Raw genomic sequence first — 66,203 nt, 5'->3', positions numbered from 1 at the left:
GGTAGGTACATAAATGGTAGTTTTGGTAGATGCATACATGTTTGCACCTTATGGTCTTTTTCTAAAATATGTTTGGTCAAAAAAGTTAAGTTGCCCAGTTTGACAGAGCCAGGCCAAGACTGCAGGACGCTCAGCTGTTTTCCAGAAAAGCTTGTTACGTATGCACTGGCTTTATCTAGAATTAATTATGTGTGTTTTCAATCATTCCCTTCATATAACATAACGCCACAATTTGGGGGCCTGGGGGAGACTGTCATATCTTGTCGTATCACCTGTCATATCTTGAGTCAGTCTCAGGTCTTGTGCCCAGAATATCTGTGTCAGAGAGTATGGAACCGAGTATTGGTTTTATGACTGTTAGACTGGAATTTTTTTATTGTTGGTGGGTTTTATTGAGTTGTTTTACTGTATTAATTTGAACTTTTTAGCATTTTATTTTTCTGTTAGCTTCCCCAAGCAGGTCTCTGGAGAGGTGATATATACATTTTTAATTAATATAAACAATTTCTGAACTAGAATTTAACTATGGTTTTAATTGTATTAACTGTTACAGCTGTTGTGAATGGTCACTGTGATTATCTTGTTCTTTTGAATTTTCCAGAGAAATGTCTCCAGAATGTACTTTGTATTTGATGGCCTTTTAGCCCCACTGTTCATAATTTTTTCTCCTCTTTGTTCATGTGTGGATATGTATTTGCTGGCACCCTTCATTCATCTGATGAAATGGGCTCTAACCATGAAGTTAATGCTATAATCACTCTGTTATTTTTAGGGTATACAAGGGTGAAGAAAAAAAGAGAAACAAAATAACAAGTCTACTGCATGTAACTGTTCTCCACATACCATTTCACACTACAAAGAGAGAGACTGTGAAATTTTAGAAGTTTATTTTTATTTATTTTATTTGATTTTATTCAATTTATACCCCGCCCTCCCCGCTATGCGGGTTCAGGGCGGCTCACAGGAGGCATACACCAATATAAAACATATTTAAAACCATTTAAAATCACTACAGTACAATAACATTAATTAACAAAAGTGCTCTAGATGTTCTAACATGATGTTCCACAAGATGGCGTATTACACCTGCTCTATTGCAACTGCTCTACCTACTCAGCATCATCTGCTCTGGGAAACACTGATGTTCCCTCTTCCAGGGCCAGGTTAAGATGGAACAGTAGTGATGGTAGTGGCGGCTCCTACTCATACGCCTGGTGGAAGAGCTCCGTCTTACAGGCCCTGCGGAAGTATACAAGGTCCCGCAGGGCCTGGATCTCCTCCGGGAGCTCATTCCACCAGGTCGGAGCCGCCACCGAGAAAGCTTTGGGACCTGGCATTGCCAGGAGATGTTGCGTCCCAGACCGTAGTGCTCGCGGGGGAACATATGAGGAAAGGCGGTCCCTTAGGTAAGCTGGACCCAGACCATATAGGGCTTTAAAGGTAAGAACCAGCACTTTGAAGCGAATCTGGTACGCTATTGGCAGCCAGTGCAGCGCTTTCAGCGCAGGCTGGATGTGGTCCCTACTAGGAAGACCCATCAACAGCCTGGCCGCAACATTCTGCACTAGCTGCAGCTTCCGGATTACTTCATATTATATCAAAGAGTTCATTTTTTTAAAGGTGGTACAGAACCCCTTTTTGGTTTTGCTCAACACTGCTAATTCCAGAATGGTATTTGTGCTAAGATCTCACAAGGGTTCAGACCAGAAATTTTCTTTTCAACACTAGGGCTGAGTCCTGGAAGGGAAAAAAAAATACATCACTGAGCATGGACTCAGTGTCTTTCCTTCACCAGTCAATGAAGTATTCTTTCTCCCCAGCCACAGGAGTAGTTTGCCTCTGAGCACAGACTTGGGCAGGATTTTCATATAATTATTCATAGTAGTATTGGTAAGAAAAATGAAGACTGTAGACTAATGCACACTTGATCGCTGTCCAAATATGTGCACCATTTGCTGATAGTTCATACACTTCCATAGTAAAGCTAAAACTCTCAATGTAGCCAAGTGTTTTTTTAACTGGTGCTGTCTGATCAGCTACATGTAATTCTGCAAAATAGTGTTGAAATATTTTAAAAATACTTTTTTCAAACTTTATTTTAGAATGGGGAACAGTACATCTGCTACAACAAACTTATCTAATGTTGCCACTGCTAACCAAATACAGGTGAGTAAAAACAGGTCTTAGCTTAAACGTTAATCTGTTGTTCTCTCTAAATGTAAAGGTTTTCCTTGTTTGAAAGCTAGTTGAATCCGACTCTAGGGAGCAGTGCTCATCTCCGTTTCCAAGCCAAAGAGCCAGCACTCTTCATAGACATTTCCGTGGTCATGTGGCCGGCATGACTAAAAGCATCTTAACCTCTGAGCCACTGCAACCCCTGTTGTTCTCTCTAGTCCTTCACAAAATGTATTTGGGTTTTGTTTTAAACTTTTAAAAACAGTGCTTTTGCATTTCCCATTGATTAAAATGACAGGACATAATGAAAAATTATGAAAGAAGCATCAGAGGTTGTTCCCTAGGTTTCACTGTCATCTGAGATTAAGTAATTGGTGACCAGAGAGAGGACCTTTTCAGTGGCGGCTCAATAAATGGAATGCCCTCCTTCACTGATTCACGAAATTCCAAGTCAATAGCTTTTATTTCCCAGTGATTTTAGTGGTTGATCTGTACCTTTGCTCTGTTCTGAATGTTTACTAATTGTTTACTGATATTATTTACTGAATACTTCCTGATCTTCTAATTGTTTTTGATTTTTCTGTACACTTGTTTTATTACTTGTTGCTGTTCTATTTAGTGTGTGTATCTATTTCTTTATTTTGATTTTATCGTAAGCTCCAGTTTGGTGTAGTGGTTAAGTGTATGGACTCTAATCTGGGAGAACCGGGTTTGATTCCCCACTCCTCCACTTACACCTGCTGATGTGACCTTGGGTCAGTCGCAAGCTCTGGCACAGCTGTCCTTGAAAAAGAGCAGTTTCTGTCAGAGTTCTCTCAGCCCCACCCACCTCACAGGGTGTCTGTTGTGGGGAGGGGAAGGGAAAGGAGTTTGTAAGCCGCTCTGAGACTCCCAAGTGAAGGGCGGGGTATAAATCCAATCTCCTTCTCCTCACCTCCTCCTCCTCCTCCTATGGACAGAGCTTAGTGGGAAAGTGGTCAAATTTTTCTAAGTAAAATAACAGCACATTTCTTGTACTCCTCTAAGTCCATTGACTTCAGCAGACTGAGAATATAACTCTGTTTAGGATGGCATTGTGAATAGATTAACTGGGAGTAATCCTAAACTTTAGCAGAAGTATGCCTTATTTTTCTCAGGACTTATACTATGATTTGTGTGCGCAGAAGATCCAACACAAACATGTCAGTTATACGTTGATTTAGACATTCCTATTGCTCAATTAGAACTCCCGCTTTACATTATGATTACATACAATAGTGTCAAAGAATGCAGCCAAGCAGATGTTATGCTGTGCTTTGCATATGAAATACATAGAATACATATCTGTGGTGCCTTAAAACCAATTTTTCTCTGTATTAGGCATAGAATAGTGATTCTGAGGTGCTAAAGAAAGGGGTGAGGATATATTTTTGGAATTGATAACAGAGGCTGTTCTCCCACAGGTTTTTGAGGGGTTTTAACCCTGCTCTTCTAGTAAACAACATCTGTGAGGGTTAGAATAAAATACTTCAGTTAACATTTGGTTTTTTTAAAAATAATGTTGATAACATTTATCCAAACAACATCTTAAATTTACAGTTTGGGTTGAGGGGAAAAAACTTGAACATTTAGTTTCAGTTCTAATAGCAACTATATTAAGAAGGCAATCATAAGCAGGTCTTCTTAGAATCCTACTCAGGTCTATTCAGTTAGAATTACTCCCCGGAAAGTATTCTTAAGATTGTACTGTAAACCCATTTAAAACTTTCATTACATATAGAGCATCACCATTAAAGTTGTTATTTAAACACACACAGGAAGCTATCTTGGACAACTGTGTAGTGATCTTCTCAAAGACAACTTGTTCCTATTGCAACATGGCAAAAAAATTATTTCGGGATATGAATGTAAACTACAAAGCCATAGAGCTAGACACGTATGAAAACGGAAAACAATTTCAAGATGTTCTTCATCGAATGACTGGTGGCAGGACAGTGAGTACTTTCTTCCCAGTTTGGTCACTTATCATAGGAACTTAACTAACTTTCATAGTCCAGTTCTCTTTAAAGCAAGTGGGGTTAACAAAGGCCCCATGCTTTGCGTATCTGAGCCCAAAGGAAAAAAGGGATCTCTAATGAGACCACCATTCGCTAATAGTAAAATCTAGTCTTCTGTTATGACAGTAACATTTTCTGATGTGGGCACAAAACCTGGATTCTTGAGCATAGATGTTTTCCTGTCCTCTGTTACAAAGAGGTGTCTAGTCGTCATATTTGTAAAAAAGCAATGAAGAGAGTCAAGCAATCTTGCAAGAGCTAGAGTGTTCTGGAATTGTGGGGCATCCCTGTTGTGAGGAGTTTTCAGTCTTTGTTCAAAAGTTTATGCATAGTAAGCAAATTAGAACTATTTCAGTATGGTTTATTGAATACATGATTTGAGTAATCTTGGTGTAGAACTTTGTAATTTCAGTTCCAATTATGAAATAACCAACATCTGTTGGTTGCACTTAATCTGGTTGCACTTAATCTGGAAGATGAGTTAGAACAGCATGTTCGGCTAGTTGGACTCTTGTGCAGGATGTTGCTATTGGATAATAAGGAAAATCCTCGTCACTTTAACATTACCTTTTTGGCCTCCAAGCTGTAAATCTGTACCTGTGAGCCATTTTCCCCAATAGATATGAACAGCTATTTGGAACAGTTCAGGATGTGTTAACACTATAACATAGAGGGAATGTACATTGTAGTCTTGCAAGAAATAACATCATTTATTTTTAATCCTCAACAGGTTCCCCGAATATTTATCAATGGAACTTTTGTTGGAGGGGCTACAGATACTCAGAGACTCCACCAGGAGGGCAAGCTGCTTCCTTTAGTGTCCCAGTGTCAAGTGCAAAGATCAAGAAACTTAGAACAACCGTGTAGCTTTCCTTAACCTTGTTCTTGATCACTTAGCATTTAGTCACATTTTTTTTAAACACCAAGGATATGTGCCTAACAAGTAGATAAGAGTTTTGGCAACTTGAGAAAACCAGGTAATGAGTGGTTTAGAACATCTTTCTTCCAATCTTCAAGTTGTCCTATAATTACAGGTTCCATTTTGATATTTCACCTCAGCTCTTCACATGGTGCTAGCATTTTATGTAGCGTCAAACTGTCTTAAGAGAATACGTCTTTAAAAAGCAGTATTTGCTAAATGAACATGAAGCTGATGTGTATGTGAGGCTTTGGTAGATTATAATTGTGGCCAAATTAGTTCTTAAGAGTGTTTGCTGGGGGAGTAAACCTACTGCCAGTAACAAGATAAAACTACGCCAGAGTAAACACTGCTTACATGAGTTACCACAAAGTCTCATTCCAATAGGACACTGATGCAACAAGGACAACAGTAAATCTGATATTTCCCTTGCCCACTCAAGCCATGAAGTAGTAGGAAAAGAGATCAAGAGTGCATGAAAATAAGGTTATTTCTAATATATCCCATTTACAAGGCTTCTTTCTGCTTTGTGCTAGACTCACAGAACTGAGCAGAGTTTTCCTTGTGCAAACATCAGGGTGTTTCAGTGCCACCCCCATACACAGTTCAGAAAGTCACTCCTGAAGGTCAAGTGACCCTTCAGGGCAGCATTCTATAAGACACAAAGGGCTGTAGCTGAAAGGAAAAATGGATTGCCATTCTTGGCAGAGGGCAGCTGTGTCTTTTTGGAACTCAGCCTCAGATTCTAATTCAGGAGGCTGTTTTCATAATGAAGCAAAAGGGTGGGGGAGTCTCACAAAGGCCCTGTGAGAATGCTGTGAAGAAAATTAATGTAGGAAGAGTATCTGCTGCATGTCAGTTCCCAGCGTTTCAGCTAGAGCTTAGAAGTAATGGTAGGTCCAGAATATTGCATCCCCTCGTTAAGAATGAACAAGCCCCTGGTTGCTATAGCCAGCCAGCTGGAGGGCAGTGCTAGATCATATTTTGAGAAATGTGTTTTTCAAAATCCAAATGGGGTGCTTACCAGGAAGAACTGGTGGGTTATAGGGCAACAAGTGCCCCTACTTTGGAGCAATGCTGCGTTTGAAGAATGGTTGAGGACAAAAATAAAAATGACCTGGGAAATGTACTTTTGCCTGATAGAATTCTTAGGCAGAAGAAGCGTTAAGCACCCCTCTTGCCTGCAAAATATCCTCTCCCCCCTCCCTTAGCATCATGCAAATAAGAGGGTAGGGGAAGCCCTCCTTTCCTGTAGTCATAGAGAATGGCAAAGTACAATTCTGTTTTAAGTGTAATGAATCACAGTTTGTAAACTTTTATCTGTTGTCTTGCAAATACATTCGTGGAACTATAGGCAAGCCAGTTAATGCATTATTTTTTTCTGTTGTCAAAATAAAAATAAAATGAAGAAATCTAGTATGGGCCAGTTAGCTGATTTTCCTCCTAGCAGTCTCTAAAGATGTTCACATGATTTGCCTCGATTGTAAAAGATCTTTTAAGGCTCACTTGCTTGCAGAGTAATGGGGTACCTGATTGATCTTTGAAATACTGCCCCTTATGAATTATAGCAAATTGTTTTTCAAACATCTCAGGTTATCATGATATTCAAGAAGAACAAATTGGGTGGATGGGTGGAGAGAGAATGTGATTAGTTGGATCCTTGCGTACCTACAGTCTGCTCATATAAGTTGGAGAACTGTACACCAGATAACAAGTATGGAAATCGTTCCCCTTTGCTTCATTTCCATTTGTCCATCCTCCTCCTCTTCCTCTGGTATAGGTGCACTTCTTCCGTCTCCATTTTGTTCTGATGTATACTCAATAAGACACATGTATGCTAGCCACATGCCCATGTGAAAGGGGCCCACTTCCTCCTTGGGTTCAGATCCGCTTGGGGGGGGGTATGCACAAGAGTCTCTTTTGCCACTTCTCATTCCTGTCCTAAAGGAGCCGCAAGTGTAGGTTTTAATGCCTGGCATAAGACCACTACACACTTCTACAAGATCTTGAAATCAAACAGATGAAGGTCCAAGGTAGGCTTGAAAATATAAACAGAGGCTGGAATTTAGCAGAATAATCAGAATTTATTGAGGGAGGAACAACACAGGAAATGGTGCATTTACTGAAGTGCACAAGAGGGAGGGATCTGAAACCACTTTCAGAGTGCATCTCGTTTCTCCCTGTATCTCCTCCCTACCCCCACTATTTTCTCTTTTCCTGGCAGCACTCATAGCATCTCCCCCTAACATCCACCAGCCAAAACTACCTTTATTCCCTCCCTCCATTCTACTTTCCTTCCTTCCCTCCACTTGGCAGTTTCCCCGGAAAAGTCTGGCCCAGTTGCTTGCTGGAGAGCACTGTGCCCACCTCCCAGGTTCCCATCTGTCCACAACTCAATTTTGCTGGTCTTCACACACTATGACCCAATTCAGAATTAGATATACTGATGTTACAGAACAAAAGCTTACAACTCATGCAGATAATCCTGATGCCCACAGAAGGTTTATAACGTGCAACTTGGAACTTCAGGGAGAGGCCTAGTGAAGAAAATGACAGGACAGTGGTAGAAGATGCTTCCAATCCCTTTTCTACATGAGGATGTTCTCACATCTACATCCAGGCCTGAGGATTAGAAGTAGGATGAAAGACTTGGCCAGAAATCCAAGTAGACATTCAGACAATGATACAAAGGATACAGAGGAAAATGTGGAGCAGGAAACTGGGCAAAAGTAAGAACCCCATGTAAATAGTGGGAACAACTGAAGAGCCAAGACCTGTGCATGAGTTAAAATGCTGATGGCTGCTCATAAGAGCCAGGCAAATAAGAGAAACAAAACATTAGGATTTTTAAAATCTGGGAAGATTTAAGAAGAAGTTGAAGGCAAGCTTCTGGGTTGGCTGTGAAAGGAAATAGAGGCATTCCTGTGCCCTTGGGAATTTCTCCACATTAAGGAAGGTTGAATGCTCTACGATAGACAGGAGAAGAGTTTCCAAATAAGGAGAGAACAAAGGCATATGAGACAAGAGAGAGGTGTCAGCTTTGGAAGCAGCTTCACCACGTCAAAATGTTTGTAAAGGGAACCCACCAAGAGCAGGTAGTGCTTGCGTGGATCAGTTTCTCTCTCGAGTTCTCTGCTTTGCTGGGGCTTCACCTTTCTGGGAATGCCTGCTTTGGGTAAGCTAGTCATTGTATCTTTATGGCTATAGTTCAATCATACTAAGCAGCCAGACCCTGTCAGTTCTGCCTCTCTTGCCTCCATTGCCTCCTACTCCTGCTCAAACAAATCAGTTGTTAAAAGGTTCTGGCAAACCTCTGCCGAAAAGTTGTTTGACATTGGCAGAAAAGGTGGGTGGAAAGAGCTAAAGGGAAAGATACTGATGCCAATAAAATGGAGAAAAGAGCTTGTACTTTTCTTTCCTCATCGCTTGCCCGCCTGCTCAATTTCTCCTACACTCCCTCAGTCTTTACTCTCTTCAGCCACTTCTTCCACTCTCTTACTCTTGTCTTCTCCCGTCTCCCAAACTTACCTTCTGTTTGCAGCACAGATTTCAGGCACTATTTTGGGTTGCTTTGGCAATCCAAAATGCCACCCAAAGTTGGATTCCCGCCACCCCCCATCTTCATACACAAAGACATCACTGTTAGTCTTGTGGGGGGATCCCCCCCCCCTTTTAAAAACTGCCACAACTTCAACAAATATGTTTTGAATAGACCATGGTGTTGTGGTTAAGCGTGTCGGACTAGTATCCGGGAGACCCAGATTCCCACTCTCCTGTGGAATATCACTGAGTGATTTTGGGCCAACCACATACACTCAGCCTAACCTACCTTGCAGGGTTGTTGTGAGAATGAATTGGAGAAGAGGAGAATGATGTAAGCCACGTTGGGTCACCATCGGGGAGAAAGGTAGAATATAAATGGATTAAATAAATTAAAATATTTAAATTCAGAAAGCCTAAAAGCTACTCTCAATATTTCGGTTTATAGATTCCTACCTTCTTCCTCAGGTGGAACCATTCATGCCTTTTCTATTTTCCATCAGGAAGAAACTGCACAGGCTTTTCTTGGGGAATCTTGAGCATTTCTAGCCCGCACTGAATCCTCCTAACCTAAAGTGGCTATTCCCAGTTTTCTTATTTTAAACCAAGATCCATGACCCTTGTGGGCTACAGAAAATCCAGGAAAAGAATGAGAAGTAAAAACAAAATAAAATGAGATTTCTCTCTGGTGCTTCTTGCGGTCTACCCCATTATGTCAGCACATCTTTATAAGTCATCTGCAAACACTTTCCCCTGCTTACTTCCAAAATTAAGGATGTGCAAACCCTAGACAGCCCTGAGTGTAACCTGCTGTGAGTCTTTTCCAAATCACCAAGCCCCGAATACCTGTGCTGCAATAGCCCAGTGCTGAATATATGCTCAACATTATTTAAAACTACTATTCAGAATATAAGCAAAGTGCTTTAACACAGCTGTATCAGAACACCAAATTTTTAGGGCACGACAAATGACCTTATTTTATAATACATAGTTGTAGGACAAGAAGAATGGCCCTTCAGTGTATGAAGCATGTAATTATATAATTTAGTACATGCAGATGAAAAAAAGATGTGAAGCTGATAATATCCAAAGGAATAATTTTGCTCATGCCTTGAAAACTGAAAATACCAATTTCAGTTCAATGGACTGTCACTAGAATTCAAACTTCAAGCTCATAGTTTGTAATCAGCCACAGACAAGTGCAGTGTGACATACTTCAGTGGCCACTCTGTTCCTACAGCCTTTTTTTAAGGTGTGTTCTGGGGACTAAAGGTTGTTCAGCATTAACAGGTTTCAAGTGTTGAATACAACTACTCAACATTCCCAAGTCGTAATAATAATAATAACAGCAACTGTATAGCATTTTGTGTAGAAGAGCCAGGAGAGCCTAAGATTGTCTGGCAGTCAGATATTCTAGCTCTTTTAGTGTGATGCACCACTAGGTGGCAAGCTAGACTTCTTTTAAAGGCAAAAGACGTTTCAGAGGTGGTTAACCACTGTTAAACCATGGTTTCATATGACAGTTGAATAGTCTCATCACCATGGGGGAAAAACAAGGTAGTACTGCTATTTCTACAGAATTATCGCCCAATGTAGCCACCTAGAACGATACTAAGCTTAAACTGAATTTTCAATATCTGAGCATTTGTGAGGTCTCTGTCCAGTTCCTCCTTCTAAACTGATTTTCTGTGTAGATCCAACTTTACTTTTTCCCCTGCATCCACATCCCATCAATTCTACCAGTGTCTCATGGCCACATATGTCAAGAATGTGGTGGACATGCTGCTAGTAAACTCAGAATGATTTTGTAATTACTTTGGGAAAAAAGGTCAATTCCAAGGAATGATATGCATAGAATTTATTTTGTACTTATGTTCTACAAATCATAATGCAGATTAGGAACATTTCACTTGCATCTAAAAACAGTAATTTATTCAAATATGAGAGATATGAGTTAAGATCAGAAACCCTGCCCTCTGAAAAAAGTATGGTCACCTTGCTTATTAAGAAGGTTTTCATGTCTCAGTCAAAGGTGCACTATACATTTTTTTAATATTAAGGCTTATTTTACTTGTTTTAAAGTAGCAGTCAGAAATATCACTAGAAGTTACAGCAAGTTACACAAGTGCATTTTTTGAAACCCCTGGTAGCCTTTTTTAAAAGGAAAAACGGCTTCAGGAGGAAGTGATTTGGAGTAGAGGGCAGGCAGCTTGGGAGAATGGATATTTAACCTTTTCCCTGCTGGCCATTTTTCTGTTCCATATTACCACTGACCCCAGCTGCTTTTCCCCTCCAGGATTCCAGATGCATTTTACCCTTGAAAACCTAGGTATGAAGACATACAAGGGAAAAGCATACACATACCACTGCTTCCCCACTCAAAATTAGCCGTCCTGAAGTTGTAGTTCCAAAACAGACAGGACTTCATTATATGTGTTTGTACGTAACTTGTAGGTTCCCTGACAAGGTTTACTGAAGGCAATCTTTGCTCCTTATACAGAGATGAGCAGTAACTTCTAATTTAAAACTCAAGCCAAACACTGAAACATACACATTTACTTCCATCATAAGTCTAAATGGTCAGCTTTATTAGCTGTTTGGCAGTCCCCTTATGTTGAAATGTGTAGTGCACCTTTAACATATATAAAGCAAAACTCACAAACACAGAGACTGCATTTTTCCTGCCACTGCAAGAGTTACTAAGTTTTGCCAAGTTCTTCACAACCCTGTTAAGTAGTTTTTATTCTACTGAATTAGACATATAAATACACATATATCATACTAAACATACCAAATAAAAAAATATTCTGCACAAATGCTGGTAAATACTTCTATCTCAACATTTCTTGAAGAAATGACACTGAATAGTGATCCAAAAGCTGGTGTATCTTCCCACAATATTAAAAAAAAATAATCTGGTCAATGTGTTACCACTTAATTAGTGATAAACAGCTTTGTTCCTGTATACAGTGTTTCCCAATAGTACAAAACAATCAACAAATGCAAAAATAAAAACATGCAAAAACTGTTGGTATGTCTAGGCTACATTGAAGAATCTATGTTAACATTTCATTTTAGATCCTTGTTTGCGCTTAAATGTAAACCACTCTTCCCAATTTAGTTTTAAACTGCACACTCAGATCTCAAAATGGTGTGGCTTAAGACAAAACATCCATTAATGAATACTTGAGGGGAAAACGCTGCACATCTACAGATTCTAATGGGTGCCCATTTCTTATGATACCATGTGTCTTAAGGCATTCTAAAAGTTAATTATGATACCATTTATCAAATTAAGGCTCTCTTTTTCCAGAGAAAAAGGATCTTCTGTACAATTAGTAAATCCTGTAGAAAGCAAAGAAGCCAATACCATATTTACCAGTCCATTAACAACATCATATCCCATGTTAGCAGCCCAATTTGTCTCTAAAAATTAAGCAGCATGGCAGACTCCTACTAAAATTTAGAACCCAACTCAAACAATTAACACCTGTTCATAGTGGACCCTATATTGCTCTCAATGGGTGTGTGCTATTTTAGCAAACTATTACTCTTTTTTTAGAACAGGTGACCTCTCTTTTTTTCTTCTTTTTTTAAAGGGCTTGTAAGAGCAGCAGCACAAATTAAATTGTTCTCACTGAGATGGTAAGCCTGTGTCAGGGATGAACCAGTTCAGATAGAAGGTGAAGACTTGCATGACTTACTGCTTTTCCATGCCAAAATGAACAAATAAATGTCTGCACAGAAAACAGTCATGCCAGAGAGAGAGTCTGTCTTTGTTCTGAATTTTTTTAAATTATTTTTTGTAACCAGAGGAGTATTCAGTCAGGTCTCCCACCAGTAATCTAAGGACGTAGAGCCCAGACACAGGTTTACTACTCCAGTAAGAACTGCCTTCAAGAGAAGTGTGGTTTGTTGCTTACTGTGCTCCATTAGAGTTAAAATTATGGTAAGCAGTATTGTGCCTCATTATAGTGCATTAATATTGTTATTTCTTTATTCCGAGCAGCACTCTAGATTTACAAGTATCTGAAAAGTAAAAAAACCCAAAAAACAGCCTTAGTTTTAGAAGCAAAGTCACATGTAGACAGTCACATCCAGACAATGTCCACTGGTCTTTGAATCATTGTATGAGTAACAGGCAGCACATTTCCAATGTACCATTTTATTAACTTATTCTGTTCTTTTCACATTTTCCTTACCTATAAAACTAAATCAAGCAGCCATCAGTACTAAATTAGTCATGGTCAGTATTCAAATAAACACCTGTGTCCTTTGATAACCAACAGTGGAAATCCCCAGCTTGATTTTCTGAACACTTTGTTGCATAAGTTTACTTCACCAGCCCAGCTCAAGGTAATTCCACTAGTCAGGCTTTTCTGGGTTGAAAATGCAGTTCCCTACTGATAGACACAAGATTTGGTTTTTAGGCTGATGCTGCAGATTTTCTTGGAGATATGGCTAACACCTAACTGCACATGCCATTTATGCAGAAATAACTGCTTTCAGGCTAGGGTTGCCAGCCTCCAGCTTTTACAGTTGATCTCCAGGCAACAGGGATCAGTTCAGCTAGAGACAAGGGCCACTTTGGAAGGTCCCCTCTATGGCATTATATCCCATTGAAACCCCACCCCTTCCCAAACCCCACCCTCCTCGGGCTCCATTAGAGCTAAAATTATGGTAAGCAGTATTGTGCCTCATTATAGTGCATTAGTCTTAAATTTTATTTCTTTATTCCAAGCAGCACTCTAGATTTACAAGTATCTGAAAAGTAGAAAAAAAAACCCCACCCTCCTTAGTTTTAGAAGCACCAGAAAAATCAATCCAGACTTCCCCTTATGGTCTTTCTGGGGGGGGGAATTGTTTATTATGTGATCCCAGCAAGCACTAAATGTGAAAGTATTTTTCATAAAGTAGTATGTCATAAATGTATGCTCCCACACTATGTAACAGACAACCACTGAAACTTTTCATTCAATTGAATGGATTTTGTTTGAAACAGCACATGTATCCACTGTGCTTTAATAACGTTTTATTTCAACTCCACAAAAATATGTCTGCTCAAATTCTAGCAACAGACTTTGGAAATTCCCAAACAAAACAAAAATGAAGAAAACGTGTTTTCATTTCAAAAATGGAACGGTCATTGAAGGGTTAGGGTTGTGTGATGTTACGCTCCATACCCATGCCACAAATCCCTGTTGCCACTCCCAGCTGCGGTTAAGGATTATATCTGAACGAGTGTTAATAGTGGTCTGCATTAACTAGAATATAAAAATCAGGGATGGAAGCTGATGAAAAGTCATGATTATAAGTGAACCCGTTAGCATCAACTGGGGGTGCAGCAAACTCTGGGGGATGATGGAGGACAGGAGGGCCTGGCGTGATGTGGTCCATGGGGTCGCAAAGAATCGGACTTGACTGTGCAACTGAACAACAACAACAGGTGGAGGGAAGGGCAATGTGCATTCACATGCAAAGGGATAAAAAAGCAGGATACATAATCCTGTGGCCACTGCCTTAACTATGATTAAATCATAAAGAGTGCTGATGTATACACAAACCTAGTGACGTAACCTCAGATTTGACAGAAGGAAATGTACAAACAGGATGTAAAGCAAAAAAATGAATAAAACAAAAAAGGAAGAAGAAAAGTATCCCTGGAAATTGTCAAACCTGAGGGAAAAAAGAGAAGGGGAAATTAAGTTGGCCAAAGTAAACACTAACAGAAAGCTACCAGTTTATGGCATCATTCATTTAGATGCCCCATATACTTCCATAAGGCTTGCACCTAGGAAAGACAAACAAGAGCTGTGTTTTCTAAAGACTCATAAGTGCATTAGCAATGTGTCCAGTGTAAGACAGAGGCTGACATGAAAATTCTATGTACATCACTACTGAAAAAGGCATTGGCGCTTGTTTTTTTTGTTAAAAGTCAGTTTCATATACTGTAGACTGTAAAGGAAACAAGCTATTTACTGGTCATGAGTCAGAAGTTCTGATGCGTGGGTAATGCTCAGCACACCCAGGAGCTTCCCAATTCTCTTCTGTAAGCAGGAGAGTGAACTATACACAGAGCAGCAAATCCCTATAAGCACATTGATAATTTTCCTTTAAAGAAGAGAACACAAAGCCCCGGTGCAAGCAGCGCTTTGGATCACAATTGTTTAGTGCTATGAAATAGCTATCTGTTGCCCATAAGTCATCATGACTAATCTTAATTCATGCATTATTTTAAGATAATGGACAGGTTTCAAAAGGCATACAAAAACAGAGAAAATGATTTCAGGTCAAGTGATCTCTCTTCTCAGAATCTGGCAGTGCCATTATCAGTACAGAACCATATCAAACTCTCTTAACCTGTGCACGTTTAGCATTTCTACCGTAGGAACAAAAGTATTTACAAGTGTTCATGTTTGTACTACATTCTTTTTTAGACTTTTTTGTAGTCTTGCCTAGCATAAAATATGAACAAAGAAATGAGCTTGAAGCAGTCAACAGGTGCACCCCATGAGTCATCAGTACAGAGAGGTTGTGGGATCCCTCCACCCCCTTTCTTCAGCAGACCCATGTGCCACCTAAAACGCCAATGATTTTGGGAGACTCTTGTGGACAAAATGCCATATGGTTTGGGGGCTGCAATGAGGATACAGAATTCACCAAAATGTAATGCACAGCATAAGTGCAGGTAAGGTAGCTTCAATGAAGTGTCTTGTTTCATAGCAGTTCTCACCAACCCATGTGGCATTTTGCCCACAAGGAGACCCTGAGCCTCAGCACTGGCTTTGCAGGAGTCACTCAGGGCTATTGTGGGAAGGCACCGGACATCTGCCTCCACAAACTCCTTGTGTCGACTAGTGATAGGATCAGCCCTGTAATCAGAAAATTTCTGTGGGGCTGCAAAATTGCATGTGTTTTTAGAAAATGTATTTTTCCTTCCAATTATTTTTTTTTAATTACCCAGAATTAGCTTTTGAATTTTCATTCCCTCCCAGAAGTATAATCACACACATCATTCCTGCAATCGTTTCTCTGTTACTTAAATCAGAAACTTTTACAACCCGTTTCCAAAGGTCAGTCTTCAGTAGTAATTTCACACTGGTGACCTGCTATACTGAGCATATGAAAACCTTTTAGCTTGTTTACAAAAATGACAAGGATGCTGCTGTTCGTTCATAAATGCATCCATATTTAGCAGGTAAATTTTATCTTCCTTCTACAAGTATCCATTTAAATCCTTCAAGTACCCAAGCATGCTCATAACAGCCTCCTCCACAGCTACACTTTATACTACCTACCAAACAACCAAAGATTGATCAGTTCTTCCCACAGCAGTGTTCCCTCTAAGCTGAGTTAGTGTGAGCTAGCTCGCAGTTTTTTAGCCACCAGCTCACACATTTTTGTCTTAGCTCAGGAAAGATGGCTCCAGAGCAAACTCATTCATGCAGTAGCCAAATCACTCTCTCACAACTATAATGCGAGTAGCTCAAAGTATAATTTTTGCTCACAAGACTCCACAGTTTAAAGGGAACATAGATCAGAATAGAAAACAAAATAGTGATACAAATACACGGCATATAGAAAGAATAGCAACGAACCCTCTGGCATATGAAACCAATCATAATACCTTCAGTCCTAATCGGCTGCCCACTTCGTTTCCTTTAGCTGTCTGACTTCTACTTCTGCAACACAGGCAGACAAATGTATTCATTTTACAACATTCTGAAACAAAATCAGAACAGCCATCAACATCCCTGAGGAATTCTGTATTATAGATACAAGTCCTTGCAAAACTGGGTTTAACTCAACTCTCCCTTTCAGTTTTCCATAGAACATTGGCACAGGACTCTCCTTTTAATTAATATGATATTCTTTGGTGAAAAGGCAGCTCAGAGTATTTGCATGAAGAATTTAATTCTGACTATAATTAGGCAGTCAAGTTCAAAACTACCTGTGGTTTTAATTTTTTTTTCCAAATGTCAGGCAATCAGCATTTGTCAACGGGGAACTAGAAATTCTGAATAAAAGAAACTAAGGTTATTGTCACCAATAACAGTCGGACACAATATTCTATAGCATGGACTACAGTGGCTTGGTCAGAGATGATGCTAAATCATGAATGAGTCTGGAATGAACCTTAGATTTGTACATTCTCTTCTCCACTTGTGCCTTTGCAATTATGCCCCTGGTTTGTGTCAGCAGTCACAGCTAAATCAGCAAACTAGAACTGCACAATCTACATATGAAATTCTGGTTTGCAGGTCAAGCATAAATCATTGCTTGCCAAATATGGCTCTGCGGCTTGCTGCAAACCAGAGCAAGAGGGGAACTACAGTATACAGAGATAAGAGGAGGAGGTGGAAGACATGAGGCCCAAGGCTTTCTCCAGGTAATGTCTGAACCAAGTGCCTATGAGAAAATTATATTAGGTTGAAAAACCAATACACGTTTTGCTGAAAATAAAATGACTTTAGAGAACTCCATGAGTAGTTTCACATGCCCAAGGGAGCTTATGTTTTCTGAACTGCAGTGTCCCATCCTTTCATGCCATGTAGAAAACCTTTTCTGAATCTAAGGAGAATTATACAAAAAATCTGTGATATAGAAAGCATGGGACGGAGCTGTTGTTCAATGGCGGGTAAAAGGCAAAAGCTCCACTAGGCATACCAAAGGCCTTGAACGTACCTAAACAGCCTTCTGAATCTCAACCAAGACCTATGAGCAGAATCCTTCTACCTCCTGGATTATTTTTTGTAAACCCACACAGATAATTCATTCAATTAACTTACATTCAATTAACTTACACTTAAATTCACTTACATTCTGTTACAAGCATCTCTCCATAACTGTTACATTACAAAGGCTCCACTGACAGAATAAAACCCTTCAGAACTTTACTAAGCACACAATTGTTCTTATATACCTCCCAGACATTTCAAAGACAGTTCTACAGGAGAGGATCCTGATCTAAGCACAAGTGCAGGGACAGATGCATTCCTTTTTTGTGTTTTAATAAAATGTAGATCTGTATTAAACCCATACAAGGTCACTTCACTTTTAAAAATTTTCTACCTACTGTTCATTTTTTGAATCACCTGAAGTTTACACCAAACCTTTACATATACCATGAAAGCATAGACTTAAAATCTAAACTTCATTATTTACGCCTTATTTTCGTGCTACAGAAGAAAGTTCCTATTCTACCATGTTTTATATTTTTGAGACTTTCGCATGGAACCAGGGAGGGGAGAAGCACACATTTGTTTTGTCACTGTCTGTCAAAAAACAGCTTTTGATTAACCACCCATATTCCCTACATACAGCTTCTCTCTAGAGGCAGAAAGGTCCAAGAACCTAGAATGGTGTTCCTTTTCTTATAATTAAATAGGGAATACTCAAGAGTCTTCTAAGAACATACACAAGAGCCAATTTAGAAAAAAGTACCATCCTAGAATCCAACTAGCAGACCTGGCCCCTTGAAAACATTTCAAACTCCACAGCATAACAAAGATCACTTATAAAGATCCATGCAGCCATCAGTTCTTTAAATGGCATGATTTTAAATACAGCTCAACTGCTGTTTCTCCAGAGGACAGGAGATCTTAGCAAACATAGAAGCAACCTTCGCTCACAAATTTTTGCCGTTATTTGGAAAGATATTCAGCTATGACACATCTAACATGATGCCTGCTGGTAGCAGTGTTTATAAGTGCTTCTAAATATTGCTTATGTAAAGCAAAGCATGTTGGCCAAGGAACTGACAGTATCCTTTTTGTCAATCCAAAAAGCACACTTCATTAATAAACAGGGGTACCAACTAAAAGTTGCAGTCCTGTATTAAACACTGCATACCACCTCTCTTATTGTTTACATCGTATCAGATTCCAAAATGTGGTGCACATCCTGCAAAAAAACCTGTACTATTACTTTGCTACAGTTGCCACTAGTTTTCACTGTACACATTGAGGAAGAGCATTTCCCATATGGGTTCGAAAGAAATTTGCCAAATTGAATCCAAACTATGACTACACCATTAAGAAAAAAGGTGTTTTTTTTTCTACCTGGCATCTTTAGGACTCCAATATATGTGCCTTAGTTGATTTCTGTTCTACTCATTGCACTGATTAATACAGATCTGTAAAGGCAAAGGATGAGGTCAAGTGAGAATTTCTCCTAAACAAACTCACTGAAGGGAACTGGTTTAGACACAGCTGCTGTTGTTTAAAAGAAATTGCACAGGAGAAGATCTTGATCCATGCACCCACAATATGCAACTCCACAAAAACCTGATAACACGAAGAGCAGCTGTACCAAAGCTTCTATATTCTTCAGTTAAAAATCTGATATTTAGTTTTTATACCCCTATCACAGTTACATGGTCTAGTGCATCCTAGCAACCATTACCCTACACAGGCCTGAAGAGAAAAAAACCACTAAGGTAAAGGCTTAATTTTCTTACTACTATTTTACGAAAGATAACTTGCTGACTGTAACATACTGCTCATTGGTATCATTTGCACTGAAAACATGTGCGAATCTGTATAGGTACTGTACTATCACTCATATAACTGTGTTGGGGCAAATATACGTACGGCAGCTCACCAATGGGGCAAAAATGCACATGGACAGTAATCCCACAACGGTACAAAAATGCACATGGACAGTAATCCCACAAATTGGGCATCACAACTTTTGTCTGTTAGAGAAACCCATGCTATCCCTTCCCCTCCTTAATTCCCTTGCTTCAAATGCAAGGGTTGCAATTTTGTTTTCCTTTGATGACATGTGCAATTAACCAAACTTGCTAGGTAAGCCCTGTTATTCTCCCTGTCACAAGCTAACATAGAAAATGCAAAAGATGCTTATTTACAAACTGGTGCAATCATAGGACGCTGATTGACCGGGCAACACCCACCCATCCCTTGGAACAATCCAGTTGTTCCAAAGTAACCCAACATATGTAGTTACAATGTCTGCATCTAATATAAGGAACAGGGAAAGCAACAAACTGCCAGATATAAATGTGCTATAAGCAATGCGAACCAACACGCATTGATAGAAGTGAGGTAACCTGTAGTACATACCTGGTCTCACTTTCCCTTGTCAACACAAAGAATAAAAACTATTCAGGCAAACAACTGTTAATCCAACACAATGTAAAACATTAAAATCACTTCATGGAAAATAAAGTCTACAGTGATGGAATACCTTGGTACAGGCAAACTATTATTTTCAAAAATTCAAAGTATACATACACTGTGTTCCGTAGCTATTTCTAGAAGGCTTCCCATTGTTATTTCTAAACTATGTGCAACAGATGTAAACAATGTTCCTAGAGAATAGAATTCACCTCTGCTTCTCTTTATATCCCTTTATAAAAATGTTAAACATTCTGATAGATGCATCAAACTCAGCCATCAGTTAGCATAGCTGGCCAATCAGACTGGGAGGTCCCAGGTCAAAGTCTTCACGCTGGTAACAGACCAATTCAATAAAGCAGGTGCTCAGATTTAAATGAGATCCAAAGCGAAGTTTTGAATGACATCTGGTGTTCCTGTGTCAAAGCCACATATATCCAGCATTCCTCTGTCATCTGGGTCTGCAATGGTAAAGCTGCTGGATGTCATTCCACAAACTATAAGTTTGGATGGAATACCCATTGCCTAACGACAAAAACACAAAAACTTTTTCAGTATATAGCTACACAGCAATGTATTAACTATTTATAAAGAGTCTTGCAGACTTTATTGTGGCAAGTATGGAGAGGAGGCCCTTGTCCCTCAGTCTCCTCAGAGAACAATATTCCATGCTCAATTTCTCGGTTTCTCCCCACCACCACCCCGGTACAGGTTCCTGCCTTGCTCCTTGCTCCAGTGCTAGGGATACACTCCCTGGCATCTGAGGAGTTCCTTTGGACACACAGATTGTTTTTCTGCTGTCTCTCTGGCGGCCAGATTTCCTGTTGTTGCTCCCTTCTGGTTGGCTCCAGGAAGGTTTTATAGCCCCTAAGGGCATGTATCTGGATGTCTGAAGGCCAAATCTACACCAGCCTTGTTTATTTTAGCCTGGGTTGATCACAAGGTTACTATTAGTATTTATTAGTATGCTAGCCACAGTTCCTGCCTAATGAATTGTTTCTGCAGCATCTTCAAAATGCTAGAAACAATTTAGAAATCAGTAATATTCTACAGAAGCAAATTCATAGCATTATATGAAGGCATTTACCTCCCTATACGCCCTCAAGGCTGTGGCAGGATGAATATCTCCAGAAAAGGTCTCATTATCTGTGAACACGATAAAGACATCAGCAGCTACTCCATTTTTTTGAGCCCACAGCATTGGAAGAGAACAATTAGTGGGACCCATTGGAATCTAGGATTAAGAAAAGAACAAACCACAAGAAGATTCATGTTAGAACCCTGATGTAAGAAGAACTGTATGACTCACGCACCACTGTTATTGTATTGTCTATGCACCACCCACAAAGCACACACAGACAATAATACTGAATATGTAACTATAAATAGCCAAATAATCTTTCAATGCAATGAAAACTAAATTCCATTTATTTATTGTGCACATTTTTTAAATTCAGCCATGGAATTGTTACTTATTACACAGAAGCATTTACTACAAAAACAATTCATATTCCCATTCCTCTGTAAAGGACTTTATATATTTAGAAAATGCAAATACTGTCCCCCTTCAGAGAATGTCCTTGACACAGCTTAGGTAGTAAAATATGATAAAAATCACAAAACAGCACCAAAACCATTGAAATGTACAAACTGTTAAAAGCCCATCCAGAGAATAAAACATTTAGAAGCCTAAAATAATTCTTATACAACAGGCTAGAATTAGACTTCTTTGTAGTGTGTTAGTGTGTTCTTTTTTGTAGCTTCCCCCATGTTTAGTTCTCTTCTCTGGACAAAGACAAGCCCTCTTCTGCCTGTTCTCTTTACCTCCTCCACTCTCCGACCTTTCTTTCCCACCTCAGCTTCTGTCTCTTCCTCTGCTTCTGTTCACTCTCTCTCCTTCCTTTTTTCTCCCAGATGTCCCCTCTTTACCTCTTCCTTCTGGTGCTCTTTGGTCCTCTAAGGGTTTTTTCCCTATGGTTTTATCTCTAACTTGGTCACCACTTTTGCATCTCTTCCAATTAACCAAAATTACAAGAAGAGCTGTAAGTAGCATGTGAAAGAACCACATGCAGCTCACAAGCTACTTAGTACTACTCTCCTAGATTATCTCTTCCAGATGTTAAACAGCATGGGGCACAAAATGAACCCCTGTGGGATTCTACAACATAAATGGCACAGGGCTCAGTACTCGTCCCCCAATTCTACCTCCTGGAACTGGCTAGGTCAGGTAAAAGAGGAACTACCAAAGCACAATGCCCTCCCACAACCCAGCAAGCTTCTCAGCAGGACCCCAATGGCTGATGGTATGAAAGCCACTGAGAAGCCTAAGAGAATCTGCCCATCCATTACCAGGCACAGTTTAAGGTATTGGCTATCACATACAAAGCGCCTTTCATGGCCTTGGCCCCTCTTATGGAACCACCTCTCTCCCTATGTTCCATCACAACTTTGCTCAAGTCAACAGGGGCCAATCTGAAAATGTACACGTGCTTTCTCCGCTGTAGCTCCAGATTTGTGGAATGGCCTGCCCAAAGAGATCAGGAAAGTTCCCATTCACCTGGCTTCCCAGGTACAATGCAAAACTAAACAATTCAACGGGGGTTTTTTTTCTGCACAGGTAATAGGGTTGCACTGCACACAATTTGTTTTACAAACTTGCTTGGATACATTATTACAGACTGCGGTCTATACTGCTGTGTGCAGCTTATTGTAGGTAGGATCTTATTATGTAATTTCTGTGCTGTTTCATGTGTCACGTGATGACTTATGCTGTGCTTCAGTTCTTTCTGGTGCTTCCAGACTTCTAAAATCCTAATGCACTGATTACTGAATGTCCCATTTTGTTGATTGTACTGGTTCACTATGTGTAATTTGCCTTCAGTCCCTGTGAGAAAGGTAGACTATAAATAACATAAATAAATAAATAAATAAATAAATAAAAATAAATCTACAGCAATGTACTTTCTTGGTCAAGGCTGTCACTTAGGGTGACCAAGAACACATCCACCCCAAATCCAGGCCTAAATCTGGACTTAAATATGTCTAGATAATCTGGGTCCTCCAAGACTGCCTGAGGCTGCATAGCTACTACCAACAATTCAAGCACCTGGCCCAAGAACACAGTGTTATCCACCACAGTAATTATTTGGCTAATTTTGATCCAGCGACACTTTCTTCAGTATGGGTCTCATGAACCTATTCTTCAAAGCAGCTGAACTGCAGCCTCTCCTAGGAAGGCATTTATTACCCCCCCCCCCACACACACACACACCAGAGCTTCAGCTAGGTACTATCACCCACAATGAGCAAGGGCCAAGACCAGATTTAGTGGGCTGCACACTTCTAAGCAACACTTTATGCTATTAACAACTCAATACAACTTTTACGTATAAAATTAAAAAGGGAATTAAATCAAAAGCTTTCTATACCTCAGACATCTTCTGTAAAACTTGAGGCAATGTCATATCCTTAGTCACAGGACAAGGGACCAATTCATGTGAAAAGACAACAATACGGGAATCTTTTTCTGTGCGTGCAACAACCTATTGGGAAAAAGAGTAGAGAATATAGCCATAATGACTGTTCCATTTTCTTTTGTGCAGTTTTTGTAAATTTGTGTAGAAATGGGAGGTCAGTGCCTCTTATATAATGGTGTGGTTCACTGTGAAGAAAAACAGCCTTTGGCGTGATTTTTTTTTTTTTTTAATTTTGGATTTTACTGAATTTATAAGCTTTCTTGATTTTTTTTAAACTAAAATGATCCTATAAATTTTGAGAGGACTGTGAATATGTGTGAGGATGGAAGAAAGGAAGGCAAAGAGAGATAAGGACTCCTGAGCACATACAGAAGACATTTCTCATGAAAACCCTTCTCTTCCAAGACATACGCACAGTCTCTCTCAATCATACATTTACTCACCTACCCACCCCTCAGCATGCACATTCATGTACACTTCCTCAGATAAATGTCAGTTCTGTCAGCCTTACTCTACATTATCCATAAATCCTTTCCATGTGGAATGTCAAAAACAGTGAGTTACTTGAGAGGGGGGGGGGTCATGATGAATGATCCCTTGCTATTAGACCTGTGGGGTCTTTTTCCTTCACAGAGGCCTTCAGATTGATTGTGGAAATCCTCTTCTGTACGTATGTGGCTGATTTTATTTACACACTGTAAGGATTTTATTTACACACTGGAAAAGATCCTGATGCTGGGAAAGATTGAAGGTCAAAGAAGACGGGGACGGCAAAGGATGAGATGGTTAGACAGTGTCAGCGATGCAACGAACATGAAATTGAGCCAACTTCGGAGGACGGCGGAAGACAGGAGAGCCTGGCGGGAGATTGTCCATGGGGTCGCGAAGAGTCGGACTCGACTGTGCGACTGAACAACAACAAAGGATTAAGAATGTTGTGGCTTTCACATGGGGAAATTTATCATAGTTTATTTAGACTCTGATTTTGAAAAAGGGTTTTAATTTTTCAGTTCAGGAGATAAATTTTCCTAAGATGATGCAAACTCTTCCCTGTCTCCATTGCTGCTCTACTTTTTACATTTGGCTTGACTCTGTACACAGTTGCATGCTTGGGCTGGAAAAAGATACAAAATTATCCACATTCAGATTGAGTCAAAAGAATCTGGACATAACAATTTCAGTCTTACCATACACATTGCAGCTGCAATCGTACTACCATTCAGCACGCTGCCCAAAACCTTTTGTGACATAGAATCACTGACATCAACTGCAAGCAAGAAACGCTTCTCTGTTGGCTCTATCGTCTAAAGGAATTGAAGAAAAGTCAAAAGACCTAATCATTGCTGCTTTTATAATGTGTACTTATATTCTGAATCAACAAGGTCAAAGAAATTACATACTTGTAGGAACAAGCTTAAATATCCAGTACAGTGCATACTTGCTAGAGGTCCATCAGTGGCTATTAGCCACAAGGTATAGATAGGAACTCTCAGTCTGCGGTAAGTGATGCACTGTATTCTTGGTGTTTGCGGGGGCAACAGTGGGAGGGCTTCTAGTGTGCTGGACCTCCTGATGGCACCTGGTATTTTTGACCACTGTGTGACAGTGTTGGACTGGATGGGCCATTGGCCTGATCCAACATTGGCTTCTCTTATGTTCTTATGTAATATAAATAAGACATTTTTCATTTCAGTTCAGCTCTCCCAGGAAAATACTAGCTCCACAGAAACTCAACAGAAGGTGGCAGGAGAAGTAACATAATCTGCAAGGTGGGTCCCAGGAAAGCTTTGATGATAAGAATAGAGGAAGCAGTAGCAACAGTAACTCATCCAGACGTTAATAAGGATGTACATTAAAGGTTGAGGGTGTGGGGATGCTGAACCACTGCTTATCTTGTGACTGATTCACATTGGGAGGGCAGGATAAAGAAATAAAAAGGTAAGCTGCCACACCCCACAGTTCTTGTCAGATACCTGACAATGTTGAACTGTGATCACTTTGTAAGTTTCAACTGACCAGCTGTCAACCATACAATACTTCCCCAAAAAAGGATGGCCATCTGGAGAGTTATACTGGAAATATTTTTTTAAAAAAAAACAAGTATATTTGTTCAACCAGTGTAGTTTACAATATCTAACAGTTACCAAGAAGGTTTTGTAAAAGGAAGCATCCAGAGCTTCCAAGATATCCTTGTTAGATTTCCAATGAAGTTTTCCCCGATAACCTCGTTCTCCTTTGTACTTTTCCAATGCAACCAATATGTGGAAAGGATGTATTCGAGCCTGAAAAAAGCAATACAAAAAGTACACTCTCAAGTGTTTAATTTAAAAGAACATCTCCCAAAAAGTTTTAAAAAATATATATTTGAATGGTTGTGATGTTAACTTTTGTGAGAAGAACCTCTATATCTTATACTATATATAAAAAAGAAGGCAAAATCTTGCTAACTGTCCCCAGTATTTGAGATTTATGGGGCAATCCTAAGCAGCTCTACTCAAAAGAAAAAATAATTTTATCCAATGGAGCTTTCTTCCAGTTAAGTGTTTTTAGGATTGCATCCTTAATGTAACAATTATACCCAGTGTAGTGTTGTGGTTAGAGTGCTGGACTAGGATACAGGAGAACCAGGTTTGAATCTTCACTCTGCCACCAAAGCTTGTTGCAGTGACATTGGTCCAGTCACACACACTCAGCCAAACCTATGTCTGAGATCCCGTGGCAGATTGTCCCCCTGGTCCACCTCTGAACTAAAGGGGATGAAATGAGAATTCAGACAACTTGAGCGAGTTTGGCGACGGGATCATGATGAAGCTGCAAGAGCACCCTATAGGACGTTTATTAAAGCCTGTGAGGTGGTGCTAAAGGCTGTGAAGAAAGAGTTCTTCTCTGCCTCTATTGCATCCGCTAGCTCACGTCTGGCACAATCATTTTGGGGCGATTCGATTTTTGACATCCCTGATAAAAGGGAATGAAAAGAATAGGAATTGGACAATTAGCTGTGAGGCATTTGCAAGCTTTTTCGCGGATAAAGTCTTGTTGCTCCACCAGAACCTGCCTGTCCATATTGATACAGTAAGTGAACTGGAGGCCCCTTGGTCGTCTTTGGATTCAGTTTTGACACCTTTAGCCTGCTCTCCTCTGCTGATGTTGACAGGATCTTGGGGGCTGTCAGACCAACCACGTGCCCCCTTGATCCGTGTCCCTTGTGGCTGGTGAAGGCCGGTGGCAAGAGAATACGGGGCTCGTTGAGGGAACTTATCAACTGGTCCCTACAAAGAGGGACCTATCCAGAGGGCCTCAAGGAAACCGTGATCACGCAACTTTTGAAAAAACTAACTCAGGATCCTTCTGATCCTATCAATTACCGCCAGTTTCGAATCTACCATTTCTGGGCAAGGTGATTGAGAAAGCAGTGGCTGAACAGCTCCAGGGTTTCCTGGATGAGACATCGGCATCGGATCCATTCCAGTCCGGCTTCCACCCTGGCCACGGGACGGAGACGGTGTTGGTCGCCTTGGAAGATGATCTCCATCAACAGCTGGATCGAGGTGGGTCGGCACTGCTACTTTTATTAGATCTCACGGCAGCGTTCAAAACGGTCAATTATGACCTTCTGATCCACTGTCTCGCCGACGCAGAAGTTGGAGTGGGTAGCCCTAAATGGCTTACCTCATTTCTCCATGGTCAGGGACAGAGGGTGGCGGTCAGGGAGAAAGTGTCCTCTACATACCCCTTGGAGTGTGGGGTCCCTCGGGGGCACTCCTTTCCTGATGCTGTTTAACATCTATATGCGCCGCCTTGCCCAGTTGCTCTGAGTTTCAGGCTTGGGTGTCACAAATATGCCAATGACACCCAGTTGTATCTGCTTTTAGATGGCCACCTGGATGCCGCCCAAAAAAATCTGGCCGTGGGTTTGGAGACTGTGGTGGGATGGTTAAAAAAGTCGGATGGCCACCTGGTGCTGCCCCAAAAAATCTGGCCGTGGGTTTGGAGACCGTGGTGGGATGGTTAAAAAAGAGCAGACTGAAACTGAATCTGATGAGGAGGTTCTGTGGTTGTGGGGAGGGGCTTCAGGGCTGGGGGTTCAGCTTACCGGCTCTCCATCGGGCACCATTAACACCAGTGCAATCCGTCAAGAGCCTGGGTGTGATCCTGGATACCTCCCTTAATATGGAGGCCCAGGTCACACATACAGCCAGGCAGATATTGTTCCATCTATGCCAAGCCTGGCGGCTGGCCCCTTTCCTGTCACACTCCAATCTGGCCACAGTAATCCATGCGACAGTCACCTCCAGGCTAGACTACTGTAACTCACTCTATGCTGGCCTGCCCTTGAGATTGACCTGGAAGCTCCAACTGATCCACATTGCAGCAGCACGAGTCCTAACAGGAACATCATGGACTGCGCACATTCATCCTGTGCTGCGTTAGCTGCAATGGCTTCCAGTGAAGCACAGAATCAAGTTCAAGGTTTTGGTTCTGACCTTGAAGGCCTTGACCAGTCTGGGACTGACGTATCTGTGGGAGCGCCTCCTCCGTTACACCTCCAGTAGAGCATTACGCTCTTCACAGAAGAACTTGCTGGTGATCCCTGGCCCTAGAGAGATCCAGATATCCTCGACCAGGGCCAGCAAATGGAATAAGTGTATTTCCAACTATATCTTTTGTCACATTTATGTTGTTACTTTTCTCTCTTGTCCCTGGAGATTTTGTCCAGGAGGTCCAAGCTCTAACCTCAATATCTTTCACCTCCCATGAACTTATTTCCCTCAATTTCTATCCTTCTCATATCCTCCTTTTCAGTAAGCTCACAGAAGAATCAAGCATACCATTAAATACAAGACTGTCTTCTTCCCAACTCACCCAAAAGAACGCTCTTTTTCCTAAAAATTATATATCCCAAACAGTGGAAAAGTTAATAGTTTGCTACTTTACGCCAACCCTTCAGTATTCCACCCTTTTCTAAGATGATGATTCCCAACCCTTTCTTTCAACCATCAACTGGTAATGTGCAGAAAGAAGACTACTCAAGACTATTTACTTCCCTTGCTTTAGCCACAACGTTCCCCAATTAAAAAAAAGCCATTGACATTCCCAAACACTAAATAATCCTTTGTTAACAAATGTAGCCTCATCTTCAACACTGATGTTCTGTTAGTGGTACAATTCAACAAAAGCCATAGGTGGCTCTGATTTTAACTTGTTTCAATGATATATTTATGTGTTGGCTTTTTATGGCTTTTAAGATGAGATTTTTAGCCAGCGTGGTGGCCTTATGAGGAATAGAAAGGCAGGGTAAAAATCTTGTTAAGAGCTAAATGCTAGAGTAATACACAGAGAAATGTTTACCTTTTTAAGGAGTTTCTCATTTCTTAGTCTTTCACAAACAATTGTTACTTCTGGGCTTCCTGGTTCAAGTACAGAATTTGCTGTCATCTTTCCTAGATTCCTCAATATTGCTGTTAAAGGCATCTCCTGCAACAATGTTTTCCATACCTTGTACAGAATGGGTTAAAATTAGTACAAAAATGGAAGAACTCAGGATCTGCAAGTAGCAACTTAAGAGTCAGCCTTGAACAGTGATCCATCTTCAAATAATTTTAAAATGGTGCACTTCAGCAAAATGCACAAAAATGATAGTAAATATGAAGCAAAATATTAATGCTCATATGAGTTACTCACATCTTTAGATTTCAAATGGCTTGTGAGGAGGTGTTCCCTGACTAAATTATACTCTTCTATCAAATGAATCACTTCCAATTCATCCTTTGTATGCTTCACCTTCTCCACTGCCTCCAAATATTTTAATAGTTTTTCAGTTTCAGGAGAAAGCTTAATGTCTTTATATGCCTCTTGTACTTCCTTCCACCCTTTCATTACATACTTTGTGACTATAGCGAGGCCTGTTAAAAGAGAAAAAAGACCCAGTTATCCTTGCTTCTCCAAAATGTTTACCAGTTAGCCAAGAACTCTAACTAGAGTCTTGTGAAAATGCATTAGATTAAAAAATATATTTACCTTGAAATATACTCAGTTTGGAAGTTTATTGTCTCGATTTCACCAATAATAAGAGACAGAAAAAAATCAATTATAATAGATACACAAACACAATGACTTCTCCCTATTACATTTCTTTTGACATGCATCAGCATAGTTGAAATGTACAAGCACTGGATTTTTTCTGGTCCAGTGTAGTCAATCATTGTTTTATTTGCTAGGGATTATGAGCATTGCCACCCTGCAACTCCAGAGTTACTCCTTACCATCAGTTTAACATTTCCTCTATATGCTTCTGAAATAAAAGAAACGTTTGCTTTTAATGCCATTCCTTGTTTCTTTTTTGAGACAAAAGTCATAAACAGCAAGCCATCACCCACTACAAGGGAAGTCTAAGATTTGCTACCTGAGCTACAATGTGATTTTACTGTAGCCGCCAAAAATTTAGCCACAAAGTTACTTGTTTATCTTAACCTCTTAGTAACCAAGAAGACTTAGCTTCTAAATGGATAGAGTCCTGCTTTAAGCAAAGGAAAAATCAATTCAGCTCTGAAAACTGAAAATTCAGGGCAATCCAAAATAATAAATCTATAGAGTCAATTCAGTAAGTACCAAATCCACCAAGTCTATTAGAGTACAGAATACTATTAAACCTTCCTAACAGCACCACTGATGGCAAGGCATTTAAAAGTGCAAGCATAAATATCCTTCCATAGTTTGGAAGAGGGAATTCAAAGAGGTAGTTCAGCATTTTTACCAGGGGAAGAATACCAATTGAAAAGACTGAACGTTACTCTGCAAGCTTCAACACAATTCTATTATTTAAGATGTGAAAAGTAACAAAATCCCACTCTAAAACAAAAATCTAAATTATATGGGGATAACAACACTAGTTTAATAAATGTTTAATACTTTAAGTGCAAATACTCTTAAATTCACTGAGCTGTAATTCCATAAGAGCCCCACTGTCAAATGTTTAGTGAGATCTTTGCAGGAAGAAGTGATGCCATCTGCTCTTAAGGAAGCAAGAGTACAAATGTGGTTAAATGAACTCTTCCTTTGACCCTCTTGCACTGAATATGTATAGACCCATTTCAAACCTGCAATTCCTGACCAAGGTGGTCAAACGGACCTTTTTAAAAAAACTTCTGCTGCTTTCAATGTGGCTTCCATCCAAGGCTGAAGACCCAAACTGTCTGAGAATAAATACAGGAGGCACATAACCCTGTTGATTCTCTTAGGTCACTCATTACTATCAATCACAGCATTTTTCTTAACTGGTTGTGTGAGTTTGGAGTACAAGGCATTGCTTTGCCATGGCTCCACTTCCACCTTATGAGAAAGTTTCAGAAAATGTTGTCAGAAGATTAATTTTCTTCCCCACTTGGGAATCATTCTGTGAGATTCCAGATAGTTCTGATTTGTCTCCCATGGTTTTCCATATTTACATGAAACCGCTGGGAATGTGGAATCCAATGTTATCATTGGGAGGGGCCATGGCTCAGTGGCAGAGCATCTGCTTGGCATGCAGAAGGTCCCAGGTTCAATTCCCAGCATCTCCATTTAAGAGGTCCAGGCAGTGGGTGATGTGAAAGATCTCATCCTGAGACCTTGTAGAGTATCTGCCAGTCTGAGTAGACAATACTGAAGTTGATGGACCAATTGATTCAGTATAAGGCAGCTTCATGTATTCATGTGTATCAGTTTGCTGGTAACGTCCAGCTCTCCCACCTCATTCTCCATCTGGTGAAATAAGCTCCTCTATGAATGACCAAGATCTATAATGAACTGGATGAGGGAAAATAAAAGCTCAATCCAGACAAGACAGAGATGTTTATAATGGGTAGGCTTCTTGATCTGGATGTAGAGGCCTATTTTAGACAGTCACAGCTTGGGAATGCTCCTGGATCTGACATTCTGGATGCTCAAGTGATAGGAGTGTGTTCTACCATCTTCAGTTGTTTCACTAGCTATACTGCACTATCTTCCTTAGAGTCAGTTCAGACATTCTAACTGATCCAGGATATGGCAGCCCAAACACATGCATTCAAAAGGGAAATTAAATGCATTTGAAAGAGAAATAAATAGAAAGAGAACTTACATGCATCAAATAATCCTCTCTCTTAATTTCATAGTTCTCCACTCTTACTTGTATGCAAAATTACATTTAATACAAAAAAGAATTTAAACCCTCACATATAAAAGGAATATTCATTTTTATCGAGCTGACACTCAAACTATTATTTCTGTACTTTTACCTTCATGTTGTTACTGATACCACTAAACTGATGAAAATAAAATATAATGCAGATTTTGTTGCTTCTAGAACAATATCTGCCCCGTGACCAAAGCAAGATACATGAAGGCAGACATTTAAATACAGTAACCGATTGCCTGAAAAACTATTCAAGAGAAACTTTTCTTCATTTGGGAGCACAGAAGAAAATAATAATTTGCCAAAAACAATACTGACAAGCAGTTTGTAAAATGACACACACTACTAAAAATTTTACATGATAGTGCTATAACGAAGGCCATTTCTCACATGTCTAGAGTCATGGGTGAAATTTCAGGGTCACATTTATCTAATTACTGTGAAATGGGTCTGTAGTACATGGCAAAACTCCAGACACTGCACACATTTCCAAGCTCTGATCTTATGTTCATACCGGTATATACATACTAGCACAGCTTCTAAAAACCACACCCATTTCTGTAACATCTCAGTGATTCTGAACCACAACCTTTCTCTAATTTTTTTATGCCGCCTACATATAAGACAATATATTTAATGCTGACAAACACGGCTGTTCTCAGTTCTTATTACCTTCATTTGCAGGCTTTAGGTGGGACAACCTTAGAAGATCTTTATGAGACCAGCCATTTCTTTGCTTGCACTTTGTAACTGCTAAGGCAACAGCCATGCCATTCTTTCCATTGTACCAATCCGCAACAGCTTTTCTCAAGGCACGACCCCACATGCCACACTTCATGCCCGCCTTGAGATCCTTTTTAAACTGGATGAAAGTGAAAAGATGAGTCGGTATGTGGCAGACTTCAGGGACAGCCTTATAAGCGGCTTGTTTTGTTTTTGCATCGGAACACTGCGAAGAAACGGCAAGTGCAAACAATACGGGTTCTGGCTTTGCTGCTCTCCCTTCTTGGCTGAACGTCTTTATTTCCTGTACCACTTCACAGCCTTTGCCGTCTTCAATAAGCCTAAGCAGTGCATCAGCATTTTCAAACCCTAGTTTTTGTTCCTTGATGTAGTAAGTACCCCCTTCAGAACCAAAACACAAGAAACGCTGTAATCGATTCATGTCAGTAACTTGCCATACACATCCATCTGCAGAGTTCGGCACCTGCTTTTCATTCAAGGGCTGCATTTGGCTCACTGCTTCTTCCATTATCTTTCTAGTGTTAAGAGGCCTCCTAGGGGGGAAAAAGCACACACAAAAATATTTTCTAAAATAAAGATGATGCTTTTGATCTCTTTCCTATAGTCATATAATAAGCTATCATTCAGAAATATGTTAAATCTCTGCCTTTAAAAAAAAATAACCAGTGGTGAGATTCACTACACTATTAAACCAGCACATATTTGCTTTAAAAAAGATCGTTTAAGCATGTGAGTTACAGCAAATTGTGTTTTACAATCTCCAGACAAGAGGACTAGAAAATCTTATGAACTAGCATTACAATCCTAAGAACTCTTCCCTGGGCATAAGCCCCACTGAGTAGGATTCTGACTATGCCTGCCAAGGAGGGCACCGCTGGTTACTTTGACCAACAAAACCTGATGCTGGTGCAGGAACATTTGAATTTTTCCAGACTTAAGAAGTTATTTCTTTCAGCAGCAACACAGTGAAATTAGCTGGAAAAAGGTACTTTCTGAATATTTAAAACACAAGGGTTATGAAGTTGAAAAAGGCAGCATAAAAGACAACATACCTTTTTGCACATACAGTTTATTGCCAGCTAAAGCATAGGCAATGTACATCCTTCCATACAGCAAAATATTTTACAACTGTGTGAAACTCAGTATTTCTGGTTTATCCTAGTGGTGGAATGTTTGATCATTAGACACCTCACTAATTCTTCATGAAAGTAGCTCACTCACCTGGCCTGTTGTTTTCCACTGTACCACAAATCCTTCAGTTTCTCTTTCTGATAAAAAAAGGTACTGCATATGTACTATCAATTACTGGTGGGAATGTAGCAAATGACTGCTGAACACACTGTTAACTTAACTGTCATTTTCACATCCTACAAAATTTGATAGGCATCAGCAGATACACTTCTTTTTACTAAGCAAGGAAACTGTGCTAGCTGTTTCCACAGGTATGGGTGATGTGCACTGTCAAGAATTGCTAGACAGATTTCTGGTCTAAGCGTTTCGCTGCTCGGACACGTCCCATCTCACTCTGATGGAGATGCGCCGAGACCCAGCTGACGGAAGGGGTCCGAGTTCGTCCCGGACCTCCCCAGGGTCTTTGTAGGAGACCCCCAGCCTGGGGAGCTGAGGAGAGCCTCTTCCAAGGCAACGGCCAAGGAATTGAGACTCACCTTCTTCCCCGAAAGATACCGTCGCTGCAGAGCCAGCATGGCGCGCAGAGACGAATGCCGGAGCAAGTGACCATGATCAAACTTCTAAAAATACTTCCAAAAGATCTCCAAGACTCCAAATCGTGAGTTAAGCAAAGCTCAGGTGAAAAAAGCAAACTGAACCTTGGTAGTAATCGGAAGCACCTAAGTTTGAAGCGTTGGGGAGAGGAATTAACACCCCCTCTTTTTTTTCTTTGAGCAAACTTTAAAAATGGTTTTAAATCGGAAATAAAAGACTTTGAGCTAAAATAAGCACATAAGCAGTCAAACGAATGCAAAAACTGCTAAAGTATACAAAGCGGGACTAAATCGTATAACTTTTGCCTTGTTTTGGAAAACTTACTTCTTGTTGATATTATGGCTGGGAGAGGACGGAGAGTGCCGGAAAAAAAACTGGTGACCAGAAATAACATACCAACGACACCTTCTCAGAACCAGGAAATAACTACAGACTTCTCCGCACTGCTAGCAAATGCACTGCGCCCCCTAATGGAGCAGATGACTAATCTCAACACTAAGCTTGATAATGTTCAAAAACAGATGAATCAAATGGATAAAAGAACCTCAGCAACTGAGAAAACGTTGAAAAAGATGGAAAAACAGACTGAGTATTAATAAAAGAGTGAATGAAGCAGAGAAGGAAAGATCTGCTGATAAAATGCAAATAACACAGCTTCAGCTAGACAGATCCATGTATGTTCTACGTTTTCATGGGATCCCCGAAGAGAAAAATGAGGACTTAAAAGAACTCTTGGCGGCTGCCTTGACCCCATTAATGGATTACAAACAAGAAGATTTAATAAAAGAGATGGATGTGGCCTATAGGACTTTATAAAGAAAAATAAATTACCTGGGGAAATCTATCTGAAATTCACAAAACGATCTACCAGAGAACTGGTGCTAAAGTCAACAAATGGGAAAATCCTTAAAAATCAAGAATGAAGAAGTAAAATTTTTGAAAGACATCCTTTTCAAGGTTAGAAAACAAAGGAAACGCTACAGGATGCTCACTCTCACTCTTCAAAAAAAGGGAATACCATATAGATGGTTATTCCCGGAAGGGCTGAGCTTCAATTTCCAGGGGGGGGGAAATATAAAATTGACTCTGTTCCAAAAGTGGAAAAAAAATTGGACCAAGTGTTTAACACAAAAAAGAAGCAGAAGGAAAAGAACTTAAAACCGGATGGGGAGGAAGAAGATGAATCCTACTCACAGGATTTAACAAGCCAAATTTCCACGTCATCAGAATCATCTGAATCGGAGAAAGGAGCGGCCACTCCGAAACTCCAGAAAACGAAGAAACGCAGGAAGAAAAGACTCTAGAACTAAGGCAATAGTATTAAAGGCAGAAATTGCGTTAAGCTACTACAGATGTATTAATAATTGAATCAAATTTTAACATAACGTGTTATATTAGGTTAAAAAAAAAATTCTATAACTTAGATCTTGATATGGATTAGTCTTTACCTATTCCCCAAATCCAGTAGATGGAATAGATTAGAACTGTAGTAATCCTTCCCAAATCCAGTAGATTTGTGTATTAGATTTCCTATACCCATCACCTATAGTATTCCCAGTAGTCATGTATGGCTGCGAGAGTTGGACTATAAGGAAGACCGAGCGCCGAAGAATAGATTCTTTTGAACTATGGTGCTGGAGAAGACTCTTGAGAGTCCCTTGGACTGCAAGAAGATCAAATCAGTCAATCCTAAAAGAAATCAACCCTGACTGTTCCCTGGAAGGCCAGATAATGAAAATGAAGCTCAAATACTTTGGCCACCAAATGAGAAGGGAGCACTCACTTGAGAAGACCCTGATGCTGGGAAAGATTGAAGGTCAAAGAAGACGGAGACGGCAAAGGATGAGATGGTTGGACAGTGTCATAGATGCAACGAACATGACATTGAGCCAACTTCAGAGGACAGCGGAAGACAGGAGGGCCTGGCGGAATCTAGTCCATGGGGTCGCGAAGAGTCGGACTCGACTGTGCGACTGAACAACATCAATTATTTTCCCTTCCCCCATCCCATAATTGTAGTGTGTAGAAAATGCAAAAAAATAAAAATTCCCCTGCGGGGGGGCCAAAAAAAAAAGAATTGCTAGACAGTTCCTTGCAACACAAAGTCTTTTTTTTCCATTTAGCATAATATGGAACAATTTACTTTTTAAATAAACTCTGAACAATCTATTCTGTGTAGAATGCTCAGTGGCTGCCCTCAAACTCAGAATTCATCACATGCAATCTGAACTTAAATAGTATCATCTGTTCTATCACCTCATTTTGCTACATGTGTACACCAAGCCTCAGGTTACTACATGTGAAGCTTGAATCACAGTAGTGATTGCATTTCTGTGTATTTCCTTGCCAGAGCCAGTGCAGTGAACATATGAAGCTGCCTTATATTGAACCAGAGCAAAAGTCCATCAAGGTCAGTATTGTTTACTCTCACTGACAGAAGCTTTCCAGGACCTCAAGATGAAGTCTGTCACATCACCTGCTACTTGATTACTTTTAATTGGAGATGCCAAACATGGGCCCCCGTTCACATGGCGAATTTGCTGCGGGAGAGCCATGATTGGATGGTGGATTTTCTGGGCGCAATCAAACCACAGCATCTGGCAAGTGGAGCGCACCCGTGGCCAACCTGTGGCATGCCGCCGAAAATGTGTGATAAAAAAATACCTCCTCAAAGGGAGTAGCAATCGGTTTGCCACAGCCTGCCTCTGGACTCCCTTGGTGTGATCGTGCAGGCGCGGCTTTTCCCTCCAGCTGTCTTTGTTGCAGCGTGCACACCGAGGGCCGGAACCATGGGTTGCTGCCGACACATCTGATCGCATTGTCGCGGGGCTAACTGCAGCGCTGCAAATAGCCACGCCTCCCCCCCCCGCGTTTTCCAGCCCTTGTGACCGGGGGCCATGATGCTGTACCACCAAGCCACCGCTCCCTCCCCCTCAAAATATCAGAGTAGGATCTAGGAGGCCATGATTCAAAGCCCTGTGCTGCTGTGAAAATCACCGGGTGACACTGGGGCTGCTGTAACAAGGGCAATGCAATTGTGGTATTTGCCTGGGGAGCATGAAGCTGAGTGGTGCAAGCAAAAGACCTGACCATCACTAAAATAAACATTGTGTTGTTATTATTACTTTTTGTTACCTTTGTACTTACCTTTCTACCAAAATAACTACCATGAAAGCATAGGGAGTGCAATGTTATATTCTTGCCTCGGTGGCAAAAATTAACTAGTTATGGCTTTGCCTCCCTCACAGGGTTGTCATGAGGATAAAAAAAAAAGTAACAACGTGAGTCGCCCTGTACTCCTTGGAAAAAAAACTAAAAAGTACTTAATAAACAATAGCTGCTTGAAACGCCGCTTCTTCTCTTTTCTCCCACCTTCCTTCATAAAGGAAGCTCTCTTTTGAAGAAGAGGACACCTCCCCCCTTGTTAATAACAGAGCTCTTCCCAATTCCTTCCAGTTTTTCGGGAGTAGGAAGGGGGCTCCTGGGGGAGGGGTTTGATGTGGGTGAAAAAAACTACTCCTTGGAAAGTGATCTCTGGTCCAGGAAGGGAAAACGGACCGTCCGCCCCCTCCCCGGGAAGCTGGCGCTGCAGGGCGGAGGATATCCCAGGCGTTCCCGCCAAGCCCGCCGTACCTGCACGGCGACCGCAGCTACCTCCGTGACTCGCAAGGAGAGCAGCAAATACAGGCGAGGACCAGCGGCCAGTCAAGGCGACCGAAGCTTTCGCTTCTCCTCAGGATCCTTTCCGTGCTCGCTTCTCCCAGCCCCTGACAACTTCCCTCACGTCCGGGTGCCCGAAAGAGACCCGGATGGAGAAGCTCCGCATTGTTATCCCCGCCCCTCTCCTTGCCTGGGGGGGGGGGGGGGGGGAGGACGACAGAAACACTTTGTTGTCCCCCAGAGATACCATACCCGCAAAAGTTGCAAAGACCCGGATGGGCCCACCGGCCCCCAACCCCTTCTTGAAGGAGGCTTGAAGGCTTGTGCACAGAGATCAATTGGTTTCGTCACAATCTGAATAGCCAGCATTGTCCATAATTCTATGTGTCACTGGCCATAATTCACCCCACATACATATTAATGCAACTGTCTACCGGCGGCAGGGAATGTCACATAAAGCTGAAAGAACTGATAAGGAGCATGGGACATATAGCGCAATAGAGATAAAGACACACACACACCCCTTTTGCGTTCCCACCACGCACGCATTCAACTAGGAACCCGAAGAAAAAATGGATGCGTCCGGGGGCCTTTTTCTACTTCTATGACATAGTCAGGATGTAGAGTCCTTTCATCTCGTTGGTGGATTTCCGGCCGCTTTTTCTAAGCTATGATGATGACGTGATGTTCTCGCCTGTGAGCTGAGGCACCACCCCCAATTTGGGGGGGGGGGGGGTTTGGCTGGGGTAGGCGGCCGCAGAGGCTTTCGGGAAAGGGGGCGGTTGTGCGTCCTGTACGCACGCGCGCCGGGTAGGCGAGGGGTTGGAGGGTGGCGTGTGGCTGCCGGCGGGTGAGGAGAAGCTGAGCCTGTGCGCGGTGACGAGGCCGTGGCCGGTCTAGAGCCATGGCGGGAGGAGGCAGCGCCGGCGAGTGGTGCCTCATGGAGAGCGACCCGGGTGTCTTCACAGAGCTTATCAAGGGGTTCGGTGAGGTTTTGCGGCCTGCCGTCGCCTTCTTCCGAGGTGGTGGGCTCGAGGGGAGGGCCAACGGGGACGGGGAGCCGCCGCGCTTGCCGGGTTCTGTTTTGAAAACAGTTGCCTCTGAGCGTGTGCTGGGTGCCTTTCTTTTGTAAAGAGAACATGTGCAAAGGTCGGGATCCCCCCTCCCCCTGAAGAACACAGTATTTCTGAGGCATGTGCATAGTGTGTTTAGGTTTTGGCAAGAAGGGGGGGGGGGGAGACCAGTTTCAAAAATGTATATCAAAGCATTAAAAACCCGAACGCGTTCTTTTTCACTTTTCTTTCCTGCCCACACATACAATAAGTATGGAGGATAAAATCTTGCAACGCTAGTCAGTTCTGCATGGCTGGCAGGTGATGGTGGCTATACTTGTAATGGGGTGGGGGAGGGGGAAATCTTGTGCTGTTAGCTTTTCTTCACACACACACCCTACTTTTCATTGTACATATAATCTTATAAAGTATTGAAGGTGCCTGTGTTCAAGTACTTGCTCAGGGCTACTTTACATGCTTCTAGTTTTTCTGAATGCCCAAGGGCCTTGTTGGTTTTATATATGATGAAGCAAGTGTATGCTTGCTGCAGCCAGTCCCTTGTGTGTGCCTATACAGCACAGAGTTGCAAGCATGCATTTAATGCACTTTGCACTTTAGAAGTTGTTTTATGTGCATGGTGCTAGTATTATCTAATGGAACTCTTATGCATAATGTGCAAGCATCAAATATGTGTCATGCTGCTATGGCTTGTTAGGAAGGTCACCTAGACTCCAGTGCTTGCTTGCAAACTGTCCATAATGTGTGAGGTGGCTTAGTGCCAGCAAGGTACAGCCTAACCTATCATTCAGGTTTGTTGTGAAGTTAAGCTATCATTCTGAGCTCCCTGGAAGGAGTGAATACATATTAATTTTGAAAAGTAGTAGTATCTTGTCAGAGATCAACACATTCCAGTCTGGCTAGCTCCTGGAATAGCTGTATGAAGGAGCTGGCAGTTTGGGAAGCTAAGTCATGGAGAGCATTCCTAGGTATGCAAGATCCCATGCTTCTGCTCTGCACTAATTCATTCTCACTAATTTACTGTGTGATTGAGCATGCTTTCTCCAGGGGGCTTAATGGAGATCTGTTGGCGTATGCCTTGCAAGAACAGATAATTTTTCTTTATTAAACTTCTTGCTTTCTGGAATAAAGCTTCCAATTCACGGTTCTAAATATATATTTTTTTTAGAAAGCTATTTTACTGTTTACTAAGTGGTGATAACTCTTTATCTGTTTGGGTCATGTGAACACAGTGGGTGCTTCAAGCACTTTAATAGTTTATCTTAGCGTGGCATAGTGGTTAGCATTGGACTAGGTCTTGAGAAACCCACGTTTTAATCCCCACTCTGACTTGAAAAAGTTGCAGGGTGACTTTGGGCCAGTCACATACTCTCAGCCTAACCCACCTCACAGAGTTGTTAGGATAAAATGGGTGACTTTGGGCCAGTCACATACTCTCAGCCTAACCCACCTCACAGAGTTGTTAGGATAAAATGGAAGAGAGAAGAAAGGGTAAGCTGCTCTGGGTCCCTATCAGGGAGAAAGGTGGAGTGCATATGAAGTAGATAAAGTAAATGTTCATGTTGCACATTGTCCTACCTTCATGATGAATACAGTGGGCATATAAATACCTTAGTGCTTATACTGCTAACAAGTACTTCCAGAATTGGTGTCTATTAGAACACTAAGCAGGCAGCAGTAATATATCTAAAGTTTTGGGTGTAGATTTCTTAATGCAAGATCAAATGTTCTGAATCTGGAGACTTTTGTAACATTTAGAGTTTTTCTGGGTTTGGTGACTTGCGTAATTTGTTAAAATTGTGTACAGCGAAAGCTGTCAAGAGCAGATAGAAGTTATTGTTTGTTTGTATACTTTGTATGTAAGTTTGTATATAACTTGTTTGTATATAACAAGTTTGTATATAAGCTGATTAGATAAGTGGGACTTGCTTGTAATCATTCTTACATAGAAAGCTAACTTTTTTTTCAGGTTGTAGGGGTGCACAGGTTGAAGAAATATGGAGTCTGGAGCCAGAGAACTTTGAAAAATTAAAGTAAGTTTATCATTTCAAAAGAAACAGCTTAACTTTTTAAAGTTTTATTGTTAATAACTTCCACAGGAGATTTAGAAGGCATAGTAATCAAAAGGGGGACAATTGGTGCTACATTGTAGTTGGAATATTTTGATATTTTTAGAGGATGTGAGCCTTTTCTTGGTATTTTTGTGTGTGTGTGTGTGTGTGTATGCTCGTACCTGGAAGTCATGGAAACCTCTGGCAACTCCTACTGAGGCATGGAGGACATTCAGAGAAGTGGCTTGATAGCCTGCCCGGCCGTGGTATTCTCTGGAGGTCTCCCATCCAAATACTTGTGAGGGTTGGCCCTGCTTAACTTCTGAGGTCTCACGAGATCAAGCTTGCCTGGGCTATCCAGGTCAGGTCAGATGTGGGCCTTATGACATACGTCTGCTGTTTGCTATAGAGTGGTACAGTCCAGACTAGTGTGCCCTCTAAGCTGAGTTAGTGTGAGCTAGCTCACAATTTTTTAGTCTCCAGCTCACACATCTTTGTCTTAGCTCAGGAAGGATGGCTCCAGAGCAAATTAATTTCTGCAGGAGCCAAATCACTCACTCACAACCTTAATGCCAGCAGCTCACAAAGTAGAATTTCTGCTCACAAGACTCCACAGCTTAGAGGGAGCATTGGTCCAGACCAGTGTTCCCTCTAAGCTGAGTTAGTGTGAGCTAGCTCACAGTTTTTTAACCTCTGGCTCACACATTTTTGTCTTAGCTCAGGAAGGATGGCTGCAGGGCAAACTTAATTTATGCAGTAGCCAAATCGCTCATCACAACTTTAATGCAAATAGCTCACAAAGTAGAATTTTTGCTCACAAGACTCCACAACTTAGAGGGAACATTGGTCCAGACATAACTTTGCCCATTTACTGAGCTATGTTTCCCACAGGTGAATGTGCACAATAAAACACTGAATCATGTGGCATCTTTAAAGGTTAACAAATTTGTTGTAGCATAAACATTTGTGGGCTTAAACCCACTTTGTCGGATGTTATGAAATGGGTTTTCAGAGGGGGGGGAATTAGTATAGGGAAAAATGAAAATTAAAAGGTCTGGTTTATGACATTTCTATGTAAAATAGGTAACTTTAAAGATAAACACAGTGAGCATTTGTAGCAACTACCATCGGGAATAGCACAGACTAGTTTATTGTGTAAAGCACTTGAACATGTAAAGAAACTGAGAAATGTATCAGACCTATTGAGCCCCTGACCAGTGCTGTTAGTTCTATTGATGAAATTTAATTCTGTTGGAGTCATCCTTTTTTAGGGCACCAGTAACCTGATGTGGGAGAATTCCACAGGTTTGGTTCTCCCACCTCAGAGAAGCATAGCATTCTGTCACTTTATGTTGCACAGCTCTGATCACTTGCTACCCAAGCTTTTATTGGTAGGTGACACGGAGTGCCATTTTTTGTTATATACATGTCTTATTTGCTTCAGTTGAATTAGTTTCTAGTAAATGTGTTTACAGTTTTAGATGTATGTACTTCATTGAGGGTTTTTTAAAACTTTTTTTTGTCGTTCATATAGGCCAGTTCATGGGCTAATTTTTCTGTTCAAGTGGCAACCAGGTGAAGAACCAGCTGGATCTGTTGTTCAAGATTCCAGATTAGATACAATATTTTTTGCTAAACAGGTACAGTAAATTGAACAGTTCTTCTATGTGGCAATTTCTCTTTAGATACAGTAAATGAAAATTGTAATGCTGGAAGATAATGTAATCAGAAAGGCAACCTGGCAAAACAGGTTGTTCAATGAGAGATCAGATAAGTCATCAAAGGCAAAGAACTGTTTGTGTGTGTATGTGTGTGTGTGTATGAGCATTCAGTTAATTGCGGTCAAGATGTGATACCGAGAAATGATAAGGTGGTCTTGAGTAAATGTACGCTGAAACTATGCTAATCCTGAGAAAGCATGTATAGCACTGAGGATGTTTAGAAAATGGCTTTTATTCTTGTTCCTGGGTAGTAATTACTTCGTTATGCCAGATAGTGAGAAATTCTTCTATTGCTTAGCACAAAATAAATATACTTTGATTTGGGAATGAATAGAAATGAATTGCAAAATATAATGTATGTGCTTTCCAAGAAAGACATAACCAGGCAAGTATCTTTATGTAATAACTATGGTACCTCTTGAGAGAGGCACCATTTCATTGTAGGAGAAATCCTTTTACTTTCTTTCCCTGTAAAATTGTATGGGGAAAGTGAGCCAGGACAAGTTAGAATACCATTCTGACCCTTGTGACCCTTCCTGCATTAACTATCTTCTATAAAGGAAATGGAGAGAGAATCTCTCCTCCTGCTGTTTTGTCTGTTCTGGGCCCAAACATCATATCTACTAGTTGGGTCTGTATTGCTCTTGCAGAGGGCACCTTGCACCAATGCAGAGGGCACCTTGCACCAACTCTGTTCCTTTCTCCTTTTCCTTTCGTGGCTGGTACAAATGCAGATAGTGTTAACTTTGAAGCTTGACTTAAAAATTTAAGTCAGAGGCATTTTGTTTGGTGCAAGTGCCCTCTGCATTGGAATGAAAGTGAAATAATTCACTCGCTTTTTAAGGCATGCATGGTTTCTGAAACCCAACCTATCTGTGAGAATTCAGAGAAGAGCATCTCTCCTTAATTGCTCAACTCCTAACTTTTTTAAAGCAGTTTTCACTTCCTTAGGCTTGTTTCATCCCCTCCTCATTCTTCTGGTTTTCTTTTGAATCCTGCCAGGAATCAGATCCCAAGTGCAAACATTTTGTAGCATGACCATGTGTTCCTTCTAAGCTGAGTTAGTGTGAGCTAGCTCACAGTTTTTTAGCCTCCGGCTCACACATTTTTGCCTTAGCTCAGGAAGGATGGCTTCAGAGGAAACTAATATATGCAGTAGCCAAATTGCTCGCTCACCACTTTAATGCCAGCAGCTCACAAAGTAGAATTTTTGCTCACAAGACTCCACATCTTAGAGGGAACATTGGTCACAATCCTACTATTTCCTGTTTACCATGCATTCCTCAGCTTCCCTTTGTTTTACTGCCAAATGTGAAAGTGTAGTTGTTCCTCTAGTGTTGTGGCTTGACTTGTTTTCTATTTTGAGCGATTTTTTGACCATACTTGTGTTTGTTCCACATACCTTAATTCTTTTCACTTAAAAGCGGTGCAGTAGCACTGCATGTAAGAGTAAGGATATATTTAAATTTTCTAGATTGTTTCAAAATGCTGTGTTAAATGTTTAACTTAGGAATGAAGAGGACAAGAATGCCAAGAGATCCAAAATAACTTTACATTTTGTGCTAACTATAGTTAACAGGGCACTTTGCATTTCTTGAAGACAAAATACTGTCATAATTCTTGGGGGAAACTATTTTTACTGTAAAGTGCTTTCTTAGACTTGCAGTTCAAAGAGCTGGCACTTGATGGCACCTAAACAGTGTTGAAAAGGGGATTTCTGGAACTGGCTTCACCATTCCTACTACTTAATCTCTTCTAAATTTGTAAGAATTTTAAATACTCTGGATATATAGACCATTTTTGAAATAAAGTTGTTATGAGGAAGTAAAAACAATAATTTTTCAAATAGGTTTGTGGCTGATGAGGAATTAACGGCAGGAGAACAGGTTGAAATCCTCCCACCCGTAGTAAATCTCTTCCCTCCAGAGTTTTCTTGGAAGAGATGGAGCATACTGGTGACCCACCCAGCTGACTCTCGTCTGCTCTCAGCATCTCATTCTCTCCCTCTCAGATTATCAGCCTTCATCTGAAGGGGTTTATAGGGCAGTTTTTCTTTCTTTTGGTTAGTTAGTTGGTTTACGGAGTTATATTTTTTCTGCATGCATAGGGAGTCTTCTGAGTATGCAGACCCACCACCCCCCGTCTTCTCTGTGAGCAAGGTTATGTTGTTTTCATCATCCGTGGGGTGGGGCACAGACAGTTTACTACTCGATCTATGACTTTAATGTGCAAGACATCAAAAATTAATCAGTTTGCATAAAAGCCACCAGACTAAAAGATGATCGTTCAGACTGTTGGAAAGGAAAAGACTTTACGATAGGGAGCAACTGCTGAAAAAACCCTACTTGTAGTGGGCCACAGCACGGTGTCTGCTTGAAATAAAATCTGGAGTGGCCTTGTTGGCAGAACTTAACAAGCAGAAGTATATGTATGAGCAGACACTCTCTCAGATAATTAGGTCTTTAAAAAGTTAAAACCAGCACTTTGAATTGAGCCTAGGTAACCAATGAAGTTGTTGGATCATGAATGGAATGTGCTCCCTCCTTACATCTATTGAAAGGCAATAACATTTTGAACCATCTGATGCTTCTGGATAGCTCTCAAGGCTAGCCCCACCTAGGCTGCATTATTTTAGTCTAATCTGGAAGTGACAAGGGCATGGGTGACAGTGACCACCTTATTCAGTTAGTTTTTGTCTTTGCTGAGTAAGGTCCTGAGGCAACTTGCAACACTTAAGCAGATGAAATAATTACTGTAAAACAATTAGAACCCAGGATTGCCAATAGGTAGAAATGTTCAGTACCAGCAGTATTGAAAACAGATGTCAAAAGCAGCAGAACAAACAGTTTCAAATGGCAAAGATGTGCAGAAATTATGTTAAAAGGCCAGTGGAACAGGGCCAAGTCAACAAAAAGCCAGGAAAAAAATTCTGATGGTGGCATCTCAGCAGGTTCTGTGCCAGCCTGATACTTGTGCAGAGGGCATTCTACAACCACAGCATCACAAGAGAGAATGCTCTGTTTCTAGTTGACATATTCCCCCCTGCTTCAGAAAGTGGGCCACACATAACAGGACATCCAAAGAAGATATTAATGTACAGGCAAGTTCATGCGGGAACAGGTGATCCTTTAAATATCCTAAGTCCCAGGAAAAACGTGATAACCAGCACTTTTGAATTCTTAGAGTACTGGTAATACTGGAGATCTTTGAGTACTCGTAATATATGTTGCCTATATCTTACACCAGTCAGTAGTCTCATTGCTACATCTTATACTAATGGAACTTTCTAAATAGTATTGAGAGACAGCCCCTTGTAGAGTGAATTACCATCATTCTAACAGATGTGATCAGTGTGTCAATAACTACGGTCAAATCATGCTTCCCAAGGTAAGACTGCAGCTGGCCAATGAAGTGAAGTTAGCTTAAGGTGCTGCATGCCACAGAGCAGATCTGAGCCTCCATCTGTAATTGTGTATCTAATGCTATCACCAAGGTGTGAACCTGCTCTTTCAGAAGAGTGCAGCTGCATCCAAAATGGGCTGGCTCCTCAATCACTGTGACAAGTAGATTCCAGTGGGCATTCCACTACAGTACTACATTTCCTAGAAACAGTCTAATATGCCATCAAAGCAGCAGTTTGTATGTGTGCAGCTGTTGTGCCAGATTCAGTATTCTTTCTTGTGTTGTCTGTTATATTCTTTTAAGCTTTGACATTTAAGCCCTGTATGAATTTAATGGGTTCTATCCTGAAAACTACAAATGCAGGGATGGTTGTGGATCTTTCCCATTTCCCCCAGCAGCATGCTCCAAAAAAGCTGATGAGGAAGGCAAAGGAGTTGCTCTCACTTTCCCCTCCTCAAAGGAGTCCCCCATGTCCCATAGCATTTTCGTCCACAAAGTTTTCCTAACACCCACATAAGCTTTTTAGAGTCTTAGAGCTGATGGGAAAAGGGGAGGCAGGGAAGATCCACAGACATCTTCTGTTCATAATACATAACATAAACCTTTTCTTATTAAATGCATAGGCATATAATCAAAATGGTAGGGACCTAACAGAAGCAGAAGAAATTAGGAAAAGATGGCAAGAATACACAGAAGAACTGTACAAGAAGGACCTCAATGTCCTTGACAACTACAATGGTGTGATCACTGTTTTTGAGCCAGACGTCCTGGAGTGTGAAGTTAAATGGGCTTTAGAAAGCATTACTAACAACAAAGCTAGTGGAGGTGATGGTATCCCAGCTGAGGTATTCAAAGTCTTAAAAGATGATGCTGTTAAAGTGCTGCACTCAATATGCCAGCAAATTTGGAAAACACAACAGTGGCCACAGGATTGGGAAAGGTCAATTTACATTCCAGTCCCAAAGAAGGGCAATGCCAAGGCATGTTCAAACTATTGCACAGTTGTACTCATTTCACATGCTAGCAATGTCATGCTCAAGATCCTACAAGCGAGGCTTCAGCAGTACGTGGATAGAGAACTGCCAGAAGTACAAGCTGGATTTCATTTGCTGGATTATGGAGAAAGCAAGAGAGTACCAGAAAAACATCTACTTCTGCTTCATTGACTATGCTAAAGCCTTTGACTGTGTGGATCACAACAAACTATGGCAGGTCCTTAAAGAGATGGGAGTACCAGACCACCTCACATGTCTCCTGAGAAACCTGTATAAGGGTCAAGAAGCGACAGTACCGGATATGGAACAGCTGATTGGTTTAGCATAGGAAAAGGAGTATGACAAGTATGTATATTGTCACCCTGTTTATTTAATTTATATGTAGAGTACATCATGCAAAATGCTGGCCTGGATGAATCACAAGCCGGAATTAAGATTGCCGGGAAAAACATCAACAACCTCAGATATGCAGATGATACCACTCTAATGGCAGAAAGTGAAGAGGACCTCAAGAGCCTCTTGCTTGAGGGTACTAGAGGAGAGCGCAAAGGTTGGCTTGAAACTCAACATCAAAAAAACTAAGATCATGGCATCCGGCCCCATCACTCCTTGGCAAACAGAAGAGAAGTCATGGAAGCAGTGACAGACTTCACGTTCCTGGGATCCAAGATCACTGCAGACAGTGACTGCAGCCATGAAATTAAAAGATGCCTGCTCCTTGGGAGGAAAGTGATGGCAAACCTAAACAGCATAATAAAAAGTAGAGACATCAGCCTGCCAACGAAAGTCCATATGGTCAAAGCAGTGGTACTCCCAGTAGTCATGTATGGCTGCGAGAGTTGGACTATAAAGAAGGCCGAGCACCGAAGAATAGATGCTTTCAAATTATGGTGCTGGAGAAGACTCTTGAGAGTCCCTTGGACTGCAAGGAGATCGAATCAGTCAATCCTAAAATAAATCAACCCTGACTGTTCCCTGGAAAGCCAGATACTGAAGCTGAAGCTCGTCTGCTTGTACATATCCTCCTGCTTGTTACGTTCTGTGAACAAGGCCACTTGTGACCCCATGGCCACTCACTGGAGAAGACCCTGAGGCTGGGAAAGATCGAAGGTAAAAGAAGAAGGGGGACGGCAAAGGATGAGATGGTTAGACAGTGTTATCGATGCAACAAACATGAAATTAAGCAAACTTCGGAGCACGATAGAAGAAAGGAGGGCCTGGCATGATGTGGTCCATAGGGTCACGAAGAGTCGGACTTGAATGTGTGACTGAACAACAACAATAATCAAAAGCATTAGAACAATGTGCTGCAGCCCAGTCAAATCTGTGCTGTAATACTGTCATGAAAATCAGCACTCCTCAATCTGTTATGTATTTCCCATTAAATTTCTGCCCATCTCCCCTAAGAACAAAGAAAAGAACTCATGTTAAAATTTCATGGAAGTCCTTATAGTAACCTATTTCTGTAAATGTGCAGTTTACAAATTTCATGGAAGACCTTGTAAACTGTACATTTACAAAAATACCTTACTACAAACTCTTTAGTGAAATTTTAAACTGCACAATTACAGAAATAGTTTGCTACAACTGCAGCAGCTGAACAATTAGTCTAGTAATTCATATAGCTTTCATAGCACTCAGGTAGGTGGTAAAGAAAATGAGCATCATTGATAACTAGCCCTAATGGGGACTAAAGCTCTAAGCATTTTTTAAGCAATTGTGGTTGTATGCATGTGTATCAATGTGTTCAGTTCTATCTGCACCTTGGTAAAATTTGGCCTCCTTGTTATGCCTAGGTATGATATGGTCCTGTATTGAGGGCCTCAGAACTCTGGATCACCATGTATGAGCTAGGATATCTAGGCACAATAAGGTGAGAGAAGGATAAAGGTTTTGCGTGAAGTCTAAATTTCCTAGCTTTTGTTTTGTCAAACTAGACTCTGTTTCACAGAGAATTGCTGTTGATATTGCTGGTAACATTTGTCTGTCTTTAAATTTTGGCAAGTCACTCCCCCCCCCCCCCCCTTTTTTTTTTTGGCCATAGCCAAGTGTTGTGACTTCTAAATAGCTGATGCAAGTATGTTTGGCATCTGAAGATTCTTCAGACTTTTGTCTCTCATTTCACCTGCTCTGACAGGGAGGGCAAGGTATAAATCAAATAAATAAATAATTATTATTTTTAGGGATGGCATGAACCTTAAAATTTCAGATCAGGAGCCAAAAATGCCCTGAATCAAACTGGCCCATTCAGATCCCCTTTTCTCTCAGCTGCAGCTTGCCACAGTTGGAAGAAGGGGTGGATCTGGGAAGGGTTAAATAGCTGGTAGCATTTGAAGTGAGGGGGAGCAAAACTGACGCGTTTAATGGCTCACAGAAATTTCAGCCTAACAGCAAGGTGGGCAAGCCTAACAGCCATTTGGGAGCTGGCAGCCATTTCACTGGTCCATTTCACTTTCCCCCACATGGAAGCGGGGCGTGGGAGCGAAACTAACTGGTGAAATGACTCACAGCCATTTAAACTTAACTGGTCAGCTGCAGACCCACACTGCTCAGCTGTCAGGTTTAAATGGCACGAACAGCCGAACCAGACAAAAGTCCGGCAATTATTCATGGGCTCTGAACCAGGCCAAGTTCGCGTTGAATTTTGGCTTGTGGTTTGTGCTCATCCCTAATGATTATACTTTGCTTTTGCTCTTTTTAAAGTATACTAACTATGAAGTACAGTGGTGTGGCTAACATGGTTTATTCTTTATAAGGCCACCATACATTTTGAGCCAAACATATCCAAATCAAGGGTCTAGGGGGTTGCGCTCCTTTCTTGCAGTAGAGGAACATTACTAGCTGGCTTCTTCATGAGTTTTCTCTGGCCATACCCTTGCTTGTGATTCAACTCATCCCTGCTGTGCCCTTTGCAGAACAGTCTTGGTGATGGCACTACACCAATCCAAACTGCACCCCCTTCATGGGTCACATTTCCATGCTTTTGTACTGTAAACAGAGCAATAGGCTGAGCCTTGTGTTGCACATTGAAGAGATTCTTCTTTACAGTCATGGTAGCTGAAATACACCCATCAGGGTAATGTCATTTTCATTTTGAAAGTTACATTTATGCTGTTATGATATTTCAAAGTGTGTGTGTGTGCTTTATCATGAGTTTAAGCTCACATTGTTAATGTCATAGACAAACAAGGGGTAGTATTTCATATCTGTGTATGTCGATTGGCACTTTGTTGCTTTTAGTATCTGCTCACTTCCGTCACCCACAGGAGAAATATTCCACAAGGCAGTAGGAAAACTCATGTTTTGATGGGCAAATTTGAGAATCTGTCTTTTGCCACAAGAGCTTGTTCAGGTGGCTCTACAAGCCTTTTGGTAATACTAAGTAACTCAAATTCTAAACAATTGTAGCTAACATAACCAGAACATAACCTGACAGCATCTTTGTATGCCTTATTTTATCCAGTTTGAATTTTTCTGATCTTGACTTCCTGTGGTTCAGCATTGTCATACTACATTATAACACTGAAGAAATTACACTGATCTCTGCCTCAGGAAGATGTCCAAATTGTTCTGTTATCGTGATTCATGACTCTGTTTTTATTTGTTAGGCATTTCCTTAATGTCTGTAGACCTTCTGTCTCATCTTTCTGATGTACTTTTTCCATTGAGGGTCATTCAAATAGTGCTTTATTTTCTTTTGCCAGTTTGTAACATAATGCACATGCTTCTTCCATTGTGTGCTGTATCTTTTCCTGCCTTTCCCCCCTCCTCCTTCTAAAATACAGATTTGTGTCTTTACCGCCTCTTATATTCCTACACAGCTGACCGTCTCCAGAAAGTATTTGTGATGTTGAAGAGGCTCTGGGAGGCTGGGCTGGGTGCTTGTTTCCTTTTGTCAGTTTAGTTTAAAGAAATTGGTGCTGCAATTCTCAAGTAATTGAATAGTTATATTTCGTAGTAATAAACCAGTATCTAAAATAGTTTTGGACTGCTAGTCTGCACAGTGAAGTATTGATTTCTTATGCTGGTACAAGGTGATATCCCGTAGAAACATCCTATTCAAAGGCAATAAAATTTGACTAAACTATACAACAGAATGCTCTGCTTCCCAGTTAAAAATTAGGGTAATAAAGCAACAAATGCAATTCTTTTTTCTGTTTGAATCTGCAAAGCAAACCACAGTGTATCAGATGTTTTAATGTGTGTGCTTAGAAAGCATGAGACCCTCATTTTTGCAGTGCACATGGGCCATACAGGTCTGGACAGGTCTCTGATATTCTGCAGACTTAGAGTCTCCAAAAAATAGGGATTATAGTGGGGAAATGAATGAAACTGCTTTTGTAATTGTTGTATCTGTATTTTCACATATGATTGCAGGTTATAAATAATGCTTGTGCAACTCAAGCCATAGTAAGTGTGCTACTGAACTGTACCCATCAGGACGTCCACTTAGGAGAAACACTATCAGAATTTAAAGAATTCTCACAGAGCTTTGATGCAGCGGTACGTGCAATGATTCTGTTACCTCTTTGGAATTCTCTTGCTTGTGATCAGCATGACTGAATTTCTCATTTCGTTTTTAGATGAAGGGTCTAGCATTAAGTAACTCAGAAGTGATTCGGCAAGTCCATAACAGTTTTGCCAGGTAATATGAAACTACAGTTGTCACAAATAAGCAAGGCAATCTTAGGAGACTGTGTAACTTTCACTTTTCTCTTTTGCTTGCTTTTAGACAACAGATGTTTGAGTTTGATGCAAAGTCAACAGCTAAAGAAGAAGATGCTTTCCATTTTGTCAGTTACGTTCCTGTAAATGGGAGATTATATGAACTCGATGGTCTAAGGGAAGGCCCAATTGATTTGGGTAACATTTTCTTCTTGCATTCTTAATAATGCCCTTGATATATCACTTAGATAAGTCTTTCAGTGGGTGAAAACCCTCACCTTTCCTCAGATAGATTAATGACCGTAGAAGAATTCTAAATAAGGGGATTCATCTTCAAAATAGGTTTTGTGCAAAAATATTATAGACCAAAAATAGGCTAATGTAGAAGGTTGCCTGGTTAAAATTGCATTAAATATAAAAATACTGGGAGTGGGGCAGCAAATGATATTCAGTAAAGGACTATAGGTCTTAAATCACCCATCAAACAATGTCACAGAAAACAGTTCATCAGAACTTTCATTATTTTAGTTCCTATCTATTCTCAAAATAATCATTACCAGTTGAAATGTTTCTTTTTTTCCTGATTATTTAAACAGTTTAAAAACAATGTATGTTGAGCATAAATATGTAATATATTAAAAATAAACAGAAGAACAGAAGAAACACTGAAACAGAAGAAACCAAAGCATTGTCAATTATGCAACAAAAGCCTAATCGATGTCTGTTATCCAGCATATAGTCGGGGAGGGGGGGGGCAAAGATATAAATTTTGATATACATTATTAGTAAAAGCCTTACCTTTCTCTGAATGTCACATGTCATCCTTTTAATTTCCAAAAAAGGCCCTTCTATGCCTTTCAGTATTAAGACAAATCATTTTCAGTGAATGTCCTTGTCGTAAGAGCAATATGTAACATACTCACCTTGTGTATAGAATTGTGTAATTGAATGTATTGAAGCCATGATCTTGACCCTTATATGGATTATTTTAAAAGCCTGAAATTCTGTGTCTGTGGGAATATTGACTTGCTGTACTTTTGTGTTTCCATTTTAGGAGTATGTAATCAAGATGACTGGATCAGCGCTGTAAGGCCTGTCATAGAAAAAAGAATACAAAAGTAAACTTTTGAAAGTTCTGTACAGTTCAGTTGTTTGTATTTAGAAACGTGAATGTTACACTAGTTCTTAGAAATCTGTTCTAATTGTGCTGTGGTCTTCTTCCTTCACACAAATCTGCCCTTACATCCAGCATTGCTTGGAGATGCATTGTATAGTATTTGGTTCTGCTGACACGTATAATTTCAGGTTACAAGTCATAACCAGGGAGTTGGGTGTAACCTAAGTAAAAGTAAAGGTTTCCCTTGAAAGCCAGTCGAATCTGACTCTAGGGATGCAGTGCTCATCTCTGTTTCCAAACTGAAGAGCCAGTGCTGTCCAAAGACGTTTCTGTGGTCAAGTGGCCGGCATGACTAGACGCCGAGGCGCACGGAACGCTGTTACCTTCCCACCGAAGTACCTATTTATCTACTTGCAATTTCTCGCTTTCGAACTGCTAGGTTGGCAGGAGTTGGGACCAGAGATGGGAGCTCACTCAGTCATGCAGCACTTGGGTCTCGAACTGCTGAACTACCGACCTTCTGATCTGCAGTTCAGCATCTTAACCACTTGAGCCACCACAGCCCCTTTGGGTGTAATATACACCTGAACAAACCAAACTACTGTAAAACTGCCTTGGCATAAGGCAAAATGTTTACATGAATACCTTTCTCAGATTTTTCTGTGGGTGCAATTCTTGGAATATTCTCAAATGGCTAATAGAGTAGGATGTTTTCTCCATGTGCCACCATCAGTACAGGAAAAAACTTGGCTGCACACATGATTTATGGTTCTCCCCCCTCCCCCCCTTAAGAAATTATAGCACATATGTAACTGGAATCTGCCATCTCCTCTTCCAACATTATTTATTGTGGTGGGCTTAGAATAAATAACATTGGGGGATCTAGCATGGTACTTTATCTTCACTTTTTTGCTCCTTCCTCTATTATACTTGTGAATATATGAATGGGCATGGAGAAGTCAGCTACTAGAAATGAAGTTTTTATTTCCCCTGACCACCCTCACAGGCTAAAATTTATTAGATTTCCCCCCACTTCTTGTTTGTAACATTTTTGGTTTAGGCTTTTTTTAGCTGTAGTGAAATCCTTGATATTTTCAAGCATCAAGCTGAAAATGATCAAATTTGCATGTACTTAGGAAGTTAAAATTGGGTCCATAGAGCAGTGGAATTGTAATATTCTTAAGGTTGAATCCTACTGCATTGGTCTTTCGATGTTCACATGTTTCTGGTCTAAGGATTTTTCTGCAAGCATAAATCACAGGTGGGATTTATGGGCTTTATGTCAGCAGAAGGGTCCTTGTGCTGAGAGAACACACAAGTGCTGACAGTGAAATGGCAGAATCTGTCTTCTCATTTTTCTTAGCCACTTTGATTTTCTTGTACATGGCTTTGCCTATTACGGAATGTAAATTTTCTAAATAAATAAATGTGAGGCATGGGTGTTAGGCCATTTGCCATTTCAAGAAATTCACACACAAGGGAGGCTGCATTTGCTCCTGATGAAATGTAACATTCAATTGGCTTTGTGGTTTGTAAATTCCAAAAGATCATTAATAATTCATCATACACTGATGTTGGTTTCTGACAATTCTTTTTTTATTTTGTAGGTATAGTGAAGGCGAAATAAGGTTTAACTTGATGGCGATTGTATCAGACAGAAAAATGATATATGAACAGAAAATATCAGAGTTGCAGAAACAACTTGTTGAGGTATTGTGTGAATGTTTCACTGACATGATTGGGCAATAGGGCCTGTGAGCCCCTGATGCTGCACTATTGTCAAAGCTTAAGTAGACGTGGACCTGATCTGTCTCTTGAAGAGTGAGACCTAGAGGGGCTGTGGCTCAATGGTAGAGCATCTGCTTGGCATGCAGAAGTTCCCAGGTTCAATCCCTAGCCTCTCCAGTTAAAGGATTTGGCAGCAGGTAATGTGAAAGACCTCTGCCTGAGACTCTGGAGGGCAGCTGCCAGTCTGAGTAGACAGTACTGAGTTTGACTGACCAAGGGTCTGATTCAGTATAAGGCAGCTTCATGTGTGTAAGAGTGAAATATAAGTATAGTATTTTTCAACAAGGCAAAATCTAAACTTCACAAGAAATACCTCTGTTGATTTCCTAGAAGAGCTGATTCTAAACAAACTGTATATATTTAACATCCTAGATAAAAACATACATTTTCCCCCTATCTGGAGAAAAAATATAATATATAAAAGCGCTGATTTCATATGCAGATGAAGATGCACTTTAACATTTACAATGAGTACTGTGAGAAGTAAGGAAATTGCAGTACATTGTATCTTGTTTCTAGTACAGGCAGTGGAAAAGTGTCAAAGTTGTGATCACTATGTTTTAAATAAATACAAATGTTTTAAATAAATAATGTTTAAGTAGAACAGTATATGAACTCTGTATTTTAAGACAGAGCCTATCTCTAAGGACAACAAAGGTTGAGTTGTTGACCATTATGTAACATTGTCTATTTTATCTGAACGGTCTAAATAAATTGCTCTGTGATGCAACAGCACACAAATTCCTTATCCTCCTTTATTTTTCCAAAAGGAAGAGCCCATGGATACAGACCAGAGCAGTAATATACTAAGCTCTATTCAGTCAGAAGTTGCCAAATACCAGATGTTAATTGAGGAAGAAAATCAAAAGTTGAAAAGATACAAGGTGTGTACAGTTCTTGCTTTCAATAGTAAGTAACAGCTAAAAATTGCCTAACTATTGAAAAAAAGGCTTGAGGAACACTATACTCGCTGTGTTGGTCCCACAAAATGTAAAGTACAGAATAGGTAAAACTATTTCTGTTTGGGGGTTAGCAGTGTGAGGGAGAACATTGGAAGCATCCAAACTATTTCTTTTTCATTTGGTGTTAAAATGTTCTGTGTCCAGAGTGACGGTGTGCTGCTCTTAGAAGAAAATAGTATAGATCATGTTAATTACAGATCGTTAGCTTAAACCTTTTGTAAAAAAAAACAGCTTGCAGATTTTCCTTATTCCGGGACCCCCTTTTACATTGACTTGCTTGCTGATGACCGCCAGCATGTGTGCCGCAAAGTCCTGTTCATTGCAGAGAATTCTAATAGAGTGCACAGTTGTTCACCTGAACATGTAAACACATGACCTTCTGGGCCTTGGAGTTGTCTTTAAAATATATCCAGCACATACCATCTGATGTACTTTCCAGAAGACTGGTAATGCTTCAAGGAAGCTTGTCTGTCTACCCTTGCTGGGTTTTTCCCCCCAATTGAGGAATCCCTAACAAGGTTCTGAGGAACCGTGGGATTTCCCAGGATCCCAGTTTGAAAACAACTCACTTGGCTTTTTAGATTCCTTGAAATTTCATGTGCAACACAGCAAAAGAAACATGGGACATTTTTCAATTCATAAGGGAATGTCTCCAATTGTGTTTCAGAGCAGACACTGAAATCAAATTATATACCCTGGCTGATGTTCATCATATAAAACAGCATTTTTAATTTTTGTTTTTTAATTAAACAATAGAAGATTCTGAGAAGGTGTGACTTCAGGCCCTTGGACCAGAGCTGTGGAAGTTGGCATGAATCCCCTGTTTCCAAATTTGCCTCCATTCTTACCGAACTACTTGTTTTGCATCCTCCATTCTCTATCTTAGAAGGGACTTGTGAGACCTGATAATACTGGAGATGGAAAGATGCCTTCATTTTTAAACATTTCATGCTGGGTTTTTATCCCCCCCTTCTCCATACGTTGTTGAAATTTCTTCTCTGCCTTGATTCTAGGGGGCTGTGCAACCTGATCCCTCCAGCAAGGTCAGATGTTTTGTAATCTAATTCACTTAGCTCCTGTTTGTTTTTATTTATTTATTTTTTTTAAAAAAAACACGACAACCCTTTTTTGAGCTCGTCTCCAAAATTTTGAAAATTTGTTGTTCCAATAAAAGTATCCCCTTTCTTGCTCCGTAGTCTCTTGCCTTCTGTGGGATCAGCACAGCCTTCCAAGCTCGTGCTCTACAGCTGTCTCGCTCCCGCAACTCGTGCTCTACAGCTGTCTCGCTCCCGCGCATATGAGTGTTCTGCTCCACATAATGTTAGAAGAGCGAACTCACACAAGATAGCCATATTGTGAATAGGGAAGTCCCAATCTGTGATTTCCTGGGTCATGAAAGGGAGGGACAACCTTAGCTTGGGGCTTGGCCTTGCACTGCTACTAGCATATGTAGTTATCTGCGAGACTTAGCTAGCTGCAGTGACATCTGCTTCAGCTGTAATACTTTGGTATGACTACCTTGATTCATTTGTTATACCATGTGATTTTTTAAAAAGATGTCAGACACTTTGTTCAGTAGATAAGTGATGTGCCAAGTGGATGCCCTGCTCAGCACAGAGGGTAACTTGGAAATGTTTTTGTGGCATCTTAAATGAGTAGAGCAGTAGGGTTTGAAAATGTCATTTTTGCAGGGATCTTCCTAGTTTGGCTGCTGAGCAGCACGGTCATCCTTTCATCTCCACAACCAATGAGGGCTAGGGGCTTTTACCTAACAGAAGAATGAAGGTTGAGATGAATATTCACTGGCATTAATATCCTCTCCCAAAGGACATTGCCTTTTTCTGAGCTTTAGTTGTCATCTTATTTATTCATCCCACTTGTCAAACAAAAATGGCTTCTCAAAACAGTCTAAAATTGAAAGCACAGTCCTAACACCAGGGGCTGTACTTAGATGAAAATGAGACAACAACCTTGTGCTCAGGCTCGTTCACTAAAAGACAAGATGCACTGGGGGCAGGGGGAGGTAGAGGAGGGCAGTCAGTTTGACAGTGCTGGAAGAAAGCAGTTAAGCCCTTCGGTACAACACTGGCCTTCCCTTTCGGAAAATTGAAGTGCTGCCCGGTGCCTTTTCCTCTCTCCCTCTCCCCTCCTCCACTGCTGCAGAGATCAGGCACTGGTGATTGGTGAAAAGTTCCTTCTGGTAGGAAGTACAGAAGCAACCTCTCTGCAGCTCTTCATTTGCAAGATAACATTTGGGGCTAGGCTGTTCTTCATGAGAGGGGGAAGTACAGCCACCTCAGTGTGCCTTATACTTTTGGCTGGTAACACAGGCCAGAATGACCTTCTCCTCGCTTCCCGCGGATGCTCTCTTCTGGTATCAGAAGTTACAATATTGTACAGGCTATCTGTATAACTTTACATTAACTTGCTATATATCAAGATAACCACCTGTAGTAAATAAAGCTTTCTTCTGCATTGATTTGAACATTTTCTGAAATTAGTGGTTACATGCATATGGTGTTTCTCCTATTTATACTGTCTTGCAGTTTGCCCTTGTGCATATTTATTCAGATGTAATTCCCATTAGTTTTAGGTGGGCCTACTTCCAAGTAACAATGCATAGGATTGCATGCTGATTTTTTTTTCTTTGTAGGCCACATGAGATTGTGATCTGAACCAAAGCTGTTTTGCCAAAATAGCTGCTGGTTGCTTGTTTTTAATTATTTTAATTGTAATAGCAGCATCAGTAAATCTGGTATTCCTTTAGGCTATTTACCTCAAAGCTTAAATCAAAGCAGACTACGTTCTGTTTTACGTTGTTATAATGTTTTGGCAACTTTACGGTTGGATTTTCTTGTCTTTAGTTATTATGGCCAGAGGCTAGTATAGAAGATAAACTAGTATGCTTGCATGCCATGTTATCATCCCCTTTAGGTATCTGAACTTCCTGTTACCAGTTAAGATCGACCCACTGAAGTCGTCTCATACTTGCTTTTCTTCAGAAAGCAAATGGTTTTCCTTCAGGTGACGTGGGGCTTCCTCTGAACTTCATAATTTTCCCTTCTTCAGAGGAATTTAAGCATATATTCAGTGTGCCGTTTCTAGTCCTTAATATTTATACCTGTGGAGTTTTTGTGTGCATATGCACGCACTGAGACAGATCATTCACTAATTCCACAGTTAACTTTTATCACAGCTCAAGGAGGGATGAAGGCTAACTGTGTTGCAACCTGTGGCCACCTTCTGTCTCTGTGCCCCCCCCCCCAAGGTCAGTACTAGAAACTTTGACAGCAGAGACTTTTCCCATGTGCTTTACAGACTTATGCACTGTTGCACATATATTCATGTAAAGGAGATAAAACGTAACGCTTGGGAGGGGAGAATCTAATGTAGGTATTGTCTCTTGTTCTTGTAGATTGAAAATATTAGAAGAAAACATAACTACCTACCTTTCATAATGGAATTGCTGAAGACTTTAGCAGAACACCAACAATTAATCCCGCTTGTAGAAAAGGTAAGCTGCAAGTTCCTTACTATTCAATAGGTAGTTCCTGGATCTGTGTATAGCTTCCACCTGGAAAAAAAAAGCTGTAGTGGAAATGTTTCCATATTCAGAAGTAAAATAATAGCTTCTGAATAATAATGACAAAATGGTAAAGAGAGCTTCTTTGGTGATACAATCTACTGGTACTGGGTACCATATTTTGAGGGGCTCTCCCAAGACCTGAGGAGGGAATTGGTGCAGCCTTATACCAACCTGAGTACAGGTACTGAGTACTATCTTTTGAGGGGGCTTTCCCAAGTCCTGAGGAGGGAATTGGTAGAAATTGGTGCAACCTTATACCTGGGTACTGGCACTTTTTAGGGCACAAAGGCTGAATGTAAGCACCTAAAAGTCTCTTTATAGTTAGTGCCCTCCTTTTAGTGCTGTGAACAGTAGGTGGCGCACTCTTAATATCATGTTTTCTCTGAATGGCTTGTATGTAGTTGATTTTTGCTACTTCTGTATGATCTTTGCCATTGGTTTGATGGCTTTTTGCAATTTCCTCAGTGTTCGAGTTACAGTTGTAACACTGACTTGCTGATATGACTTAACTCCAAGCACATAAAATGGAGATATATGTAACGTGCAAAATGAAGATATATGTAACGTGCCCAGTCAATCTCCTGTCAAGCTATTAAGTTGCTTGGCAGCTCAGCTGACCTTATTCAGGTTGTTGTCTTTGCACATGTCTTCCACATGTGCTTGATGTAAAATACATCTTGTAGGTGAGGTTCTATGGCTACCTGATACCAATTTAAGTCAGAATATCAGTTGGAATTCACAAAACCTTTGGGTTATTGGCTTAGATGAAACCATTTAACAGAAAACAGGTGTTGCAGTTTTGGTAGCACATAGTCCAGTTTACCTCTTAACAAGTGACAAGTTTGAATTCCCACCCTGTTTGAATATTGACTCTTCATGCTTGCCAAACTTGAAGAAAGGTAGTCATGGGGGGAAAGTTACTGTTGGAAAATGGGTGTTAAAAATATATGTTTTTGCTATGTGCTAAGTATTTAAACTCCTGTCCCCTGGATTTTGCAGGCTGGCTTTTCCATTTGAGTTCTGGGGCATTTTCCTTTCAGAGTGATCTGATAGGGCAGATCCCTATTCCTCCTCTGAGAAAGTTGAAACTACTTTGGGGCTGAGTCATTTTTGGCTGATCTTTGGTTGTAGCAGGAGCACCCAACCTGAGTGCCATATGTCATTTTAAGCTACTTCAGTAGTTTTTGCCTTCATGGTCACAGAGAGAGGATAGGAATTAGACACCAGCGCTGATGACCTGTACCCTAGACAATAACAATCTCAGGAGGTGCATTTACAAAAACAGTGGAGGAATTCATGTCCTTTGACTCAAGGATTCCCTGAAATTATGTGTGCAATTGAATATCAGGATGCTTAATGGATCTGTAGGATGTAGTCGATAGAACACTAACAATGCAATCCTAAGCAGAGTTACTCCAGTGTAAACCCACTGAAATCAGTGGGTTTACACTGGAGTAAATTTTCTTAGGAATGCACTGTAAGTCTTCTGACAGAGGACTCTTGTATATGTTGAATTGCAGCCAGCTAATGTGTAACATGTTACTGCTATCCATCATGGCGTCTGTGTTTGCCTTTATCTTTTTAGGCAAAAGAAAAACAGAATGCTAAGAAAGCTCAGGAGGCCAAATGAAGACTGCCCTTATGGAGGAGGAAATGTGCTCCAGAATTTTTGCCTTCATCCAAATAACTCTGCCAGACTTCCTGTAAAGTTCAAATTTGTCCAGTGCACGTTTGTAACAGTTTGTCCTGTACTATTTGCACGGGGTCTTATAAACCTTCCCTTTTCCCCTGCATCATGTGCATGTACCACTCAGTAATGGGTTATAGAGTCTCTGTCGAATTCCAGTATTTAACAGTGAGATCACTGATTCTTCATATTTAATCAGGAAATGGAGCTACAATTTGTATGGGCCCAAACTTGTGCAAGTAATGTAAATCTTTTTACTGTAATGAACCTATTTAAATATCTTGTCTCTCAGTGAAGCCTTTCAATATAGTTGTGCAAAGAAAGCTTGACTTTTTTCTTTTAAAGATTAAGTTGACTTTTCTTTGCTTATCACCACTTACTGTCTTGGTCTCTGACAGCATAATCCTATGCAGAGTTCTTCCAGTCTGCCCAGTGGGTGTGGGCTGGAGTAACTTTGCAGAGGACTGCCCTGTTAGTCTTTCAGCATTCTTGTTTTATGGAGTTTGTGTCTAATTTTTATACAGAGTCGAAGCTACAGTTTGAATGGTAAGAGTCACTTACAAAGACCAATGAATAAGATCAAGAGTTTATTGCTTTGTGGGGGAGGAAATAAATATTTCCATTTTTATTTTGGCAAAACTTGTATGTTGCAGTATTATCATATGAATAGATAATGTGGTTCGTATCCCCACATAATCCGTCCTCTCTTCTCTTACTGTTTTGAGACACCAAAACTTTAAAAAAGAGGTTTACAATATTTTCTAGAATTGCTAGAAATGCTTATTCACTAAAGTTCTATGCCATAGGATTCCGTGGAGATTTTTTAATCTGCCTGCACTGGTGTACATCACTACATGTATATATTTTTCCTAATATTCTGAATTAAACAAATGCTATATTTTCATCCTGCAATACTGTAGGGAGGGGGGGATATTTTACATTCACTCTAGTATTTTTAATGGGAGGAATCTTTGGTTGACTGTTGGGGGGTTCTTTACTTATTTGTTCCTTGCAGGAAGTGTGCATGTTCAGTGTCTTTTCAGAATACAGGCTATGGGGTAGATGGCTTTATAACAGAACTGTCCTGTTATTGAACCATGGACAGTTTCTGGGGAATACAAAATGACTGTCCTAGATGTCAAGGACTGAAAGTGGTCATCCTGGCTGCTCTGAAGAGTTAGTGTGCTGTAAAATAGGCTAAATTTGGGGGTGGGGATCCCCCTCAACCCATCAGCATCCTGTCTCTTTACTCATAATAGCAGCATGATTTACTCATAATAGCAGCAGTTCTTGATTTACTCCCACATCCCTGAGGGTATGTGTGAATACTGCAGGCAGGGGTGCGTGACCTGACAGTCCTGGTCTTTCCTCAACCCAATCAGATGAGATCTATGCCCTTGGTCCACCCACGTGACTGCTGTTCACATATCTTACTGACTTGGAATTGTACGTAGTAAAGTGGCTCATGTGTGGGTACACAGATAGTGGTACAAGTTGGATTGAGCTTCCCCATAAATTGACATTAAGTGCTGAAATGAAACTGGTTTTATCACAAGTTCGTTAGTTCCAAATTATCAACAGAACAGTTTCTGAAAGCTATTTTGTTTCTCTCATTGCTCCTTATCTCATGTAATCTAGCTCTCGTTCTCATCAGAAATAGAACTGACATTTTTCATGGTTATTAAGGCTACACAGTAAGGCAGTTTTTTGTTTTTGCCTCAGAGTAGGTCTTAGTATTTTACATGTAGTTAAAAAGCTGTGTTTGCTTCAAGCCATATTCTGTAAACTGTACCAATGAATACGATGCTGCTTGCCCCTAACTTACAGGTACAGGAGAATGAGGGGGGTAAAAAGAACTGTACCATGTCAGGATGCAGGTGGATGATTTCAATGTTTGCATACTCACCTGTGTAAAGACTTGCTGTAGTAGATAACCAGCACAGCAAGCAGTGAGAAGGGGTAGAAGTGTCTCTGTGCTGTGCTGGTTTTTAGACATCGTGAAAAAGTTTTGTTTTTTTTAAAGATACAAAGGAGTATTTGTAACTGGAGTCCACCTGCAGTGTTGCCATCCATTTCACCAGCTCAACGTTCTGTCGCCTCATTCTGTATGTATCAACCAACTTTCACTCCTTAAATCTGAAGCGAAGAAAATACTGGTATAAGTTGGAGGCAGTTTGCCTTACATAAGATTCATGGGGGGTAGTATCTGTGACCTCTGCAACCTCCCTGCTGTAGGTACTTGCTGCATAAAATAGTCACTTTAGCAGCAAGGTTGGGATAGCTAAAGAAGTACTTCCAGTATGTGGTTAAATGAGGTTTATGGCCGCCAGATGTGGCAACCATGGAAGAGTAGCAGCTTACGTTAGTAAAGAAGGGAAATATTGTTAGTATTAGGAGAAAAGTGCAACAGTAGGGACCAGCACAGAACAAAATTTGGACAGGCATATAGTGCCTTTACATTTTAAAATATTGTTATCCATTCTTCCAGAGCTCAGAGCATCTCACAATAGTATACTGCAGCCAATTAAAACAACCTCTTAAACAACCTTTTACCATATCAGACCATCAGTCCATCAAAGTCAGTATTGTCTACTCACACTAGCAGCAGCTTTTCAAGGTCTCAAGCTGAGGTCTTTCACATCCTTTTCACTGGGGATGCTGTGGATTGCTGGGGATTGAAACTGGGACGTTCTGCATGCAAACAGAGGCTCTCCCACTAAGCCATGGCTGCCTCCCCTCAGTATAATTCTGCTAAAACATACCCCATGCTCCTCTTTAAAACTACTCAAAGGCTAGTTTTAAAAGCCCACTGAATTTGGGAACTGCTGGATTTCTCATGCAGTCTGTTCTACATTTATGGACCTGCCATTGAAAAGGCTTCGTCATCTCACAGACATCAACAGCAGATCTCCATGAGAAACAACTCAGCAAAGGCAACTGGGTAGAACTTAATGTGTGCATGGGTCTGTACTAGAAGAGGTAGTATCTCAGATGTGCAGCTTCTCAGTCATGAGGGACTTCAGAGAGCATAACCATCACCTTGACCAGATCCCAGGTGCAGATCACTAACTAGTGTTGTTGTTTTAAGATGGATGTAGGCATCACTGACTTTCAACATAACTGAGACACCTTGCAAAGAAAGGAAAATTATGACTTGATCTATCTTTTTCCCATGGACATAAAGTGAACTTTTGAATGCAGAAGCAGAAATGTCTCCTGGTGCTAAAAATGGCATTCCCGTGCAGAATGCCCCTCTAAAAGATGGGCACCTCTGTGAAAAGTTGGTGCATTCCCTACCCCCGTTCCAATAACTGGTAAGAAACTTCACTAGGTGATGGGTCTGATGTTGAGTGTACCTACATGTTAATATGAAAGAACTGCCACAGGAATGATATTTTGATGAAATGTGTGTTCCAGAGTCTGGAGGTTTCCAGTACTCTCATGCAATCACAGCATAGATACAGTCCTGTATATGACTTCCTAGCAGGATACCCTTGTAAAAATATTTCAGCTCCTAGGTGTAGCTTCTGTTCAGCTGTGGCAGTGAGATTAGAGGAGCAACCTTGGTTGCTGTCTTTGGGTATAAAATGTGACACACAGTTTTAATGAAGATGCTGTGGTCCAAATAGGACAGCAGCCTTTGTCTCTGCAAGAACCATCTTCCAGGCTTGTGAGAATCCCATCTTTCTGCCAGTCAGGCCCATAGCTACCATGGGGCCTGGCCCCCTAGCAGTTTTTATGAGGCCCCTTCCCCACCTCCCCTGACAAGGGCAGTGATTTCAGGCAGCGGAGGCAACAGCAGCAGCAGAGAGGCTGGGCTGAGAGAACCACCCGGGCAGGCAGCGGGCATGAATGGGGGGTGGGGAGAAACCTACATTTCGGGCTCCCACCAAATGCTTGCTGCACTGCCCACCAGCAGCAGGTAAAGCCCAACCAGGGAAGGCAAGGAGGCAGGAGGGCTCCTCTGGCCCCAGCCAGGCACGCCCAGATGCACTCCAGTGTGCTAACGAGCCCATACACAGCACCTTCATTTCCAGCCTGTCCACTGTGTGCCTTGGGAGGGAGCTGAGAGTGGAGATCATGCTGCCCCTGGTGCTGCGCCGCGGGAAGAGGCACTGGGGCTCCTTGGGGAGGGAGGGAACCGGACCCCGACACTCAGCAGAAAAGGCCTGCCCTTGCAGAGGGGAGGGGGAGAGGGAGGGAAGCTGCCGCCGCTGCAACCATTGCCCTGGAGCCTTTGATTGAATTAGCTGGCGCAAGTGTTCCCTCTAAGCTGAGTTAGTGTGATCTAGCTCACAGTTTTTTAGCCTCCGGCTCACAGATTTTTCTCTTAGCTCAGGAAGGATAGCTCCAGAGCAAACTAATTTACGCAGTAGTCGAATCACTCGCTCACAGCTTTAATGCCAGTAGCTCACAAAGTAGAATTTTTGCTCACAAGACTCCGTAGCTTAGAGGGAACATTGGCTGCCCCCCCCAACCCCCTTCCCAAAAAGTCCTTAGCTACAGGGCTGCTGTCAGTTCTTGAAACATGAGCCTTCAAAATAAGAACCTGAAAGTTCCTGTGGTGTCTTTTGAGTAACTTTGGAAAGGAGAAAAAGAATTTATTTTCAGCGGGGGGAGTGTAATCCAAGGAGACAGACTGGCGAAGCGCTCTAAGGCCATTGTTTGCAGTTTGTATTGTTTACAGTCTGTAAGAAAATACATTCCTGTTACATACTGTACAGTCAGTCTGTAAGAAAATACATCCCTGTTAACAAGAGGGGCTGCTAGGTCCCTTTCCTTTAAGTCTGTACACAAATAATTAAGATAACTTCATGAAGCTGCACATGTAGAATGTGTTGCTGGGGGGGGGGGGATTCTTGTCACCTTTTAAAACAATTTAATTATAACTTTTTGGAGCTTCCATCTGTATATGTACCCAAACCAGTTTCTAGTATGATTGAGGAATGGACCACTATTGTAGCGGCTGTGAAAGATACACTAAGGATTGATCCTTAGTGTATCCTATTGAGTTCTATGGGACAAAGGCAACTTTGGATGCAGCTGAGAGGCAAAAGATCTGCCCCTTACCTAGACAGTGAGGTGAACACTGATCAGACTTGGAATACACTTTTACTTGAACAAATGGCTGCCATTCAGTGTAAAGAGAATGTAATTTGTAAGTATTACAATCAGAACAAAGCTTGGGGAAAAGTGACTTCTTGAGCAATGCAAAGCGGTTCTTGCATGCAGGATACCTGAGGACGCTTTGTATCATTTGGGGGATTGTTTAAAGCAGGAGTGTCAAATGTGTGGCCTGTGGGCCGGACGTGGCCCACACAGGGCTCAAAACCGACCCCCAAGCAGCTTCCGCCTTCTGCTTTCTTTTCCCAGGGCTGCTGCTACTGCAGCCACACCCTAGCTTGCTTTTTCCCCAGCTCTCTCAGTGGCTCTTAGCTTCCTGTTTCCTGCCTCTTGCCTCCCTTCCCCCTCCCTCCCTCTCTGACTCACACACACAGAGATAGAGCGAGCTTCATGGCTGCTTCATGCTGGAGAGATACAAAAACAAGTCTTCCCCCCCCCCCCACTTTCTTCCTCTCCCTCACCCACACACA

At 41.0% G+C, this 66,203-nt stretch overlaps 3 protein-coding genes across 5 annotated transcripts in view; 2 read left to right on the top strand and 1 right to left on the bottom strand.

Annotated features, from left to right (window-relative positions):
• GLRX2 (glutaredoxin 2) overlaps positions 1-6,496 on the top strand; it is an 8,803-nt gene extending 2,307 nt beyond the window's left edge. For both annotated transcript variants that reach the window (XM_015426427.1, XM_015426428.1), the window contains exons 2-4: positions 2,103-2,166; positions 3,972-4,148; positions 4,942-6,496. In XM_015426427.1, the coding sequence (XP_015281913.1) occupies positions 2,103-2,166; positions 3,972-4,148; positions 4,942-5,088 (388 nt within the window). In that variant the 3' untranslated portion in view covers positions 5,089-6,496. The remainder of the gene's footprint in view (positions 1-2,102; positions 2,167-3,971; positions 4,149-4,941) is intronic.
• A 13,440-nt stretch (positions 6,497-19,936) lies between these two features.
• TROVE2 (TROVE domain family member 2) lies at positions 19,937-37,660 on the bottom strand. The gene is made up of 9 exons (XM_015426429.1): positions 37,539-37,660; positions 32,109-32,713; positions 28,967-29,187; positions 28,634-28,780; positions 25,429-25,566; positions 24,472-24,588; positions 23,237-23,350; positions 20,896-21,042; positions 19,937-20,333 (listed from the first exon to the last, which is right to left on the bottom strand). The coding sequence occupies exons 2-9, from the start codon at positions 32,686-32,688 to the stop codon at positions 20,181-20,183; spliced, it is 1,617 nt and encodes a 538-aa protein (XP_015281915.1). The 5' UTR covers positions 32,689-32,713; positions 37,539-37,660; the 3' UTR covers positions 19,937-20,180.
• A 701-nt stretch (positions 37,661-38,361) lies between these two features.
• On the top strand, positions 38,362-61,248 carry UCHL5 (ubiquitin C-terminal hydrolase L5). 2 transcript variants are annotated; one of them, XM_015426425.1, is made up of 12 exons: positions 38,362-38,551; positions 40,605-40,668; positions 42,221-42,326; positions 51,182-51,307; positions 51,388-51,449; positions 51,537-51,667; positions 52,524-52,587; positions 54,194-54,296; positions 55,145-55,258; positions 56,350-56,379; positions 58,752-58,850; positions 60,508-61,248. In XM_015426425.1, the coding sequence occupies exons 1-12, from the start codon at positions 38,470-38,472 to the stop codon at positions 60,550-60,552; spliced, it is 1,026 nt and encodes a 341-aa protein (XP_015281911.1). In that variant the 5' UTR covers positions 38,362-38,469; the 3' UTR covers positions 60,553-61,248. The 2 variants fall into 2 exon arrangements, with proteins under 2 accessions (XP_015281911.1, XP_015281912.1); XM_015426426.1 differs by lacking the exon at positions 56,350-56,379.
• The last annotated feature ends 4,955 nt before the right edge of the window (positions 61,249-66,203 follow it).

The sequence above is a fragment of the Gekko japonicus genome, unplaced genomic scaffold (assembly GCF_001447785.1).
Source record: "Gekko japonicus isolate JY-2015 unplaced genomic scaffold, Gekko_japonicus_V1.1 scaffold930, whole genome shotgun sequence".
NCBI classification, from domain to species: Eukaryota; Metazoa; Chordata; class Lepidosauria; order Squamata; family Gekkonidae; genus Gekko; species Gekko japonicus.
Note: the sequence above shows the minus strand (reverse complement) of the source record. Positions and strands in the feature narration are given on the sequence as shown.

Excerpts from the sequence above, each read along its gene's own strand:
- TROVE2 (XM_015426429.1), bottom strand. The coding sequence starts at position 32,688 with ATGGAAGAAGCAGTGAGCCAAATGCAGCCCTTGAATGAAAAGCAGGTG. Across the intron at positions 28,781-28,966 it reads GCCATTTGAAATCTAAAGAT|GTATGGAAAACATTGTTGCA; the intron begins GTGAGTAACTCA and ends ATTCTGTACAAG. Across the intron at positions 23,351-24,471 it reads TTGCAGCTGCAATGTGTATG|GTTGTTGCACGCACAGAAAA; the intron begins GTAAGACTGAAA and ends TTTTCCCAATAG.
- UCHL5 (XM_015426425.1), top strand. The coding sequence starts at position 38,470 with ATGGCGGGAGGAGGCAGCGCCGGCGAGTGGTGCCTCATGGAGAGCGAC. Across the intron at positions 51,668-52,523 it reads GGAAGGCCCAATTGATTTGG|GAGTATGTAATCAAGATGAC; the intron begins GTAACATTTTCT and ends TTTCCATTTTAG. Across the intron at positions 56,380-58,751 it reads AACCTGATCCCTCCAGCAAG|ATTGAAAATATTAGAAGAAA; the intron begins GTCAGATGTTTT and ends TTGTTCTTGTAG.